Source organism: Dromiciops gliroides, chromosome 5 (genome assembly GCF_019393635.1).
Source record: "Dromiciops gliroides isolate mDroGli1 chromosome 5, mDroGli1.pri, whole genome shotgun sequence".
NCBI lineage: Eukaryota > Metazoa > Chordata > Mammalia > Microbiotheria > Microbiotheriidae > Dromiciops > Dromiciops gliroides.
The window spans coordinates 196,138,397-196,210,485 of NC_057865.1; the positions used below are offsets into that span (position 1 = coordinate 196,138,397).

The 72,089-nt window shown below is 39.4% G+C and overlaps 1 protein-coding gene across 1 annotated transcript; it reads left to right on the forward strand.

Moving 5' to 3' along the window:
- The first annotated feature begins 12,526 nt into the window (after nucleotides 1–12,526).
- Nucleotides 12,527–45,753, forward strand: YBX3 (Y-box binding protein 3). Its single transcript, XM_043968652.1, has 10 exons — nucleotides 12,527–12,979; nucleotides 16,858–16,921; nucleotides 17,924–17,957; nucleotides 23,220–23,309; nucleotides 26,525–26,647; nucleotides 30,868–31,059; nucleotides 38,490–38,587; nucleotides 40,835–41,006; nucleotides 44,390–44,484; nucleotides 45,225–45,753. Exons 1-9 carry the CDS (start codon nucleotides 12,757–12,759, stop codon nucleotides 44,447–44,449), a joined length of 1,056 nt encoding a protein of 351 aa, XP_043824587.1. The 5' UTR covers nucleotides 12,527–12,756; the 3' UTR covers nucleotides 44,450–44,484; nucleotides 45,225–45,753.
- Nucleotides 45,754–72,089: the final 26,336 nt, after the last annotated feature.

The window sequence follows — 72,089 nt, forward strand, 5'->3', positions numbered from 1 at the left end:
AGGTAAGGGCAGAAAGTAGACCCTAGGGTTATTTATCCCAGACCTGGAAGGTAGAGTCAAAGTCTAAGGGAGTTAGCAATTACATGGTAGTGGTACAATCCATTACTAATAGTGATCCTATAGACACATTCCAGGTGGCACTAGGTGGCATTCTAGGTGGATAGAGCCTTGGGGATGGAGTCAGGAAGACCTGAGTTCAAATCCAGCCTCAGACACTTACTAGCTTGTGACCTTGGGCAAGTCACTTAACCTTTGTTTGCCTCAGTTTCCTCAACTGTAAAATGAGGATATTAGCAGCACCTATCTCCCCAGGTTGCTATGAGGCTCAAAAGAAATACTTGGAAAAGTGCTTAGCACATTGTCTGACCCACAGTAGACTTTAATGTTAACTATTGTTATTACTTACTAATCAGTAGTAACTATTCTAAACCCGATTGGGTCTCATACTTGGCTGCCAGAGAATGGGGAAGAGAGAAGTTGGAAGACCAAAGGAACTTGTGTGCCTTCGTCTGACTTTCTCTGTCTCTGTTTCTCTCCCTCAGATCTCAGACTCCCACCTCCAGGATTTAAAGTGAAGAGCAAGAAATACTATCAGGGGGCAGCTAGATGGCGCAGTGGTTAAAGCACCAGCCCTGGATTCAGGAGTACCTGAGTTCAAATCTGGCCTCAGACACTTGACACTTACTAGCTGTGTGACCCTGGGCAAGTCACTTAACCCCCATTGCCTGCAAAAAAAAAATACTATCAAGGTGCCTCTCCCCCTTGTCACCACATGGTCTCAAATACATAGGTCTTTAGTTTCTTATTCTATCTCAATTATGTTTCTTCTTTCCTGAATGACCATCAGATTGGAAGCCTCACTAGGAATTTAGCTATGGGAGTCACCAGCAGAATTTGCCAGAACTATAACAGTGAACCTGGTGAGCCAGCTCAGCCCTGAGGAGTGATCACTTTGATTCAGCCCAATAGTGAATCTTCCTGGCTAAAAGGACACTGTGTTCCACAAGTGAGGGAGTGACTCTATTTGGAATGAAGGATAACCAGGAGGTTGGCTGGAGCTAGCTCACTCGTGAAAGCGGTTGTTAAATTTTCAGTGTGACCATTCACACCTCGGAAGCTATGTCAGGGCTTGACTTTATTATTTTTAAAATTGCCTTTTTGATCTATTGGTTGGGAAAATGGTAATAATTCACATTAAATTTTTGTGTGTGTTATATGTACATTGGGGTGGGGAGGAGTTAGTTGTTAAACATTTACTACACCCCAGGGTCTAACTAATATATGGCCACTATTCTTCATTGGTATCCAGTATTTGTCAGAAAAAAACTTGAGGAAGGCACTCAATAGGTTGGATCAACTAAGTCAAACTTATGAGAGGGTGTGGACAAGTGTTACAGAATGAACACACATTGGCTGTGATCTGTATCATTGGAAGTAATAGTAACATCAATGAAACCATGTATCCACTTCAACATTTGGGTATTGAGCATAGTAGCAAAAACAGATGAACAAAACCCTTCTGACAAGTAAGGTGTTACTTGTCCTAGACCAGCTGCCTTTGTTCTCTGGTCTTCACTGCCATGCCTATTTCCATGTACCTCTCCCATTCCCTTTTCAGCTCCACCCTTTTTTGTTAGAGACTCTATTTCTTTTTGCTTTTATTTGTATCCTCAGCACTTAGCACAATGCCTAACACATGGTAAGTGTTTAATAAACATTGTAAAAACAAAAATTTCTGAACGATTTAAAATCTTGAGTCAATATAATGAACCATCATGAATCCACAGGAGCAAAGGTGATAGACTATGCAGAATGACTCATTTTTAGACATGACCAATGTTGGAATTTATTCTGCTTGACATATATATATGAAGGGGTTTTTGTTTGTTTGTTTTGCTTTGTTTTTCCAGATTTGGGAAGGGAGGGTTGAGGGAGGATGAAGGTGAAAGGCAAAGAAAATAAATGTTTATTAACTGAAAAAAATTTAAAGACCCCCCCAAGCCCCCCAAACCTTGGTGATTGATATAGAGACAAAGATAATCATTTTTTCCCCATATAATTCAACAGTGATTCTTGGAGCTCAAATCCCTTGACAGACATTCTTACAATATATCTGAAATATTTCAAGAGGTGACTACTAATTTCCCCAGAGGAATAGTGGGGGAGGGAAACAGGCAAGTACCCTGGATATTAGCACACATAGAAAATGCTTTGGAAGTGTCTTGTGATTGATTGATAATGCTAGCAGCTAGGTGGCAATGTGGATAGCACCCTGGGGCTGAAGTCAGGAAAACTGATCTTCCTGAATTCAAATCTGCCCTCAGACACTTACTAGCTGTGTGACCCTAAGCAAGTCACTTAAACCTGTTTGCCTCAGTTTCCTCATCTGTAAAATGAGCTGGAGAAGGTAATGGTAAAGCACCCCAGTATCTCTGCCTAGAAACCTCTAAAAGGGATTGCCTTCCATTGCTGAAATTTTATACTTAGTTTAACATCTTGTCACAGGCCCCCTTTATGTTATTAAGTCCTGGGCTTTTAGAGCAGCTAGGTGGCTCCACATCTTTTAAACTTAGTTTTATAGTAACTTTCTTGATTCTGGTAATTGCCTTTCCCATTTGGAATATAAGACCCAGTGATAGAATAAACACAGTACTAGACTGGATTTCACTATCCAATATTTCTACTTTATGGCAATCCAAGTGAAAATATAGGTTGTAAAGGGATTGTATTTTCAACTTGACCCACTGGTAAGAAAACTGGTAAGAATTTGTGGGAAGAGGGAAGCCGATATCTCTTTTATATCTAACTCATCTTTGAGTTCTCTTCTTTCCAAGTTGAGTTTCTACTCCTATCATACAGACACACAGAGTCACACACACTGAGTCTCACACTCATACTTACCCACCCACCTACCCAGTCTTATACAGTCTGTCTGCATGTGTGCATGTGTGTGACTGAGTGATATGGTGAGACTTTTGCTTTAGGAACAAATATTTGACATTTTAATGGAGGATAGACTAGTGGGGGTGGGACTCAAGGCAGAAAGACCAAAAATCAGACTATTTCAATAATTCAAGTGGGATGATGAAGGCCTGCACTGGGATGGTGCCTGAAAAGAGAGAAGGGTGGTATATAGGAGAGATGATATGTTGCTGGAAGTGATGGACTTGTCAGCTAAATGGTTGTGGAGTGTGAAATTAAAGAGTCTAGACTGACACATTGGGAACCTCTGTAACTGGGAGGATGGTGATACCATTGACAGTTAAAGGATAGTTAAGAAGAGGAAGGAGTTTGAGGAAAAGATAATTAAATTATGGACATTTTGAGTTGGTTCCAGATGTGCAATAGGTAGTTGGAGATGTGAGGCTGGAGATCAGGAGAGAGGCTAGGGCAGAATTAATAGATCTGAGAATCATCTGCATAGGGATAATAATTAAAGCTATGGGAGCCAATGAGATCACCATGTGAAATAGTATGAATGTAAAAGTGAAGAGAGCCCAGGACAAGAGGGACACCTAGTAGTAGTTAGCATGACCTGAATGAAGATCCAGCAAAGGAGACTGAGAGGTAGACAGGCAGAAGTACCAGGAGGGATTAGTGTCATAAAAACCTAGAGAGTAGAGGGTGGTCTACAGTGTCACAGGCTGCAGAGAGGCTCAGAAGAATGAGGATTGAGAAATGTCCATTAGATTTGGCAACTGAGGGATCTTTAGTAACTTTGGAGAGAGCAGATTAAGTTGAATGATGAAGCCAAACTAGATTATACAGAATTAAGAAAAAAGTGAGAGGGAAGGAAGTGGCTTTCTCAAGAGGTTTAGCAATAAAAGAGAGGAGAGATATAGGATGATTGCTCAATAATAGATCTAGGTTCTGATTAATGCAAATAATGAAGTGCTCCCATGTATTCCAATTCTTCTTCATAGTATTCCAAGTTATTATGTAAAATATGTATTTTTAAAAGACAAAGTAGACATTTAAAGCAAAGAAAGGTAAACAAACTTTCTGGTGCCCAGAAGTAAAAGTCTTTAGGCTCCCAAGAGGAAATTCAAGGAGCAGAAGGGAATACAGAGCCTTGGGCTCTGTAGTCCAGGCAGTAGTTTTAGCAACAAAGCATCTGTCCCAACACTTCTCATGCCTAACTGGCCCATGTAGCACCCCATTCTCCTGCTTTTTGTGTCAGTTGACTCTGCCTGAACTTTGCCTCTATATTCTTCTTTCTTTCTTTCTTTAGTGAGGCAATTGGGGTTAAGTGACTTGCCCAGGGTCACACAGCTAGTAAGTGTTAAGTGTCTGAGGCCGGATTTGAACTCAGGTACTCCTGACTCCAGGGCCGGTGCTCTATCCACTGTGCCACCTAGCCGCCCCTTACCTTTATATTCTTCTAAAGGGGCTGGGTTCTTTGAGTCATACCTGGACTGACTTTTAATGCTTATTTTGTCAAAGTGGCCTTTCATTGTTCTTCCTATCATCTTGTTTTCTTTCTGATTAACTCAAGGAACCTCATACCTCATAAAGGGATTGCCTTCCATTGCTGAAATTTTATGCTTAGTTTAACATCTTGTCACAGGCCCCCTTTATGTTATTAAGTCCTGGGCTTTTAGAGCAGCTAGGTGGCTCAGTGGATAGAGTCCTGGGGCCTGGAGTCAGGAAGATACTAGTTTAAATATGGCCTCGGACACTTACTAGCTGTGTGATCCTGGGCATGGCACTTAACCCTGTTTGTCTCAGTTTCCTCAACTGTAAAATGGGGGAAATAAGAGCACCTACCTCACAGGGTCTTTGTGATTTTCAAATGAGATAATATTGAAAAAAGTCAGGGATTTTTCTGCAAGGTTCGAGGTAAGATTGTATGGTGTAATGGATAAAGAGCTGGCCTTAGAGTGTGGAAGATGTGAATTCAAGTCCCATCCTGACAGTAGAAGGTACCCTCATAGAAGGCTGGGGCTCTTTTCTCCTGAGCTTGGTACTATGTCTGACACACAGTAAGTGCTTAATAAATGCTTATTGACCCACTAACACACTGCATGTAGGTGACCCTGGGGAAGTTACTTAATTTCTTACCCCCTTGGGGACCTAAGACTATAAATAATAGACCACAAAGGAAGTTCCCTATACTGATATATTCACTGGTATAGACCAAAAGTGGGGAAAAAAAGATGTTTCTTTGTGTGGGGGTTGGTGGTGGTAGTGATGAAGGACACTAGTAGGGTGAGGAAATTATTGGGAAATGAATGTGGTGTAAAAATTAAAATGTATTCATCAAACATTAATAGTATTATTTTTCAATAATGTTAATTGCGCATCCTAGAAGAACTAGGGAACTAGTATGCTGAAAAGTATTGGGGGAATAGTGGAAAGAGGGCTACATTTAGAGTCAGAATACCTGTGTTTGAATTCTAGATCTTCTGCTTACTGAAATCTTGGGCAAGTCGCTTAACCTTTGTGTGACTCAGTTTCTTCAAATGTAAAATGAGGGAGCTGAAATAAAAAAAGACCTTTTAGGTTCCTTCTAGCTTCAAATCTCTGCACCCATGAGTAGATTAATATATACAGTAGATTCAAATAATTATTGGAACTACTTAAGATTTTCTAATAATGATACCTTATATTTAAAGTGATTACAAGGTAGTTTCACATGTGTTATTTTATTTGATGCTCATAACAATTCTATGAGGTAGGCAGAGAAAACATTTTCTCTAATTTACAGATGAAAAACTAAGTGACTAGAGTCACTTAGAAGTTAAGCGATGGTGATAGAAGTGGACATGTAGAATCTCAGAAATGCCAGGGTCTCTCAAGGTCATTTAGTACAATTTGAACCAGGGAGGGCAGGGGAGGTGGGAATCCTCCATAAGGAAATGGGCTTGGAGATCTTTTGGTGATAGTGAGCACTAGTTGGTGTGCTGAAGCCTGCTCCAATGGGCTAGCAACTGATTGTTCAATTTTCAGTGTGAGCATTTACACCTGGAAAATTGGCAAAACTACAAATCAGGATTTGGTTTTATTTATCAGTTGATTGTCTAGACTTAAGTGATGATGAAAATGTTAATAATGCAGATTAAATTTTAAAATGTGTCCTGTGTACGTCACTCCTCCCTCCCCCAGTCAGTTGTTAAACATTTACCAGGATATAAGTCTACTTCCCGAGGACCAACAATTTCACAGTTTTTCCTTGTATCAAGTTGAGATTTGTTTGTTTCTTTGCAACTTCTACCCATTGCAGCTAATTCTATCCTCTGGGATGGGCAAAACAAAAGATCTCCTTTTTGTAGGACAATCCTGAAATATTTGAAGAAAGAGATCAAAAGAACTCCAGTCCTTTCACTTTACAAATGGGGAACATCATATCTTCCCTTTAAGTCTTTTCTTTTCCTGACTAAAGAAAGATTCCCAGTTCCCTCAATTGATTCTGACCTGGCATAACCTCTAGGAACTTTTATCATCTGAGCCATCACCTTCTAGATGCTTTTAATCCTAAAATACAGCACCCATGACTGAATATATTAGCATTATAATAAAGCAAAGTATGGGGCAGCTAAGTGGTGCAGTAGATAAAGTGCTAGGCCTGGTGTCAGAAAGATTCAAATCTGGTCTCAGACACTTACTAGCTGTGTGACCCTGGGAAAGTCACTTAATCCTGTTTGCCTCAGTTTCCTCATCATAAAATGAGCTGGAGAAGGAAATGGTCAACCATTCTTGTCTTCTTTCCAAGAAAATCCTAAATGGATCTTGAGTGAGACAATACTGAAATGACTTAACAACAAAAAGCAAAGTATAACAAATATTTATAAAGTATTTGCCAGGTATAGTATTACCTAGTTCAAAAGAATAGACATTTATTATGTGCCTACTTTTGCCAGGCACTGTCCTAAGTGCTGGAGTGCCTTCCCATTGTTCAGGAACCTATGATCTTATGAATCTACTGCTTTGTAATTTTTCTCTGAAAACCCCTCAGAGGTCTCTTTCAGTCTGAAAAACACTGATGAAAAAGACTGGTGACATCCACCCTAATCTAGATTCTCATCACTTCTTTCTGGGATTATTGCAATAGTTTCCAAATTGATATTCCTAAGGCAGAGCACAGTTCTGATCATGTCTCTCTTCTGCTTAAAAAGTTGCAGTGGCAGGGCAGCTAGGTGGCGCAGTGGATAAAGCGCTGACCTTGAATTCAGGAGTACCTGAGTTCAAATCTGACCTCAGACATTTCACACTTACCAGCTGTGTGACCATAGACAAGTCACTTAATCCCCATTGCCCCTCAAAAAAAAAAAGTTGCAGTGGCTCCCTACTTTCATTAGGATCAAATACAAATTCCCTTTGGCCTTAAGACCTTTTAAAACATCTTACTTATCTGTGAATATGTTCTATCCCCCAGTCAAATGGAAGTTCTTGGATGGCAAAGACTATTTCAGCAAACACACTGCCTAGTACAATGTCTGACATATAGTAGGCACTTAAAAATGTTTGCTGATTGATCTTAAGGGAAAAAAACCCCTGATTTTGTGTCCAAGTTTTATTAAGGTTAGGGATAGGGGCCAGGATCTGTGATTTCAGTGGTCTAGAGTGTTTTTGTTCATTCTGTATAGTAGTTATTTAACACTACAGCATGTAGACCCAGCTGCTCAGTGCTTTTTTTGGATGAAGATGAGTCCTTATGGGAGCCCTTCCAGCACAAATTCTGGGAAATCCCAGGGTGAACTGGCTCCATAATTGTGTTAGAATCTCTCAGAGGGTGGGAACCTTACCTGTTTACTTCTGAAACACTTGCCCAACAGCCCTAACTTGAAATCCATTTGCCCCTTTACCTTCTCACTCAATCTAAGTCAGTACAGGTTTATGAACAGGATACTCTTTTTAAAGGAAAGGCTTTGGCTTGTAAGTGAATTTGGTTTTCCATAGCACCAGTCAAACACGTCTTATGTAGAATACATGCTTGTCAGTGGTAAATAACAATAATAACCTCTTTGGACCAGAAGGTCTGTGAATATTGGCCAGTCTCCTATAGCCTGACTAGTTAATCAAACTTACAATGAGAATAGTATTTATTAAATTCCTACAGGAAGATAATGTTATTGTAGTATTCATCTGCCTCCCATAGTTGTTATAAGGATCAAATGAGATAATATTTGAAAAGCTCTGTGAAAACCTTAAAGAACTACATAAATACTAACTGTTGTATTCTCTGTCGGTGTTGTTCAGTAATCTCAGCCATGTCCAACTCTTCATGGCCTCATTTGGGGTTTCTTGGCAAGGATGCTGGCATGGGTTGCCATTTCCTTCTCCAGCTCATTTTACAGATGAGGAAACAGAAGCAAACAGGGTTAAGTGACTTGTCCAGAGTCACACAGCTAGGAAGTGTCTGAGGCAGGATTTAAACTCAGGGAGATGAATCATCCTGATTCTAAGCCTAGTGCTCTATCTACTGTGCCATTGTATGCTCTAGACAGAAGCTAAGCAAAAAGAAGACTGCAGAGTTTATGATCTATTTTGATATCTATAATAAATGTGGATAGACAACATAGGCATGATCAAAAGTATTATATGTAGAGAGGTCATTTTACATTTTCGTGTGTTTCTGATTTGTTTCCTGTGAATTTCTTGTATTTTTGGTTATCTTAGAATAGATAGAAGTCAGGAAAGAGTAGGACAAAAGATAGGATAGTTCTAGTATATTCAAAATCAATGGACTCATGATGATGGCAAGATATTAGCATATCTGGTACCATTGCACTCACTCCCTAAACCACTTTCTATTCATTTTTTATGTATATGTATATACTTATATATCTACTTGATGTCCTTTCCTCCTCAATGTAAATTCCTAAAGGGTAGAGACTGTTTCAGTTCACTCACGTTTTTATCTCTAGAGTTTAGCTCATTGCCTGACTCATAGTAAGCCTTTAATAAAAGCCGGTTCATTGATTGGGGAAAATGTATCATTTCAAAGGACCCAAGTTCTTTAATCAGAATAGTTAACATTTTTTCCTGGTAAAGTGGAACAACACATTTGAAGATAAAGACTGATAGACCTTCTGTTCCTCTCCCTGTTCTTATCTTTTAGGGTTAGTAAATTCTGCTGTTTACTGTAAGCAGTTTCTTCTACCACCAAATAGTTTTGTCTCTAATGTCATTTTGGAAGGGAGATGTGAATTAGTTTTGTTCTGGGTAAATGAATCAAAGAAACTAGAGAAGGCATCAAAATTCCTAGTTAGTTCCCAAAATCAATTCCAGAAAGTAGATAGTTTCTTGAACCTGTATTTGCCTGGATTCACATGAGGGTTAGCTTAGAAAGTATCTTCATTCACCATTTCTAATGCATTTTGTTTTGTAACTCAACTACTATCATGTAATATGTATTATCACTATGTGGGTGCCTTAACCCCCTCCTAAACTATAATCTTTCTGAAGGCAGAGACTAGTTTTTGCCTGAACTTTATCTCTCCCAAGACAGTACAGTTGTTTTTACACTACAGGTTCTTAATAAGACTTTGTGGCATTGCATTCCATCAAGTATAAATTCTTTAGCCTTACTCTATCAATCCAACTTTATTTCTCAAGACTGTTCAGCATGTTTCTCTCTCCTTCCCCTCCCCCAGGCAAGTCTCTTCCCTGTCCCACAAACAAGTCATGCTCACTCCTCCCTCTGTGCCTTAGATCATGTTACATTCCCTCCCTCTTTTTCATACTACTCAACCTACAACTCACATTTATATAACACTTTAAAAAGCACTCTTCCCTATGAGTCGGCCACACAGGTAGTGTATTTATTTTCCCCATTTTACAGATAAGTAAACTGAGGTTCAGGAAGATAAAGTGATTTCCTCCTGGTTATATGTTTAATAGGTGCCAGAGGTGGGGATATTATCCAAATCTTCTGACTCAATACTTTCCTCTCACTCCTAAACAAATTTTACTCTTTCTTCAGGGCCTTTCCAAGTGTGGCCTCCTCTGACTTCAGGTCCTCACAGTTCTGTTTCTTTTCTGAATACTTGTAACACTTGTGTTGCAATTTACCATTTAATTATATACCATTAAGATAGGGATGATCCCATTGGAGCATGTGCTTTGGAAGGGAAGGCACAGGGGTGGCAATCCTTTGCTAATGGACCCCATAAAACCAAAACCAAAAGTTTCTGGTAACCCTTTCTAGAAAACAAAAACAAAAACAAAACAAAACAAAAAGCCCAGAACTGGGATAATAGGCCACATGCCCAGGAAAGGTAGCTCAGTATGTAGACTTCAAAAGGAAAAGTCTTTATGTCATCTGTCAACCCTGTGCAGCTCTCTCACACTTCCAGGAAAGGGGTGGGAAAAGAGGGAGGAGGATTGCACAGTGGTGGCTGCTCACACTCGGCAGTGAGAACATGTTTTCCCTAATAGATGAACTTGAGCCTAGACCTCCAGTACTTAGATGACCCTTCTCCTTTGTTTTCATTGCCCTGAGCACACGTGACTGAAAAGTGATTCAGACATAGGGTTTTTTCCCCCTTGGCAGCAACTTTCTGAGTTTAAGAAGGCAATAGGAGCTGGGGGCTGTTTGCCCCAGATGCTTTCTGCAGCTACTCCAATACTTCTTGGAGAAGATGATCACTACCAGGAAGGTAAGCCCAAGCCTTGCCGTAGCCCACCAGAAGCTATCAACCTAGAATGAGCTCTTCAGACAATGCAGATCCAAGGAGAAAGTGAAATGCCTGCTCAGCAGGCTAGAATACCAAGTGTTTCATGTTTCAGTGTTTTTAAGTATCATCCTGCCAGGATGGTGTAAAAGGAGTTATGAGTTATTGTTTCATGCTTTGTTAATGCACACTTTTGTATCTTCAGTGTGTTAAGCTATTTTTTTTGTGGAGGAAATAAATAGCTGTTTTATACCTGGTCTACTTTGTATCCTTATAGTCCATTTTGAGCAAACCATAGATAGGCATCAAGAATTTTAAGATTTCAGAGACTTTCCTGGGGGATCCAGAGTGAGAGTTGTAATGTTCTGGGTTTGGAGGAGAGCTTGTTTCACTGACCCAACTCTTTGTGAAGCCAGAGCCAGTGTTCCTGAGTGAGTCTTTCATACTCTCAGAAATATTGTTGCTCCATACACGACAATCTTGTAAGACCTAGTCCATTGGTTGTATTTTATGCCCACGACTTATCAAGTGCTTTGATAGATGAAGAGTAGAATCCGAGCATTTAAAACCAAACCCCAAGGAGTTAGATCTAGCAAAGAGAATACAGTGGTCTACTATACAGCAATGGTACCTGCCTGGTGTGTGTGTGTTGGGGGAGGGGGGAAAAGTGGGGTCTGATTGTATCCTGGTGGGTTTGAAATGTCTACTTATCCTTATGTCATGGGGGATATTGTATACACAGGTAACCCACTCATAGGGGGATAGTGAATATATAGGTAACCCATTTAGGATCAAGCTGAAAGGGACCTTAGAAGTCCTCTAGTCCAGGGTTTCTTAAACTTTTTCATTAGAGACCCCTTTTTGCCCTGAGAAATTTTTACCTGACCACGAGTATGTAGGTTTATATGCCCCGCGTTTATATAAAATAGGCATACATAACCGTTTACTGTTGCCAAATTTTTCACAACCCCTCACATTCAGTTACAAGACTCCATATGGAGTCAAAGACCCACAGTTAAAGAAGCTTTGCTCTAGTCTATTTTACGGATGAATTAAAGTGACTTGTCCAAGGCCACGAAGGTGGCATGTCAGAGGCAGGATCTGAAAAGAAATCCTTTCATTCCAGTCAGTGCTGTTTCCTTGAGAGTGACTGATGTCTAAATTTCTAATAAGAACCTATGAAACCGGATCGTTTGAGGATCTGTCAGAAAACACCTTAACCGAGTCGGTCCGTGTGGGCCAAGGGAGCTGGGGTCCTTAAGAAGGCCAGTCTTCTGCCTCCTCACTTCCAGTAATGGAGGAGTGGAGGACAAGAACACTGGCACTCAGTCATGAAGCAATCTTGGACAAATCCTCATCCTCTCTAGAACTCAAGGTTTTTCATCCTAAAATCTTGGGGTTTAGACTAGATGAGTTCTGAGGTCCCCCCTCCAACTCCTCCCTCCAGTTTTAGGGACTTCGGGTCCCTTCCTCCAGCTCTAGGGTCTTGGGGTTCCCCCTTCAGCTCTAGGATCTTGGAGTTCCCCCTACAACTCTAGATTTCAGGACCCCCCTCCAGCGCTTCGGACTTTCCATCACCCACTCCAGCTCTTCGAACTTCCCCGTCCCCGAGGGGAGGCCGCTCCAATAGAGAAGACGTGAAGTCCTCGGGGTTGGACCTTGACCAAGACAGAACTCCAAGCAGGAGTCCCATCCCGGAGGGAGGTGGTTCTTCCCAAAGGGCCCTCAGCGGCCCCTTTAAATGCTAATGAGGCCTCACCAGGACTGGCAGCTAAAGAGCCCGAGCTTCTCTTCCCTCCTCCCACCGCTGCCCCATCCCATCCCGCCCCGCCCGGTCCGGTCCGCCCCGCCTCTTCCCCCTCTTCCCCCCCCTTCCACCCCCTCCCGGGCACCTAGAAAAACTTGAGCGGGCCATTTTCCGGGCAGTAAGATCGAGTGCGCGCGCCGCCCCGACAGCTTGAGCCGCCGCTGGAAACATCCTCGCGTCCACCCCCGACGCGATCCCGGCCCCCTCCCCGAGCCCCGGGCCGCCTCCACCGGCGTCTCCAGCAGCAGCCGCGGCCGCGCCGGCCACACCACCACCACCACCAACCGCCGACCAACCGCCGCGGGTGGCCGAGGAAGAGCGACAGACAGCGGCATGAGCGAGGCGGGCGAGACCACCCCACAGCCCCAGGCGGCGGCGGCCCCGGCGTCCCCGGCGGCGGCCGCAGACCCCGTACCCAAGAGCCCAGCTAGCAGCGGCGCCCCTCCGGCTGCCGCCGTCCAGGGGAGCAATCCCAGCGGCGACGCGGTGGCCACCCCGGCCCCCGCCCCGGCCGCCGCCTCCGCAACCACCGAAGACCCGGAAAAGAAAGTTCTCGGTGAGCGCCTCTCCCCTCCCACTCCCGGGGCGCGCGGGGCGCTGGGGTCGTGGCTGCCCCCGGGAGAGCGCGGCTCCACGTGGGGGGTCCAGAGGAGTCCAGACCGGCGAGCACGTGCTGGCTAGCCGGGCTCTGCGCGTGTGAGTGTACGCACGTGTGAGTGTGCGCGAGTGAGTGTGTGCGTGGTTGACAAGCGGCCGCCCCCATCCCCTTGAAGCTGGAGATTTTCCCCCGCCCCCATCCCCCATTCCTCAGGTGAGCACTCTGGGCGCCGTCCACGTGCTCATCTTCTCTTTCTGCCCTCCCCCCCAAAGTTGAAGTTCTTTTGGAATCCCGTCCGGCCCCCCACCTCGGTGGAGAGGGAGGAGAGTCGGGGAAAGCCTCACTGGGGGCGGGGGGGGGGGCGCTTAAGGAAGGTAAAAAGACTGGGAAGGGAATTCAAGTTCACCTTCCCTTGGGAAGACGGAGCGTGTTAGCACGGTAGGAAACAGGAGGATTCTGTTAAAGGGGAGGCCGGGAAAGGGGGGCAGCTTTCCCTTGCAAGGTGCATGTGTCCAGTTGTGGATGCCCCTGTCCTCGCGGAATAGACGCCATTTCTTCCCGTCTGAGCCACGCATCTTAACGACAAAGGGGGTGTTGCTTTCCTCTTGGTGAATCCTTCCTAACTCGCTGACACAAGCCTTTCCCTCGCTGGTTCTTACTCCTCCTCCCCCCCCCCCCCATGAGAATCCTATACTCCTCATCCTGTTGGGTTGGGCTTTCTGTTCCCCTCCCCCCTTTGTGCCCCTCGACTGTGGGACCCGCATATGCTTACAACTGCTGTAACATAAAATCCTGTTAATGTGGATTGTAATCCGCTTTATCCTGGAAAGGTTGGCAGGAAAATGGGGGAAATCTGTCGGTTGGAGAGGGATAGAAACCCTTTAAAGGTTTGGCCACATGGTGCGTGCTACTCCCTCCCCCCTCCTGTTACACCCAGTTGACGGTGTTTAGGGAAGGCCAGAAGCAGGCTGTGATCAGGTGTGTGCTTGCGTGTGGGTGGTGAATATGACTAAAGGGTGTGTATGTGCTGTCATTCACTCTTTTAAACTCAAAAGTTAGTATGTGGGTGTCAGATGCCTATGCTGAGAAAAACATATGCCACTCCCCTGATAACTTACTTTTCTGATCTGGCTTCCAGAGCCTTTAACTCTAGGGGTGGGAGGGGGTGGTGGTGGTGAAAACTTTACTCAAGACTAATGAGACTTTCCGTACCGGGATCGGAGCATTCACTACGTCCAGTGAACATCCTTTGAGTTTAAGAAATAAACTTGATTTTTAAAAAAAGAAAGAAAGAAAGAAATGAGCTTGATTAAAAAGTTGTGTACATTCTTTTGCATATGCAAAAATAAATGCCTTGAATGTAATGAAAATGGATGGTATTTGATGTGCTTAAAATATGCCTCATTGAGAGATGACTGCAAGGAAGAAGTACCCCTGGACAGTAAGTCCTAGGAATTTCTACCTTATCCTCCATAAGCATCTTGTACTCTGCCTCTTAGCTTGGGTAAACAAAACGGGGGGTGGTGTGGCGGTGGGGGTGGTGTGAGTGAAATCATCAAGGTGGAAATCCTGCTCCCACCCACACACTTGGGGGTGGGAGCATGTGAAGATGATCATTCCCGAATGGTATGGGGAAGGTGTGTATGTGTATTGGGCTGGGAGAACCTATATAGGTTTAGGTTGGTGGGGGGGGGGGGAGTTAAACCTACAATTTTTTTCTGTTAAGGACCTTCCCTCCCCTATTCCCCCCCCCCCCAATCTATTGGTTGGATCTATTCTGCAGAACAGTATAGTGATAGGGCTAAGATGGATGTTACCTTAGTTCCATGCTGTTATACCTCTTCACTTAGTAGAGGGATAAAATAAACCCATAACTCCAAAACATAAATAAATGCATTTAAAAAGAGTGTTCATGGATTCTTTAGTTTCTAATCTTTCCTTAAGTAATCACCACCTTTGCAAAGGAGAAAGTGGTATATGAGACACTAGAGGAAGTATGTTCAATATTGTCATCTTAGTTGGTCCTCAGCCTTCATGTTGAAAATCCAAATGCTGAGATGATTGTAGGTTAAATTAAGGACTGATTCACTATATTTTGGTTTGAAAACAGTTTAGATGGATGAATTCAGACCAGTGGCATCTTTCCTTTATGTCTTCAAACTCACTTTTAACTCCTTTATAGACTGTTTATGCTTCCTTTCCCCCAGTCAGTGGGATTTCTATATAGTTTATGCATTTGTGTTCATCATGGAAAGATAACACAGGTCTTTGTCAGTTATATGCTGCACACCAAGACTGGTGTGCTTCTATCTTCTGATTCTTTTATTTGACACCTCACTTAAATGAAATTTCCAGAATCCTCAGTTGCTGAAATCACTTGCCTGGTACTTGTTTATATTGAGGACTATAGAATAAATTTGTCATGTATGAATTGGAACCTCTTTTGCCAGCAGAAAAACTGGAAAAATGAAATTCTTACCTGAACTATCTTTTAGTTTAGGTCAGAAGCATGAAGATGTCTGTCTGAGAATGGAGGCAAAATTATTCCTTTGGTCTTCATTTAAATCCTCCTCCATTCTGCGTTAATTGGAACAGGGGGCAAATTTAATGTCCCTCTGCATTTACTAGTGTTGCTGATTCTTCCTCAGACAACCAAGGATACAACTGTAAAAACACATCAACATGATTGTGTTACCCAGTTGAAGCTCAGAGTAAAATAACAACCTGATGCAAATTTTAAGAAAATTAGTGATTTAGTACTAGAGTCCTGAATTTACAAGCTAATACTTAGCAACTGTAAACTTTTCAGTGAGGAAGTATGTAGATTAGTTATCTACATGTCGACAATAAAGCTTTGCTCTGCTGTGATGCCCTCAAACATAATTCTCAGTGATTCAGATATTCCACAGACAGGTGGTAGTTTTACCTTATGTTGACACTGCTTGGGTAAACTTGTGTCTGTGCTTCTGAAAAATATTTCTTTCTGGTGCATCCTCTGAATTTTAGAAGTTTTATAAAAATATGAGTTTACCCGAGAGGCAGATTTTTGGTGGAATGCAGAGTTGGTTTTAAAAATCTTACAAAGGCCCTGTACCGAAGAGGAGTGAATAAATCAAAAGTGGAATAAAGTGACTGGAGGAGAGATTATTTTACTGTAGTAAGTAGCTACCTAAAGCTTGGTAAATAGTCCTGTAGCAGAGAAGTCAGGGTAGAGTAGGAGATAGGCAGCAAATTTGAAGGAGTTCAGGGCTACAGGAGGGAATATAAACTTAGTTCATTTAGAAAAAGCCTGTTCTATCATGTTTTGTGGTTTGAGGACCAGGATCTTGTTAGGGCAGCCTCGGTGTTCTGTTCTTTGCTCAGTGGCTCGTGTTTAGTCTCCTATTTGGACAGCCCCCTCTTTTGCTGTGCTTGGGTTCTGTCACGAAAATGGGTGTGCTATAAGGCATTAATTATATCTCAAAATGAGAAAAGGTAGATTTTGTTCATCTATGTCTTTTATCTGAGTGTATTCTTGTACTTTAAAATCTTCAGATGCTGAACATAATTAAAGAACACTGGTAATTTTTAGTCATTACAATAATCTAGAATATTCTAGTTAGTCTTGAAAAATTTAGAAATCTAATTCTGTTGAGTACTTCTATTTTGTATCAAGAGCAGGGCCTACCTGTTCTCATTCTCTTTGCTCATTTTCTTCTGTCTTTTGTATTTAAACTGGTAGTGTTTTGTCCTGTGGGTTTTTTGGGTTTTGAATAATGCTTAGACTTCCATTAATGGGAATCCTTATCTGTTTGTAGGCTATCAACTAACTTAATATCTCCTTAATCTTACTTTAGCCACCAAAGTCCTTGGCACTGTCAAATGGTTCAACGTCAGAAATGGATATGGTTTTATCAATCGGTATGTATTTTAATTTTACTGTGGCTTCTGTGGTGCTGCAAGTGGTTTTATCAGCAACTGACTCGTTAATTAGTGACTGTTAAGGTTTTTGAGTATGATAAAAAATGACTACTGGTCAGTAAGTGTTTTAAATTATTGTTTCCTAAAAGAATAAAGAAAAAATTTAATTCTTAAAGTAGTCTCTGTAAGGAAAACTGCTTTAAAAGATAAGGTGGGAGGAAATTTTGAGCTGGAAAGAAATATAGAGATTACCAAGTTCAACTCCCTCACTTTATATATGAGGAAATGGAGAGAGGCCCAGAGAACTTAAATGACTTAATATTGTAAAACTTGTAAAGGCAGAGTTAGAATTAAAACTCGGGTGGTAGATTCAGTATAATATTTTGCCAAACTAAGTTGTCTTTGGCCCTCATAGGAATGGAAGGGGATTTGGCGCTATTTGGAGTAGCACTGAGAATATAATATTATTTTTGACATTTTCCCTGTGGTTTCCCACCCCCCTTCTCATTTGGGGGGACTGTTTTGAATATCAGTGTAAGGAGAGCCTAGCTCACAGCTGTGCCCTGTCCTTTTGACAGTCTCTGCCTTTGCTGTGAGAACAAACTGGGGCTCTGGTTACATACCACGTGGGTAGAAAGTGAAGGGAGAAGAGGTGGTTGTGTGTGTTAAGTGTTTTAAAGTTGGATCTCCTTCCATTGATTGTGTGATGAAGCAAAAAAGGTGTCAGGATTGACATTTGGGGCAGTCTTGATATTAAAGAAATATTAGCATGAGGAATATTGAGTCTTTTGATTTGTAAGGGTAGAGTGATTCCTAGGGGGCTTAGAAAAGATCCTTGTATGTTCTTTTACTTTAGAAGCAGGTGCTGGGTTATTTTCTTAGTTATTCTCTGGGGAAGGATTCTTGTTCTTTATGAAGACGATCTTTAAAAAAAAAAAAGGACTCCATACTTAGTAGTTGCTTTTTAATTGTGAGATTCTTTTTTCTTTTTTCCCCCCACAGGAATGACACCAAAGAAGATGTATTTGTACATCAGGTAAGAGGGTTGGATGATAAACCTGTGTATTTCCTAACTCATAATATTATACAACTTTACAGCTAAATAATATAAATCTAAGAACTCATTAGGGTACTCAATATGAACAGATTTTATTATAAATTGTGGAGGAATGGATGAATAAATAAATGCCCCATTTTGCTTTTTAAAGTGCCTTATTCTCACCCATGTTTCTTAGACAGGCCTTTTGAAGTTTTTGTCATTGGTGTAATCATTTTTTATCTTTTGCCCCATGTTACTGTTAGCAAACATCCTACTTCAGTTCAGCAAACATTTAAGTGCCTTCCCTGTGCATATTAGGCACCCTCCTTGGCACTGGGGAATGTAAAGACAAAAATAGAAACAATCCCTGCCTCGAATGAAGGAGCCTTATAGTTTATGAAGGCACAGGTTTTTAACCTCTGGGACCATGGATAGATTTCAGGGGAATCCATAAATTTAGATGGGTAAACATTCATCTTTATTTACAAATGTTTAAAATTTAGCATTTCTTTCCATTATGAGCAAGCTACAAACCTGCTAAGATGTTCATAGGATAGGCTTTACCAGACTGCCAAAGTGGGGAGTCCACAAAAAGGTGAAGAACGCCCCTGTGCTGGGTGAACACCTGCACACAAATCCCTGCCATTAAGAAGCTTACAGTCTACTAGAAGGAATATACCCAGATACATAAAATATAGGCACAGTCGAGGGAGAGCACAAATAGTGGGATCCAGGAACTGAGGAGAGAATTGAATGATTCAGAGGATTCAGAGAGGCAGAGACTGAGAGTGGCTTGTGAAAATGGAGAGGGGTAGGAAGGAGATGAAGTGTGGGGTTTGGAGAATGGCTGGTAGTTTGGTTTGTCTAGAACACAGACGTGAAGTAAGACTGCAAAAGTAGGTGGGAGCCTACTTAGTCTGATAGGTCAGGCTTAGGATTTGTATCTTATCCTGTAAAGGCAGTGGTGGGGGGCAGGGGGAGTTAATGGAATCATTAACTACTTTGCTTCAGAATGCTAATGCTTCTCAGCCAGCTCTTCAAGTATGAAAATACCCTTCCTCATGGCCCATACCTTGTGTTTCCTCATATTCTCTTAGCCAGCTAATTGACTTTATCTATAGCAAGAGGTGAATATGGTGAAGGGACCTGTGGTTCACAGTGCACTGTTCAGCCCTGTGAAGAAAGCTAAGTAGGAGTAGTATGGTATTCTGGTAACACAATTCTAATAAGTTGTGTGACAGGAGCATATCCCACGAGCTGCATTTGAAAATAATTCTGAATCCTTTGGTGGCTAAGACTGGAGGAGTAGGAATGGGCACAAAACATGGCTGCCAGTGATTCCCATCTCATACATTATAAACCGTAGCACATTAGTTGGGTCTTCAGGGCTTGGCTGTATTCAGGATTGCAGAGAGAGGCTCATCTTTACTTATTAGATAGGGTTGTGTTTTTAAAAACATTATGCGAATTGATGTACGTCTGAAATGACTGTGTTCCACAGCCTTTTTTCTTAGTCTACGATAACTAGGAAGAGGTCTACATGACTTGTATGCTCCTCTGGAATCAGGACCCTGAGCAAGTCACTTGACCTCTCAATGCCTGAAGCAACTTTAGCAGGTCTGCTTTGGGTTTGGACAAAAAAATTGGGAAATCAAAGTAATTGATTCACTCTAGAATGTTAGCCCCTCATCACTGTTGAACTGGTAATCTTGGTGAAAAGGAACATCTGGTCTGCTCTACTTGGAACCTCCTATTACCTGCACTCGGGTTGCTCAGCAGAACAGTACAAAATCCTGTCTGTTTTTTGTTCCCTGAGTTTATGCTGCATAACCTGAGCTAGGCCTTTACTGTTGCTTGATAATTCAGGGCTGTAACAATCATGGAGCTAATGAGACACTTGCCGAGTTTAGCAAAGATCAGGGGTGTAGAAAAATCACAAAATATATCTATCTCAAGTATGTGCTTCCCCTGTTATGAAGGGGGGAGTTAATTTTCTATTCTTGCCTGAGGCACAAATTTAGCTAGTTGTGGTTCGTGAAGCAATCAGATGCTAGCTCCTTCAGTTCCACTGTAAATCTGTAATATAATCCTTTCAATTTTTTTCCCTCTTGTCTAGATAGGGCCACTAATCCATCTACCCACCTTGTCCTCTTTTGTCTTCAGTTCCTTTTTACTATCTCCTTCCCTTCTGTTTTTAAGTCCCATTCCCACCCTCCCACCCTCCTCTGCTACCTCATTTATTTACCATCTCATTTCTTCTCACCCATCATGGCCAAACTTTGGGTTAGGAAAAAGTAGTGTACATGTGATGTTCCTCATCATATCCCTGCAAATCTGGCTCCTTTACTCATCTATAACCTCTTTGACCTCTGTAGCAGTTGTCATTGCCTCTTCCCTCTTGAATATTTGGCTTTTTCTTGCGCTTTGAGGCATGCATGCATACACACACACACACACACACACACACACACACACACACACACACACACACACACACTCTTTCCTGGTTGTTTACTTCCTACCTCTTTAAAAAAAAAAAGCTCATTTTTGTCTGCTTGTCTTTCTCCCATCCCAGTAAGGTGGGTAGTCCTTAAGATTCTCATTTCTGTACCCTCTCCCTGAGCAAATCTCACTTACTCCCATGACTTCGTGTCCGAAATCTATATATAGCTCTGACCTCAACCAGACTTCATAGAATCATAGATCTAAGTTGGAGGGCTCTCTAGTCTACCTTTCTCCCATTTTACAAAGGAGCCTTCCTTCTATTACCTGTATACAAAACTGGCCATAGGACATTGTCACTGGAAAGTCCCACTTCAGGTTAAATGTGTCAAAATGAAGTGAATTTAACTTGTACCCCCAAATATGCTTTTCATTTTGATACAACTTTTTGTCTGGAGTATGACCCAAGACTCCTTTCTTGGTAACTTTGGTGGTATCTTGGACTTGACTGTATCTCTTTCCTCATGTAGCCAATCAGGTAATCCAGTATTATGGTCCCTACCTCTTCGGTTCATCCCCTTCTCCTTCTATTGCTATTACCCTAATAGAGCCCTTCATTGTCCCCTTTCTGTACTAATGTAGTAGCATTTGACCTTTATCTCCCAATACCAATTAATATAGCCATGCTTAAACACAAACTAGGTCATATCATTGGTACTCAAAACTTGAAAATAATTCCTTATTGAATAAGTAAAATTTAAATTTCTTAGAGTGCCTATCATACCCTGCCTTTACTTTCTAATCTTATCTTCCCTCTGCAGCCCAGCCAAATTGGGTTACTTGCCATTCCCTTTACATACTTTCCCTTCTCTTCCTTTTTTTGCTTCTTCCCATCCCTGTCATATCTTCTGTTTGTTGAAAACCCTTAAAGGCATTATGGTAGAGTGGAAAGAGTCTGGGGACCTGCTTTCAAAGCCTACATCTTACTTAGACTATCTGTGTGACCTTGGGGCAAATCAATCTAACTTCCCTAGAAGTCGGTTTCCTATTTAGAATTAAAATGAAGAAGCTGGCCAAATTGGCCTCTAAAGACCCTTCTAGTTCTAGGTCTCTGATCTGGCATTTATGGATCACTTGAAAGTGATCAAAGCACTTTACATACAGTATTTCATTGGTCTGGATGTAATGTTTCTTTTTGTAGCCATTTCCATTTTACCCAGAAACCTTTTATTGGATTGGTTTAGTGTGGCTTCCACCTACCCCCCAAGACCTACAGCCTGTAGGAGCTCAGTATCCTAAGTAAGTAAAACTCTCTCTGGAATGGCCTCTGCTTCAATAAGGAATTTCTAAGTTCTCTGCTTAGTGTCCAGTCTTGATTAGCCTATAAAAATGATCTGATTACAACCCCTCCAAGGTTGTGATTCATCCAGATGTGCTGAGGCCTGCCCAGTTTAACAGGAAAAAGGAACTAGGAGGCAGGGAGGGGTTGTTATTAGAATAGTAGCTGCATGTGTATAATCACACATCCTGTCTTTAACTGCTTTCTCCCCCCCCCCCCCAGTGGGTGGTGTCTCTGCTCTGTTGACTAACTCCCTCCTCTTCTCCCTCCTACTCACAGAATAGGGGAGGGTCTGGATTACACATACTTAATCGCTTTAAAATAAGATTGGCCTAGTTGTATAGAAACTGGGCCTCTGTTACCGTACAAGTTATACAGTAGCTCTTCAAGGGAGAGTTAGAACATTAAGGGAAATTGTTTTCCTTTTTCTCTTTTCCCTTGCCACCTTAAGGGTGGGAGGATGGGAAGGGAGTGAGAATTTGTATAAAAATAATATTGAGACATTTTGACTTGATATCACTTAAGAGAACATTTAGGAATGGCAAGCTATGTGTTATGATTGAAGTCAGGAGACAGGAAAATGAAGATATTAACAAAATGATAATTAAATCGTGTAGCATTTTTGTCTTCTCAGTTTCCCAATATAACTTCTAAATGAATCCAAAGAGGGGTTGGATTTTTCTAGTATTAAAATTTTGTCTCAAAGAAACTTTATCACCCTCTATATATTTAAAAATTCTTCTGATTTACACTTTACAACTAGTTTTGAGTTGTAAGCTTGCTTTACCTAACTGTAGATAGGAGGAAACTTACCATTTGAGATTGTAGTTGTCCTCCCTACACCCCCATTATTCACTTTGACAAAGCACTATTAAAGGAGCCTTCCTTCTAGCTGAAGAAATCATTGGGTACAACTTAAGAAGGTTAAATGTGCAGAATGAAATTGTTTTAAGAAGGAACTTGGGGGCGGCTAGGTGGCGCAGTGGATAGAGCACCGGCCCTGGAGTCAGGAGTACCTGAGTTCAAAGCCGGCCTCAGACACTTAACACTCACTAGCTGTGTGACCCTGGGCAAGTCACTTAACCCCAATTGCCTCACTAAAAAAAAAAAAAGAAGGAACTTGAGGAATTTAAGCATGTTTCTCTATCGTAGTATGGATTACATTTTATTTTTAAATAGGAAAAATAAATTTGTCAGTCCTAGTTAATATGCTTACCAAGTTGAATTTTGGGACTAAGAAATAATGTGGCATTCACTTTAAAAACTTATTAGTTATATGTTAATGCTTGAAGTAAAGCACTGATTAGTCATCCTGGTTAAGGAATAGAAACTTTTAAAATGTCAATAATGACTGATGTTCTTCTAAAAAATGTGCCTTCTCAGATAAATCAGTTTGGAATCATGGGAGCAAAAAAAAAGCGGGGGGGGGGGGGGAACACTAGGTTCTATTGATAAATTTTCTGTGCTTTTCTTTATAGACAGCCATCAAGAAAAATAATCCACGGAAATATCTGCGTAGTGTGGGCGATGGAGAAATTGTAGAATTTGATGTGGTTGAAGGAGAGAAGGTAAGAACAAATTTATCATTTAAGTTTTCACTATGTGATTCCATATGGCCTAATGCAGGTCTTCATGCTGTTTTCTTGTCCACTTTGCAATATCTTCTTGGTGGGAGCAGGATGATTTTAATTTATCTGATCTTCAGGATCTGGCTTTAGAGAAATTCTAGGTGGGATAATGTTATAATAAATTGTCCTCTTGTGGAATACTCTCCAAAGCTAAGGTGTCAGGCACAACAATGGAACCTGGACTGTGCCTTTAGCCCAGTCTGGGTCTTTTGTGGAGTACCACTGGCTCTATTTTTACCCTGGCTGATCAGAAGCTTTGGATTAAGCACATTTGAAGATAAAGCAGAAGATAGAACATGCATCCACATTGAAGAGGAATCTGTCTCTTTTAACTTCTACCCTTTGGCCAATAATTGAATTGTTTCTTCGCTGTCCTTCTTCCCAACCCCCAGTATCTTTCCCATGTGAATGTGGAAGTGGCTATGCTTTTCATTCCAAGCTAATGTAACTTGAGAGTTGACCTGAAAAAAAAAAAGCGATGCAAAGATGGAATAAAATGTTGTAAGTAATGAACCTGCTATTACCATTCAGGTTTTGATTGTGAAATCAGTTAGATACAAAGGAAACAGGAATCTTCATAGTAATGAAAGGCTGGCTAAAGATTCCAGAGAACTGCCAGACTTCATGTTTTGATTTCTGGAGAGTCTATAGCAGGGGTTCTTAATCTTTTTTCTGACTTCTTAGGCAGTTGCTTGAAGCCTACAAAACCCCCCTCTCAGAGCAAGGTTTTTAAATGCATAAAATACATAGGGTTATATAAAATATATAGTATCATATAAATCTATTTTTATTGAATTAAAGTTATCAAAATATTGTGGGGGGGAGGAGAGAAGAATTTTATGAACCCCTGGAGTCTTTGCAATAAAATACCACATTTTAACTAAACTGAGTTTTTGCTACAAGTATGTCTCTCTTGTTGTTGCATTTTTCAGTCATTTTGGTCTATGAGTTAAAGTGACATCCTAGATCTCCATCATACTTTATGGTATTATTATTTGGTAGTTTTGCCCACTGATGAATATTTATTTTAAAAAATAGCTTTAATCAAGAATAAATACTTTCAAAAACATGCTACAACTGAAACTGAGCTAAGTGAGAGCTAGTGTGGGTGTGGAATAAGCTAAGTGATAGTTTTGCTCTATGCTTTGCCTTAGACCACACCTGGAGTAACTAGGAGAAAAAAATGACTTTGGAGGAAGTTGTAGCTGTTTTCAGTTACTTGAAGGGCTCTGAGGTGGGGCAAAACTAGCATTACTGTGGATAGGAGGTAAAGAGAGGCAAATTTAGTCTCTGTAGATTGGTCAGCAAGCACTTATGAAGCCCTTTCATACTAGATGGGGGATACCAGGGCAAAAGAGTCACCCTCCCCAAGGTCTATGCATTCTTTTGGAGAGATGATACGTACATTTAAAAGCATATATAAAGTAATTTTATGTGGGGAAACATTAGATTGTTGTTCAGTCATATCTGACTCTTCATGACCCCATTTGGGGTTTTCTTGGCAAAGATACTGGAACAGTTTGTCATTTCCTTCTCCAGCTCATTTTGCAGCTGAGGAAACAGAGGCAAACAGGGTTAAATGACTTGCCCTGGGTCATACAGCTAGTATGTGTCTGAGACTGGATTTGAATTCAGAAAGATGAATCTTCCTGACTCTAGGGCAGTGCTCTATCTATTTCACCACCTAGCTGTCCTGAATTAGATTAGATAAAGCATTTTTGGGCTTTCTAAGGATTCAGTACTGTGTTAAGTGTTGGAGATCCAAATTATCACCCCACCTCCCACCAAAAAAAAAAACAAAAAACAGTTGCTGACCTCAGGAAAGTTACATTCTAATAGGGACTATAATACTTGACAGGAACTTGAAAGGGAGGTGGGGTGGAATGGAATGGATAGGAATAAGGTAGGAAGAGTAGCTGTGTTGGAGGTGAGCTTCATGAATTGGAAAAAGCCTGTGTGGTATGTGGCACCTGAACTGACTTTTTAAGGATGCTAGGGATTTTGAGAGGCAGAGACGAAGGTGGGGATTAATTATAGGCATGAAACACAGCCTGTGCAAAGGGACAGAAACAGGATAAACTGTCATGTGTGAACAGACAATTTGGCTGTCTATTACTGTATGTGAAGGGAATGATGTCTAATAGTCAGGCTGTGAAAGGACCACTGCTAAGCAGAGGAGTTTGTATTTGATCCTAGAGGTAATAGGGAGCCATTGCAGTTTACTGAGCAGGGCACTGAATTGCTTTTGGAATGCCATCCACTTATGTGGAGGTTGTTTGGAGAGAGGAGATGCTAATTAGTAGTCCAGGTGTGAGGGCTTGATGTTTTGAAAGAGAGATGGTGGCTTTATAGAGAGAAGGGTTGATACAATAGTAAGAAAGAAAACTAGAGTTATCCAAAAGTGGAATGGGTTGTTTTGGAAGGTGAAGGTAGTAGCCTTTTTTTCACTAAAAGCCAAAAAGGAAAGATGAGGTATCTACTTGTCAGGGATGTCAGGTAGTGGTTTATAGCTTTTTCAAGTATGTGAAAAATGTCAAATTTTGTGGATACCCAGTGATAATACTACATACTCAATTGATTGTGAAATTTAGACAATGACAAAGCTGGACTAAATTCAGGGGGGAAAAAAAAGAAAGAAAAGCAATGCATTATTCTATCTGTAGAAAGTATGTTAATTTGAGTCATTTCTTAAGTTCCACTCATTGCATATAACTGATCACCAGGGGTCTCTGGCCCATATTTTGGGAACCGCTGTTGGAGAAGTTATTGAATGAGATAACTTGAGGTCTGTTCTACTCCCGAGAGTCTGTTTTGTTTGGTTATATTTTGTAGAGCAGTTTATAGTCTGTGTGTCACTTCATGATAATGTGAAAGTTCCAGTTCTACTTCTAAGGCAGCTGAGGCTCAGAGGTCACTGAACCTATGGAGGGGCAAGAGGGTGAGATGAGAGTCTAGATCTCCACCGGCTCCTCTGCCAGGGTCCAGCAGGCACATTTTAAGCTGTAACTGTCCAAATTCAGGGAGCTCACATGTTTGAAAATGATTGTTCTTTCAGTTCATAAGTGGTTGGTCCATATTGTCCACTTATCCATATTATGCTCTTAATGCTGTTGTTGTTTTCTTGTGGTTTGTTAAAAGGAGAATTTTCTTTCCAGGGGGCAGAAGCAGCCAATGTAACTGGCCCAGATGGAGTTCCAGTGGAAGGTAGCCGCTATGCTGCCGATCGGCGCCGTTACCGACGTGGTTATTATGGCCGGCGTCGTGGGCCTCCTCGCAGTGTAAGTAGTCATGGAATTTCAACCCTGGAAGAGATCTGAGGCCAACTCAGATCTGAATAAAAATCCCTTCTCTAACATAGTCTGGCTGAAGGAAGACCAGGTGATAGAAAAGCTGCCATCTTCTGAGATGGTCATTATCTCTCCCTTAGTGTTTACTCCAGGCTACACATCCTTAGTTCCTTTGACCAGTGCTCATGGAATGAATGATCATGCCCTTCATCCTTTTATCAACCATCCTGGTTGCTCACCTGGATGTACTCCAGTTTATCGATGTCATTCTATAAATATAATACCCCAGAATGTAACATCATCAGATATGGTCTGAATAGGGCAGAGTTTAGTGGGACTGTTAGCATTAATTATTTTATTACATCCCAAGATTATGTTAATTTTTTGGCTACTATATTATATATTTGATTCAAGTTTGTACTTGCAATTTGCTGAAGCTCACTGAATCAATCCACTGAAGATCTTTTTCAGATAAACTTCTAACTAGTCATGCCTTTTTCTTCTTAGAGATAACTTTGCGCTTATCACCTTTACATTTTATTTAGCCTGCTGAGACCTTTTTGGATTCAGACTGTTAGCTTTATCTCCTAGCTTTGAATCATCTTCAAATTTTATAAATGTACCATTAGTGTCTTTAACAAAGTCGTTGAAGAATGAGATACGTCAAAAAAAGAAATGATGTTTGTAATAACTTGTTATATATGAAGCTGTTGTTGGCTTTCCTTTTCTGTTTATTCATTCCTTTTAGTTATTAATTCCAGAATTTAACTAGGAATTGAAGTGATCCTTACTGGACTGTGATTTGCAGATTCTATTTTATGAAATAAGGACAAAGTTTACCTTTTAAAGGCTTTTTTTTTTAAATTATCAATTGGTGAGTTTTCTCTATCCATATTGATCTCTTTTTGTAACCTCCTTTCAATCAAAATTATTTCTTTTTGTGTCTGCAGGATTTTACTCTTGAGTATGCATGGGATTTCATCTATCTAGCTTTGTGTGCGTGCACAATTTGTGATGCATCTTAGAGCATTCCCCACTTACCTCTCCACTAATCACTATTGTCAGACCCTAGATCATCTATGAATACTTGGAATAGGAGAGTATCAGATGACAATTCACTATTAAGACTGCCAAGTCCTGGAGTCAGGAGGACCTCAGTTCAAATACTGCCTCAAACACTTAACAGCTTTATGACCCTGGGCAAGTCACAATCCCGATTGCTTCCTCCTCCAACACCCAAAAAAGATTTGCCAAGTAAGCCTTTTTATTTTTGTGGAAATCAATTGCTATATACCATAATCGATTAAAATACAGATTTTTTTGGCTAATTTGAACTTTCAAATAGCCTCCCTTGATTAATCACTGATTTTATTGTGGAATCTATATGATGCACATTTAACTTATTTAATATCAATTAAGTAGTATAGTCCTGCCATTCTACTTGGTGTGTCTGCCCTGAAGTTAGCATGAGATGAAAGATGTGAATTTTCACCTAGTGTTCTTTTTAATGGCCCAATCTGACCTTAGAACCAATCTTTTTCCTGAAATTACACTTTAGGCTTGCTGACTATTATTAACATGCATTGCTCAAAGATGATGTGCTATTTGATATTTGATATGTGATATGCCTTGGAGACCTGCTGTATAGAGAGGACATTTTTAACTATAACTGATTTTTACTTTATGCAGTTTTTTAAAATAAAGAATCTAACTCCCACACATGATGAAACTATTTCAGTATCAGTTGTAAAAGTTATGAAATAAATGCAATTCCCAGTGGTTCTTCTTCATTAAGGTTCTATTCCTTTGGGATTTGACTGGAGGTCTTTTGGAAGATATGTCTTTTTTATTTCTCTGAAGGGATCAAAGGTGGTCCAGGTTCTTAATAATAGCTTAACACATCTGTCTGTTTATCTCTATCCCCTTCCTTCCCTCCCTCCCATTTTATCCTAGTAATAGCTGTTATGTTGTGCTATTATCCCCATTTCACAGATGAGGAAGGCTGAGGGGGAGAGGTTAAGTGGCTTTCCCAGAGTGATACAGCTAGTAGATGTCTGAAGCAGGATTCAGATGCAGATGTTCCTGATTCCCCAAGTCCATTCCTCTATGCAGCATACCAACAAATCACTCATGGTCCTGGTTTGGAGACATACGTAGAATTGTTTTATCTCCATAAAGTATCCAGAAAATATCTCAAAGAATTAAGTTATGGCAATTATTCCATCAAAAAAAGAAGAAAAAGAATTAGGCTATCAAAATTATTCCAGAGTTCTAGAAGTACCCTGTTAGAATATTTGCTAATTCTGGTAACTTTATTTTGTGATCCATCACTAATCCCATACCCTCATACCTATTCTCCCTTGTGTTATACTGTCTTCCCTCTTTTGCCTTTCTCTTTCCCCCTTCTACACTCTTTCTGCAATCTCAGATTTCTTAGGTGTTTCCTTTATTTTCTCCCTTCCCAATTCCTCCTTAAAAAAATAATCACTTATCTTTTGCCCAGGAAGATGTATTTTGTTTGTTTTTTGCAGGGCAATGAGGGTTAAATGACTTGGTCCAGGTCACACACAGCTAGTAAGTGTCAAGTGTCTGAGGCCACATTTGAACTCAGGTCATCCTGAATCCAGGGCTGGTGCTTTATCCACTGCGCCACCTAGCTGCCCTCATAAAATGTAGTTTTGGAGTGAGGAGGGATTTCGAATGAATTTCAGAAGTGTCAAACTGGAGCCCCTTCAGGCCTTCAAAGTGCTCCAGAGCTGCCCCAACCCGATTAAAATGTCATTGGGTGGGGGCAGCTAGGTGGCGCAGTGGATAAAGTACCAGCCCTGGATTCAGGAGGACTTGAGTTCAAATTTGGCCTCAGACACTTGACACTTACTAGCTGTGTGACCCTGGGCAAGTCACTTAACCCTCATTACCCTGCAAAAAAAAAAGTCAGTGGGAAATATTTAGCAAAATAAATTTTTAAAAATAAGTACTGTCTAACATAAATGATGCTAATCCTGGTTTTCTAAGTTAATATGCTGCCTGCAGGGATATTTCTTAAAGAGTTCTAGTTTGAGATTTATAGGCTTCCCTAGGTGGAAATGGCTCTTGAGGAATAAGCCTAATAATAACAAAAGAATCTTTAAACATGTTTAATTGTACTTTAAAATTTTAAAGCTATCTCAAGAAAGTTTGCTGAGAAGTAGGAATGAAACTGCTTTATTTCCCAGATCCAGACTAGTGATAACAGTCACTGTTACTTTAGAATGTTAAAAATCCTAGCCTTCTGGTGGCCAATTTTCTCTTTTATGGTTTTGAGCAGCTTTAAAGTGCAGATTTAATAGTTGGGTCTTTTTTCTTTTCTTTTTTTCTTTTAGCATCCTTTAGTAGAAGAAGCTTTCCTTACAGCATTTTCTTCCTGTTTTATAGTCACCTTGGTAGTCACCTGAGTATTTTTCACCTTTGGGGATTTTTGACATCTTGGATTGCATATATAGAAATATCAGGGCAGCTAGGTGGCACAGTGGATAGAGCACTGGCCCTGGAGTCAGGAGTACCTGAGTTCAAATCTGGCCTCAGACACTTAACACTTACTAGCTGTGTGACCCTGGGCAAGTCACTTAACCCCAATTGCCTCACTAAAAAAAAAAAGAAATATCTACTCAACTACTGTGAAGGATATGGACTGGGTTTTAAATAACTTTTTACTAATAATAGTATCTTTTCTGTATTGATATGTTGTGGAAATAAGTTAAATGTTTTTTGATGTTTATACTGGTTTACTTTTAGCACGTAACTTGCAAAATGAGGATTTGAGGTAACATCTTAAAATGTCAATCTGTGATTTTATGTATGTGCAAGTCAAATAACCGAATGCAACTTACAAAAAGTGAATTAAAACTTATTTGGCGTAGTGGTGGTATAGTAATTCAGGGTATTGGTGTAACTAATAATTTTGTTTTGCAAAATCAGGAGTACTTGGAATTGTGGATCAGCAAATATTTAACATTTACCCAGATAACCATCAAATCTACCATGAATTGCTTTCATACTACTTTGTGCCTACCACTTTGCTTGCTTTGATGCATAGGGTGACCTCTTCTGCATATATGAAACTTCTTTTTCTTGGGATTCACACTGAGCAGTATTTTGCTAGTCTTTGCTGCTTCCCTTGCCTAGCTTTCTTCCTTGCTATTCTGATTCTTTGCATTTCTTTGCTTCGCTAGTACCCTGGGGAGGAGGAGGAAGGGAGTGGCAGCAGTGAAGGATTCGATCCCCCTACCGCTGATGGGCAGTTCCCTGGGGCTCGGAGTCAGCTGCGCCGCCCACAGTACCGGCAGCGGCGGTTTCCGCCTTACCACGTGGGACAGACCTTTGACCGTCGATCACGGGTCTTTCCCCATGCCAACAGCATGCAGGTAAAATGGCACCCAAGTTCTCATTGCCCTGCGGCTGCTCTTACCCTTCGATCCTTCCTGTTTCACCATCCTTCTCCTACTGCTCTCCTCTTCCTCCTCTTCCAGCTGGGTGAGAGCAGAACCTTTTTTTTGCCCTTCTTTAAGTTACAAAGTAGCCCATAGTCCTATATACTTCTGCTTGGCCATCCTATCTAACAGCACTAGTGCTTTAAAAAACCACAACTGTGAGCCACTTTTGGACTTGCTGAGACTCCTTGGGAAGGAAAAAAAACACCAGAATAGGCTTGCAATTTGCAGTCTGCTTCTGCAAATTCTGATCTCTGATTCTCTAAGATCCTTTTGGATTTCATTGAAGCTATTTGGTTTCCCTTCTTTGGCTATATCATCACTATCAGTGTTTACTCTTTCTCAGTGCTGATGAAACTTCTTTCTTTCTTTTTCCTTTCCACCCTTCTGAAGGAAGGAAAAATAGAATGGCAGATAGAAGACCATTTCTAGGTCCGTAGAAAATGTTTACCTCTGATGTGTTCAGTTTTATTGATGGGATGGGAGAGAAGAGAAAGTACAAGCCCCTGGAGGAATTAACATAGCACTTGTATAGGGGGCAGTCCTTAAGGCAGATCTTATGGTTTCTAAGAGGTGGCGGGAGGTGAGGAAGACATGGAAAGACAACTAGATGGGAAGTGGAATGTTGAAGTGAGCAGGAGGTTACTATGTAATAAATAAAGTTGAAAAGCTAGGATGGAGCCAGAGTGTGAAGGACTTTAAATACTGAACAGAAGCTGTTTGACCCTGGAGGCAATATCAAGCCACTGGAGCTTTTTTTTTTTGGCCAGGCAATGAGGGTTAAGTGACTTGCTCAGTAAGTCACAGTAAGTTACGGTAAGTGTCAAGTATCTGAGGTCAGATTTGAACTCGGGTCCTCCTGAATCCAGGGCTGGTGCTTTATCTACTTTGTCACCTAGTTGCCCCCGACACTGGAGCTTTTTGAACAGGGAAGCATCAGTTTGGCGTCTCTGTGAAGGATGGATTGGAACAAGGGTGGATTAGACCAATAGGCAGGCTACTGGAATTTTGTAGATTATTAAATTCAGTTGTGTCTGACTCTTTGTAACCCCATTTGTGGTTTTCTTGGCAAAGATCCTAGAGTGATTTGCCATTTCCTTCTCCAGCTCACTTTACAGATGAGGAAACTGAGGCAAATAGGGTTAAATGACTTGCCCAGGGTCAAACAGCTAGTAAGTATCTGACTCCAAGTCGGGTATGTTATCTACTGTGCCACCTAGCCTCACAGGCTATTGGATTAAATTAGGCCTACTTTAGCCCAGGCCTGAAGTAGGATGGTAGCCATGTGAATGGAAATAATGTGGAAGAAATAAAATATGACACCTGGGAAATGGAAGGTTTGGATATGAGTCTAAAAGCTCATGAACCTGGGTGATGGAGGTACCCTCCAGAGAAAGAAGTGAGTTAGGGAGAAGGGAAGGCTTGAATGAAAAGATGACTTCTATATTAGACATGGTAACCTTCAAAATGTAGAGAGATCTACAAGGGGGAAAGTATGTTCTGGATCTGAATTTTCCACAGCTGAGAGAAAGTAGTCTCTAGGATGGAAATTATGGGAATCCTGGGGGGCAAGGGACCACTTTCTTCCTTTTCAAAGAAAAAGAGACGAAATCATGGCATAGTTTGCACTCTGTATTTAGGGGAAAGCACATTTCAAAGGGTTCAGAAGAAGGGTCTAGTGGGATGGAAATGCTGGAGAATGAAATGCTGAGAATACAAAGGGAAACATTTAGAATGCAGAAGAAAGATTAGCCTTGTACAAAGCACCTGCATGATCAGGGGCTTGTCAACCAACCCACAAAAGAAATGTATGGAGCACAGAAGCAAGGCCAGAGAAAGGAGACTTGTGACAAGTGTCAGGAGTGAGGAACCTCGAGAGGAGCTGAGGCTGGTGAGGAAAGCCGAGGAATGCTTATTTACAAAGCCATATTGTAAGAAAAGGAGACTCCAGAAGAGAAACCCTCTGCTTCGAGTGGGCAGGATGATCAGTGATAGCTGAAAAAGGAGCTGGTTGATGCAAATTTTGTTTTCTCTATCAAGGATAAAGATATATATTTTTTATTTTTTGGTGAGGCAAACTTGGAATGGCCAAACAAAAATGACCAGTCAGGAGATACTCTGCCCAGATGAAGTCTAACCTTGAGTACTGTCAGATAGGATTGCTGAGTACTGTTGGTGATCATTTGAAAGATCATTGAAAATAGGAGAGAGACTACAAAATTGAAAGACAAACATCCTGATTTTCAAAAAGAGAACAGGGATCTGGAAGTGATAGACTACTGAGTTTGACTTTGATCCCAGAGAAAATTTTAGAACAGATCATGAAGGAAATGTTTGGTGACATTTAAAAAGGGAGAACCATAACTCCATTGAGAACAGCTTGTGCCAGACTAACCTCAGTTCTTTTTGACAGGATTACTGAGACTGGTAGATGAGAAGAAAGTTATGGTAGGTAGTTTTATCTAGATTTTGGCAAAATTCTTGATAAAATAGCTCAGCTGGGAAGAAAAATTAAACAATACATTACACGGATTCAAAATTTGTTGAAGGGTCAGACTTAGTTAATGGTTTTATGTTGACATGATACATCTTTCAGTGCAGTGCTGTGGGAATCTGCTGGAACCTGTGATGATTAAATTTTTTTTTTCCCAATGAATTGGATAAAAGCATAGATGCTTGGGTGTGCTTATGACATAAATCTGGAAGGGATAACTAACATACTGGATGATAGCCAAGACCTAAAAAGTTCTTGACAGGCCATTGGCCTGACTAATGAATTCAACAGGAAGAAATATAAACTCTTGTGCTTGAGTCAATTCACAAATACAAGATGAGGGGAAGCATGATTAGATAGAAGTTCTGAACGAGATCTGGGTTCTTAGTAGACCACAAGTTCAAAAGTCAGCAGTACCGGGGCAGCTAGGTGGCGCAGTGGATAGAGCACTGGCCCTGGAGTCAGGAGGACCTGAGTTCAAATCCGACCTCAGACACTTAACACTTACTAGCTGTGTGACCCTGGGCAAATCACTTAACCCCGATTGCCTCACTAAAAAAAAAAAGTCAGCAGTATGATGTGGCAGCCAGACTCTAATGTAATCTTGTGTTGCACGAGGAGGGGCCCTGTCTTCCCGGAATAGGGCAATAGTGCTAATTCATTCTGTCCTCATCAGATTTCCCTTGGGGTACTGTCTTCAGTTTTGGGGGTCCTAGTTTAAAAAAAGCATTGATAAGCTGGAGGGCAAGTTAGATGAGAAGTTAGAAGCATTAATATACCTCTGCTTGGATAGATCAGTCTGTATTCTTTTTGTATAAAGGGTTGTACTAGTTGGCACTAGTTAGTTTCTTCAACTTTCAAATTCTGTGATTCTGGATGAAAGGATGTCAAATGAAAGTACTTTAAAAAAAATGGCATCTATGGATATTTGCAGTTGGGAGGGAAAGAGCCAATAAATGGAAAGAGCAAATTAGAACATAATTGTTTGATTGCAGAGGCAAGCTGCTGCAGAGGACAAGACCTTAGCACACAAGTAGAGAGTTTGGTCTTGGTGAGGATGATGAGAGAATCAGATATTTGAAAAAAAAGGGAAGAGCAATAGTAGTGTCAAGGGAGTTTGAGATCAAGAATATTATGGAAGAGAGAGCTTACTTCAAGTAGCTACTTTTCTCAGGTAAGAGGCAGAAGGGGAGTAGAGAGGTAGGGGAGAGGATGTAGGAGGCCTAAGGAGAAAGGGAAAGATTTGTTTATTCAGTAAGCATCTATTAAGTGCTTACTCTGTGCCACACTCTGTGTTGAACTATAAGTCCTTGCCCTCAAGGAGCTTACATTCAAATGGAGGAAGACAACACATACCAAGAAAGCTGAAAAAACAGGAGTGGGGTAGAGAAAAGGAGGTGTCCTTCAGGTGGAGCTTCATGGCATTGGGGCATGATGGCTGCCTCCAAGAGTAAGGAATGGCTGCTCAGGAGCCTTCTACAAAATCGATTCCATGAAGAACGCAATCAGAGAAGGAATTAAGAGGCATGGAGTATGGTCTGCTCTGAGTCCCTAGAGGGGAGTGATATAAAGTCTGTTAGGCGATTGTCTTGTTACAGTGAGGGCCCAATTGAATTAGATAACAGATTTTTGGTGGATCCAGTCAGCCCACAGTGGAGTGACTTCAAGTGCTATTCAGCAATTGCATGTGAATATGAGCAGGAAAATGGCAAGATGAGGGGGGTAACCACAATTGGAAGAGTGAATACAATACAGGAGTAAGGGATTTGGGCAGAGAGAACAACATGAGGTTGAACTGGTAAATTATAGGGTCAAAACTGAGAAGGAAGGAAAAGGAAGCCAGAGTTGGGATTATGGTTTAGGGAAATGAGCACCTTCTGATGGATTGAAGCTATAGGGAGACTGGAAAGTTAAGTGTAGGATGAGTAAGGCAGGCACAGGGAGAGATAGGAAAGGGGGTTAGGACCACCGACGTCCAATTATATAATTTGATTTGTTTTTTCTTCAGCTTCTTTTCGTCCAACATGTATGGTTGTGCTTTTTATGTCTTGGTTTTCTTCCTCCCCTTCTTTAGCAGCTGCCCCTGACAAGAATGCTAAAAATAACTGGCAGACGACATATATGGGAGGACTTAGTGCATGACACAGTAAATTTCTCTAGGGCACCACTCTGGGCTTCTAGGAAATGGAGATGGGGAGGAGTCAGTGGGATTTGTGTGGCCTTTTATTTTTAGTGAGTTAGTACTGCATACTTGAAGTCATCTACTTAGTATTTAGCATTTGCATAACACTTGTGTTTGCTCAGAGTATTTTTAGTTATTCCTTGCCAGACCTTTGAGGATGTTAGGTTTTATAGATAGGCACTTGAACCAGGGCTTCCCTTTCCTCTAATGGAAAGAGCTTTGGACTTGGGGGAGACATAGGTCCACACTTCACTTCTGACACTGAATAAACAATATTTCTTGTGGACAAGTTCACTTAACTGCAGAGCCTCAGTTTGTTTTACTGTCTTGTAAAATGGGACTACTAGTACCATGAGGAGCTTCTCTTCCTCAGAGGGTTGTTGTGGAGAGTCATTGAGTTCATGTAAAGCAGCTCTGTGTAGCTTGTCTTTATAATTGCCTGTCTTATTATTGCTTGTGGTCATGCAGGACATTAGTTGAACCTGTTCTATAATATGTGGCCACATTCTGAACTTGCTGTCTTTATCTGCTGTAGTCATTCTAGCTTTTGTAATGTGTCTGAAGGGAAAAACAAATTGGCTCAAGAGTATTAAAAATGAGAAGATGTATCTTACAAGCTGCCTGTAAACTTACTCTGCAGCACCAAGAATTGATAACTCGCATTTATCTCTGTCCTTCCACATTCTTGGCACTGATACTATGGTATCACTAATAGCCTTGAAGTATGCATCAGGTATGTTGTAGATGATGTTCAGAAAAAACGAAGGTTGTTGGTTCTCTATTTCATATCTGTTGTATTCCCAACTAGATGAAGGACACCTAGGTGGCAAAGCTGATCGAGTGCCAGGCCTAGAGTCAGGAAAACTCATCTGCCTCAGTTCAAATCTGGCTTCAGACACTTAGAAGCTGTGTGACCCTGGGCAAGTCACTTAACCCCTTTGGCTTCAGTTTCTTCACCTGTAAAATGAGCTGGAGAAAGAAACGGCAAACTACTGCAGTATCTTTGCCAAGAAAACTCAAAACGGGGTCATGGAGAGTCGGATATGACTCAAAGATGACTGAACAGCAACAAGTATACACAGACACCAGAGAGAGGGGGAAGCCAGGAGTTGTGTGCTTTGTCCCAAATTTCAGATGTGGAAGCGATGTCTGAAGTAACTTGGTTCAGACTGTCCCCGAATACAAAAAAGAAAGTAATGGTTGAAACTGAGCCTTAAAAGATGCTAGTGATTCTAAGAGGCAGAGGTCATGAGGCATTTTAAGCAAGCTTATGTATATAAAGGCACAGAGATGGGAGCTACAAAGAGTGTGTGAGTGCATGGGTAGGTGTGTGCGTGTGCGTGCGCGCCCATATGGACACAACCTCTTAGTAAGAGAAGGTGACAGAGCAATAGCAAAAAGGCCATAGTGAAAAGACCACATGTGAAAGAGAGTGATGTCTATTAGGGCTGGAAAAAAGTAGGTTGGAGCTGGTTTGTGAAAAGTTGAAATGCCAAACAGAGAAGTTTGTATTTGATCCTTGAAGTAATTGGAAGTCCACAAGAATTTTACCAAGAGTGGAGTGACCTGAAAAGATGAGAGGGGTTTAGGGCTACTCTCCTTAAGAAGGAATAGCCTACTTAGATCATTGATATTTATTTGGAATCATACAAGACAGGGAAGCCAATTTAATCACTGTTTTGGTCTTGAATCGGGGGTTACAATTTCCCCAAATCTGGCTTATGTAAAATTTTGAATGTGAGTAATTTCAGTGTAATATATATGAATCTTTTTTTCCCTTTCAAGGAAGTTGTAGTTAGCTTTATACAGTAGAAAGAGCACTGCTCTGAGGTTGGACTACCTGGATTCAAATTCTACGTCTGATCTTTGATTTGGGGGCAGCCGTTCCATCTTCTTGCACTTCTCTGTACTCACTTATCTATAAAATGAGGGATGGAGTAGGTGGTCTGAGGTTCCTTCCTGCCCAGCACTATCAGCCTGCTTACCTCAATACAAATGATTGTAGGAACATATTAATAGGAGTTGGGAAAAAGAAGACTTGTATTTAAGACTTGCCTGGTGGTACTGTCTTCATTCTGTAGGGAAGTCCCAATGTCAGTGTATACTGCCATCCCTTTCTCTTGAGTATCAGGTCATATTTTATAAGGTAGAGGATATAGTCCATAATCTGCTTTCTTAAAATATGAGGGTTTTTTTATAATCACAACACTTTACAAATCTTGTTTGATGCTTTGGGATAAAGGAGTAGATACTTTTAGTGTAATTGGATAGTTGGGTGATATTTTTTCTTGGCATATAATTTTAGAAATATTCTCCATCTCCTTTTCTCTGCCTACCCAGTAGTTTTGCTGTTTTATCAATAGCAGTGACTTTACAAGTTGGTCATTGCCCTTGAGATAGTTTGTGTCCTTTTGGATTGTGACTATAACTTTGACTTCTGTATTCTAGGGAAGGCACTGACTATCTCTGCTAGTCTGGGGGGGAGCAGGGGAGGGAGGGGGGCTGGGCAATGAGGGTTAAGTGACTTGCCCAGGGTCACACAGCTAGTACGTGTCAGATGTCTGAAGCTGGATTTGAACTCAGGTCCTCTTGAATCCAGAACCAGTGCTTCATCCACTGAGCCACCTAGCTGCCGCGTCTGCTAGTCTTTTGTTGTTTGTCATGACTCTCCTACTTGTGTCCCTTTAGGGTGGTGAAATGGGGGAGATGAAGGATGGAGTTTCAGAAGGAGCACAACTTCAGTCACCAGCACACCGGAACCCCAACTATCGTCCACGATATCGAAGGTAGCAATGATTGATCATCCACTTGGCTTTAGAATGCAGGGGCAAGAAGGCAGTGTGGGATTATTTTGTGTGACTTAATTACATGATTAGAGGGCAAAAGAAAAGGACGGGCATGTGAAAGTACCTGGGGTTCCCGATATCTCATTTTCTCTTTCTCTTTGATGTCCATTTGTATACTGTGGGAAAGCAGATGGTGTCAGAGTACCTAGGTTGCTGAATTTTCTAGTGACTTCTCCTTGGAACACTGGAAAAAAGTGTAGTATGTCACTCTCTACCATTTCCAAAATAATAAATAAAAGATTACATTTGTTTTCCTCCACAGCTGATGATTAAAACCCATGCATACCTACATAGCTTTTGTTTCTGTTGTCTGTAGCTCTTTTTGGTGGATCTTCTTCTCTATTTTGTGCTGAAGGCCTTCTTTAGAAATACTTGTTTTGTGGATATCACTGAAGAACCAGGGTCTTCCTGCTGTCTGAGCAGCCCACTCCCTCTTCGGGGCACTCATATACTGGATAATGTGTAGTAATTGTGGTGCTTGATATTTCCATAGAACTTTCATGTTTGCAAAGCGGTTTGTGCACATGATTTTCATTTGTGTCTCACAACAGTCAGGTTGAAATAAAGCACTAATAGGTCCTATTATTTACCTTCATTTTATAAACAAGGAAACTTTGGGCTTAGAGAGGTCAAACCCAGCTATTTCTGACTACAAATCCAGCACTTGACAATTAAACCAGGCTGCCAAGTCCTTTGTCCTAATGTAGTCTGCAGCCACGTATTTTATTAGATTCACTTTTTATTGATATCTTTGGCTTTTACTGTCACCAATATTTCCCTGTCTTCCTTCTCCCCTCCCAAAAAGCTATCCCTTATAACAAATAAGAAAAAAGAGGAAGAGAAATTTTTTTATTACCTTTTTGGTCACCTGCAATTTTGGTTCCTCTAAGATCATGGTGTTTCATCATCAAGAGAATATTGGTATTGGAAAGATGAACCTTCTTGTCCAGATTATGCTATGAAATTATATAGGCATCTTGTTGAGTTAGTATAACTTTTATTTGGAGGTTTCAGTCTACTTTATACACAGTGTCTCGGGCATGCAGTAAGCAGAGAAGTTCTGTAGAAAGTGGTGGGGGTGGAGATGGGGGCCTGGTTCCTACAGACTCCTGGAGCCTAATTCTCCCCCCCCCCATTTATTTAGAATTTAATTTTTTTCCCAAATTACATGTAAAAACAAATTTATGTCAATTTAAAAAAAATTGTGTTCCAAATTCTCTTCTTCCCCCCACCCCCCCAAGAACTCAAGCAATTCAATATAAGTTTAAACATGTGTAGTCATGCAAAACATTTCCACATTAGTCAGGTTGTGAAAGAAAACAGACAAAAAATCCTTTAGGAAAAGGAACTAAAAAAAATTATGCTTCAATCTGTATTCAGATACCATCAGTTCTTTCTCTGGACGTGGATTGAATTTTTCATAAGTCCTTAAGAGTTGTCTTGGATCATTGTATTGCTGAAAATAACTAAATCATTCACAGCTGATCATCTTACAGTATTGCTGTTACTTTGTATACAGTGCACTTTGCATCAGCTCATGTAAGTCTTTCCAGATTTTTCTGAGAGCATCCTGCTCATCATTTCTTATAGCACAATAGTGTTCCATCATAATCTCATCCCATAATTTATTCAGCCATTCTCCAATTGATGGGCATCTCCCCTATTTCAAATTCAACTTTTTGTTTTTTTTTTTTTAAATCTCTTTTGGGATACCACCCTAGTAGTGGTATTACTAGGTCAAAGGGTATGCATGGTTTTATTGCCCTTTGGCCATAGTTCCAAATTTCTCTACAGAATGCTTGAATCAGTTTACAACTTTACCAAGAATGTATTAATGTCTCATTTTCCCCATATCCCCAACAACATTGTCATTTTTCTCTGCTGTCCTATTATCAAGTCCAGTAGGTATGAGGTAGTGCCCCTTCCTGTAGCCTAATTTTACAACTCTCCAAGATAGAGCTATGAGTGGCTAATGTTGGTCATTTGATTGTCTCAGTCGAATCATAACTGTTCCAGCAAGTAAAAAAAAACAAAAACCCAAACCCCCACAAAACTAAAGCTTTTTTTTTTTGCCATATTTTAAACTTTTTGACATTAAAAAAAAAATGTTCAGATTTTTAACCCCCACTCCATTCTGCAACCCCATTTAGCCCATTGCTCTTATTTTTCTTTTGCCATCCTATGTAGGGGCCCTTCTCGACCACGCCCTGTCCCAGCTATCGGAGAGGCAGAAGACAAGGAGAACCAGCATGGGGCCAATGGCCCACAACAGCCATCAGCTCGTCGTGGATACCGGCGCCCATACAACTATCGCCGCCGACCTCGTCCTCCAAATGCCTCTTCACAAGAGAGCAAAGAGGTAATGTAGACTTTGGAGAAGTCAAAGAGATGGTTTTTAGTTCAGTTCAACCTGGATAATGGAGATATAGACGCCTGGTTCTAAGTCTGGGGTAGAGTAGAAAAAAGCAGCCTTCTGCATTAGAATCCTGCCTCTGCTTACTGCCTACAAAGGAATGGTGAATTCTCTAACCATGGGCAGATCATTTTGGTCTCTGCATCTCTATTCCTTTTGTAAAATGAGTGAGTTGGAGACTCTTGGTGTCAAATAACTATCCTGTGAGACTACTTTACATATTCAAATGATAAATTAGTTAGTGCTCTTTTCATAAGATGTTAATATGTTAAACGGGAAACTTAAAGAGGGTACCTCAGCAACCTAAGGAAAATGTCCATGGTATCTAAACACAGACACCATAGATACCTTTTCCCGCTGAAGGGCAGAAACATGGTTTGTGTTACACGGGCAGAAAGACTGATTCAGCTGAAGTGTGTTCCCGCTGTGATGAAGATTGCAAAGGGGGCTATCCTGCTCTCTTGTTCTCCTTTGAAATTTATGACTTTCAGTACCTTGCACATGGTAACTAACAAATTCAATGGGATCAAAAGATGGAAAGGAACATGAGGTTATGTAATCCAGTGCCTTCCCTGAGAAAATGGGTATCTTGGGTTTTTTTTTTTTTAATCATGACTGCTTCCGAAAAGCTAAAAATAAGCATCACCAAGTTGCATGGGTAGGATGGGGATGTAAGCATCTTCTAGCATATAACCAACTGAGAACTCTTAGGAACAGGAGTAAAGGATGTGGTGGGTGAGGAAAGGAGAGGCAGACAGCTAGAGGTCTCCACTGGTGTACTTGAGATGTCAGAAGAAAGGGAAGAACATCTCTGGCACACTGGGTGGAGTCCCTATGGCAAACTTACAGGAAAGTATGGATGAAAATTGCTCAGGGAAGGCAGGCATAGATGGGTAGCAATCTGCAGCATTGAACTCCTGAGTCAGTGAGATCCCAGATCTATTTTAGTATTTGAGTGATAGAGTAAAAAAAAGTCTGGGAATTTTGATATGTGAATTTTAATTCCAGCTTGCTCATAATTTGCCCAAGTTGTTGGGCCCTTCAGGAACTGGTCGCTCAGCTGTAAAACTGAAGTGTTGCAGAAAATAGTAGCTAGCATTTTATATGATACTTTAAAGGCTGAGAAACACTGTCTAGTTGTCTACTCTTGTGATTTTCTCAGCACCTCCATGAAGCAAATGTTCTTAGCCTCATTTTATAGATGAGAGGACACTGAGGCTGAGAGGGCTTTAGGTGATTTGCCTAGGGTCACACAGTTTGTAAGTGTCTTAGGGCAGGATTCAAACTTGAGTTTTCTTATGTCAAAAGTCCAACACTCTAATTTTGCCTTTTTCTCCCTCTTAATTTTTCATTCTTATAATTCTTATAGTGATATATTTGACTGTTTCAGCAATATTTTCCTTCTTTGATCATTGAGGAGGATCTCACATTTCAACATAGCAACAAACCAGTTTGTTGATGGTCCAAAATCCTATGACAGCCTCTTAATCTATAAAAGAATGGGTAGACTTCTCTTTTAGAACTAGAGATGAATTTTTGTACCCTAAACTACACTGGGATCAAGCATAAGAAAGGCACCCACATTTGAGGTAGGGGAACCATCCTAAAGAAAGGGTATAGAGACAGACCCAGGTACTGCTGATCTTGAGGTAGCCCTAACATCACTCCCAAGCAAATCAGGCCCCTTTTTAGCTTCTTGATAACTAGGTGTTAAGGTCAGTTCATGTTTGGCATCCAAGAAGTCTCAGTATTTGGGAGGGTGACATGGCCTGATGTGGTATGTGTTAACTCTTATACCAAACATTTTTTTTGATGGGGGATGTGTGGGGGGTGGAAAATGCAGGTGGTTGAAAGAAGTTTTGAAACCACTCAAAAAATAATCAGACCCACAAAAAAATTAAATAATCATAGGTACCACCTCACACCTATCAGAGTGGCAAATATAACAAAAAAGGAAAATGTTGGTTGTTGGAGGAGATGTGGGAAAACTGGGACACTCATCCACTGTTAGTGGAGTTGCAAAAAGAGCCAACCATTCTGGAGAGCAATTTGGAACTATGCCCAAAGGGCTATCAAACTGTGCATACCCTTTGATCCAGCAATACCACTGCTAGGTTTATATCTCAAAGACAACCCCCCAAAAAACCAGAAAAAGACCTATTTGCACAAAAATATTTATAGCACCTTTTTTCGTGGTGGCAAAGAATCAGAAATCAAAGGAATGTCTATCAATTGGAAAGGCTAAATAAGCTTTGGCATATGATTGTGATGGAATATTACTGTGCTATAAGAAATGACAAACAGGATGATTTCAGAAAGGCCTGGAAAGACTTGTAAGAACTGATGTATAGTGAAGTGAGCAGAACCAGGAGAATGTTGTACACAGTGACAGCAATATGGTTTGATGAATAACTGTCAATGGCAGTTATTGTGAGCAAGGCAATCCCAAAGGACTAATGATAAGGCATACTATCCACCTCCAAAGAAAGAACTGATATTGATCGACATTTGTTTTTTGTTGTTGTTGTTGTTGTTTTTTTGGTGAGGCAATTGGGGTTGCCCAGGGTCACACAGCTAATAAGTGTCAAGTGTCTAAGGCCAGATTTGAACTCAGGTCCTCCTGACTCCAGGGCCAGTGCTCTGTCTACTGTGCCACCTAGCCACCCCTTTTTCTTTTCTTTTTTAATATTTTTTTTTATATTGATTGAATAGAGACTGAAGCATACTATTTTCACTTTCATTTTTTCCCCTTTTATTCAAATTTCTTATACAAAATGACGAATGTGGTAATGTTTTACATAATTGCACATGTATAACCTATATCTGATTGCCACCTCAGCGATGGGGAAGAAGAGGAAGGGAAGAAGGGATGAGATTTGGAACTCAAAACTTTTAAGTGTTTTTTTTTTTTTTTTAAAGAAAGGCATGGGGAGATATATTCATTATAATAATAATTGGATTTATATTGTGTTTTAAAACCTTAAAAAACCCACCACATTCATAATGTCATGTTCAGGTATCATCTAGTCCAACAAAGTGTGCTGGAATTAAAGTAAGGGCCTGGGTTTTAATTTTCTCTTGCTACCCTGCTGACCATAGACAAACTCTCCTCTTTTTCTTTGGAGGAATACATTTTCCACTGTGGTGCAAATTTCTTGGCCCATGCATGGGTAATTACTAAAGGCTGATATTGCCCTTTGTAGTTGACAAATCTATTTAGAGTACATTTGCTTTTCAGATGTTTCGCTTTTTAAAAAGCTATTTCTTTTATTAACTTTATTTAACTTTATTAACAGTCTGACCTGATTGCTCCCATCTTTTCTCCCAAGGTGGCTGAAGCACCAACTGAAAACCCTGCTCCAACCACTCAGCCAAGCACTGCTGAGTGAGGTCTGGCTCTTTATAGGCACCTTTACCATTACAGGTAAAAAATAAAATCAGGAAATGCCCTGACTTCTCAAGGTTGTAATCCTTCTCTTAAAAATTGAATCTACTTGGCGTTCGTAGCCTGAAGACTCTTGCTCTAAGCTAAATTTGCCCATTCTCAGAATAATACCATTTATTACAGCTGATGTTTTTCTTTATTCTTCTGACCCCTAGTGGCCAATTATATGACTTGGTGACTCTAATCCATAAGTAGGAGGAGAAATTCTATGATTTAAAAAAAAAATATTCCCCAGTGTAGCCAATTAAGTAGCATTTAATAAGTGCTTTTCTGTACCTGGCCCTGCAGAACAATGGCTCAGCCCTGCCCAGTTTGGACACAGCCTACTGTTTGCCTTAAGCTGTGCAGGGTTCCTTTTGTAGGTGATAAAACTGCCCTTTTGGTGGGGAGGAAGAAGAGGCATTTGTTTATTGTATTTCTGCCTCTACTACAGCTTTCACCATAAAGTGGGGAGCTATAGTGAAACTCAAGTCACTTGAATTTTTACCTTTTTAATTGATATAAATTTGTTTTGAAAGTGATGTCATATGCTTTGGATTATACAATAGACTTTTCCACCTGTGTTTTCAAAGTTATATTATAAACTGCCTTTCTTTCTAGCTGAAAATTTTTAAAGTTGCCACTTTTAGGCTTCAAGTTATGTGTGCATTTTATGTTTTCAGAGAACTTGACTTGCGCTTTTGAGTTCAACTATTTGAAGTGTGACTCTTATTTTACAGGTGTACTAAAACCAAAAAGAAACTTTCAATGCTTTACCAACACCAAAGATACATCCAAGCAATAAAATGCAAAAATAAACTAACCAAGATTTTTGAGATAAAAACTTTTTTATTCTTAAATTAAAAACATGGAAAACAACACCCTTACCAGCAAGCTGAGATCCCTGGAACGTCTGCACAAAAGATAATAGAAAGAAAAGAAACAGCCTCCTCAATTTCAGCAGCAACTGTGGTTTTTTTCTGGCTTTACCATTTTGCTATTATGAATTGAAAGAGAAAATTTTGGCACCAACTCTAAAGGGAAGGACCCCAACCAAAGAAATTATAGTAAATGCTTTGTTTTTATTTTTATGCTGGTGCTAAACCTTTACAGGTGTGGTTTAATTTTTTTCTTTTGCCAGTCCTGTATTCTCAGGATGTGGGGAGGAGAAATTTCCTGCTTTATATGTACTATGTGACAACTATTGGAAAATGTGCAGCATGATTGAACTTTCTCAGAAATAAAATGATTTCACCTTCTGAGGGAAAAGGAGCTTCAGTGTAGTTCTTTTGTGTTTGATCTCTCTTCTCTTCCTGAAATCTGGATACTTTTGAGGCGCAGCATCATACCTGTGTTAATCATCTGGGTTATAAAGAGACTAATAAAGAAAAACTAGTGAGGTGCCCTAGGAAAAGACTGAGGGAGCAATGTTATTCAATCTCCATTTAACGAATTTGGAATCCTCTTACTTTGATCATGGTCTGTAAATCCTGGTTGATGAATCCTAACCAAATCAGTGAGAGGACATGAGTAATTCTAATTTTCAGAGAATATCAGATCATCCAAGATTCATTAATTCAGTAGCAGAAAAATTCTTGTAAAGAGCTGGTTTTCTGTGGTGTGCTTCTAGTTCAGGGTTCTGAGCTAGAGGTTAAGGGGAAAGAATAGCTTTACTGCACTTCAGTATTTTGGGAAAATCTAAGACATTTTTGTGAATTGCCATGACGATCTTGGGCAAGTCGCAAATTCTTTGGGTCTGTTTCTTTAGTAAAATGAGACAACTCTCGGTTCTCAGGTCTAAAATCTCTATGAAAAGGGAAACAAAATTAAGCCTTCCTGAAAGCTGGAAGTATCTGGATGATCTCCCCTTGTCCTCATTTCTTTCCCCATTCCCCTCCTTAGCTAAAATTTGATGAAGGTGAGGCAGCAGAAGTATATTAGTTAAATGCATACTGTATGTGAGTGCTTCTGAAAACTTCAGAATTTATATCGGCAAAAGATAATTGTATCAGATTTATCTGTGGTGCTTTCAGCCTTTGCTTCAGTGTCTAACAGGACTTTTTGTGCCCTTATCTATTCCTGTATCCCAGTTACTGGTTATGGAAATCACCTCTAACCTACACAGGGATCACAGACCTACTAAGGCTTTGAAATTTTACCTGTGGTGGGCATCAGAATTTAGTCAATATACAATATCTTGTGTCCTTTCTGTGTATATACTTCTTAATTTAAGATCTTGATGTTTCCTTGATAATTCAAATTCAGATGTTAAAAGTTTATAGGATCAGTGGGTATTTTGTATTTAATGATTTAAGTAAAAAATTTGAATTCATGTTTCCATATTTCCAGTTATAAGGATTGCCCACAGCTGATTAGACTGATTAGAATGAACTTATACCTGTCTTAATACTGATACCCTTTACAGTAGATCTAGGCCAAGTTCTAATTTTTTTTTTCTCCCATTAAGTGGTACTCTAGTTCATATGTGAACTACAGCCTCTGATCATCTCTGTTCTTGGCTTTATTTGCCAAGAGTATAGTTAAAATAAGCTTTGTACACATCTGTCCTAAACTTGGGTACAGTGGACCTAATGTTAAAAGATGCTAGCACGGAAATTATTTGTGATAGCTTAGAGGGGGATGGAATTTGGGGTACCTTTGTCCTGTAGGGTAGTAGAATGTGTGGTGTGAGAGGATATCAGCAAAATAGGCAGCTTCAACTCAGAATAAGATGTGAAAAATAGGTAGTCACGTTATTGCACATTAAACTGCTGCAAGAAAAGAGAAAACTGCTTTGGGCAAGGAAGAACTTTCTGAAATACCATGAGGCTTAAATGACAGATTCACTTCTCTAACTTCATCTGCTGTGAATCACTAATAACCACCCTGACAAATGCCATTTAGTGCCTTGGTGGTGTTTGGTTCATGGCAATGACTCAGTATGACCCTTCCCTAAATCTCAGTGGAGAGGATGAGCTTTGAATTCATTCATCCACCAATGCAAAAGTTGCTTAGTATAAGGGACTGGGAACAAAGGCATGATGTTATAAACATAACTGCTGTTAACTCCCTTGTCCCCACCCCTCAGTTCCTTCCCAGGCTATCAACCCCTCACACTGTCCAACACTTTCCTTTCCCTATCAACCTCTGAGTGAACCAGTAAAACTTCATACTGTCCTCTTGAGTCCCCTTGCTGACTTAGTTGGCCATTGTGCTCTGCCAAGCCTCAGTCTTCTCTGCTTGTCTGTGTGTTGTGGACTGAGACTGCCTTTTGGGAAAGGTGAAATGGAGTAGATTGGTGGCATTCTGAGTGAGGTATTACTGGAAATGCAGCTAGGGTAGAAAGTGCAATGTGCGCACCATGAAAAGGAGCCATGACTACTTTACCTGCCCCATAGACCTAGCTCAACTGAACTGTGCAAGAAGACGTAGGTTTAAGATGATGTGCCCTTTACCATTAGGTTCACTTCCCTCCCTTGTAGACACAGTTTTACATTTATTCCTAATCAGTTTTATCTTTTTAAAGGGTTGGCCAATTTTTTTTTTTTTGGTGGGGCAATGGGGGTTAAGTGACTTGCCCAGGGTCACACAGCCAGTAAGTGTCAAGTGTCTGAGGCCGGATTTGAACTCGGGAACTCCTGAATCCAGGGTCGGTGCTTTATTACTTTGCTATTTAGCAGCAATAATGAGGCAGAGCTACTGTGTTCCTTGGAATGAGGCCTGGACTGCAGGGCGCCCCCCCCCCAAAAAAAAAAGACTTGCCTGAGTTTTCTTTTTGTGTCCCATGACAGATGATGGAGAAATGAGGTCTTTGTTATGCTCACAAACACCCCCTATGTTATGAAGGGCTTCCAGTTTAATTGTAGAATTTGTCAAGCTTTGTGGTGATAGCTTAATCATAATGAACTCATGGTTAATTGCACCTCAAGGTTAAGAAAATGAAGGAGATAAGGAAACATTTCCCAAATTTCATAGATCCTATTAAAGAAAAAGAGTGTGAAGGAAGTTAAAGTAGACACTGAGTCCAATCCCTTCGTTTTATAGAGAATTGAAGTGACTTGGACAATGATACAGTGAGAGAGAGGGGCAAGGCTTGAACTCTCCTTCACTGACTCCAAATCCAGGCTGTTTTCCATACTACTTCTATGTATCACACACATCGTGCTTCATATAACCATCAGTGGGTGAAATGTTCCTTGGTCTTTGAGCTTTTTGTAGTAGATGACTTTTGTCTTAGATTTTCCTGATACAATGGCAAGTCTGTTTTTTAAAAGACTGTTTAAAAGTCTGTCCACCCCCCCCACACACACAAACTACATGTAAAAACCATTTTTAACATTCATTTTTGAAAGTTTTGAGTTCCAAATTATCTTTCTCCTCTCCCCTCCTCCCTTCCTGAGATGGTAAGCAATTTGGTAAAGGTTATACATGTGCAATCATGCAAAACATTTCCATATTAGTCATGTTACGAAAGAAGACACAGACCCAAAACAAAACAAAAACCCATGAAAAAAATAAATTGAAAAACGGTGCTTCAATCTGCATTCAGACTCCCATCAGTTCTTTCTCTGGAGATACATAGCATTTTTCATCATGCGCTCCTTTGGAATCATCTTGGATCATTGTATTGCTGAGAATAGCTAAGTCATTCATGGTTAATGATTGTACAATGTTGCTGTTAGTTACTGTGTGCAATGTTCTGATTCTGCTCACTTCACTTTGCATCAATTCATGTAAGTCTTTCCAGGCAAGTCTGCATGTATTTGGGTGAAGGTAGTTTTCTTTGGCATGTGGCATATTTCATGTGAATCTGATATTCCAAAAAGCAAAATGTTACATTTATATTACTAACAAACCAACAAATAACATTGCAAAAAATTGGAGCGGACTGACTTTACACTCAACATGGATCAAATGTTTCATCTGCTTGGTGTCTGATGGAAAACAAGATTATTAAAATAGGCTATAGAAATTAAACCAACTTTCATCTGGCACTTAATGGGGTCACTGGGACTATGGAAATGACATAAAATCGGATGAGTTAGGAGAGGTCTTACAGAACATCTAATTCAAACCCCATTTTACAAATGGAGAAACTGAAATTTAATTTTTTTAGTTGTTTCAATTGTGTCCGACTCTTCATGATGATCCCAATTGTGGTGGGGTTTTTTTGGGGGGGGAGAAGGGTAATGAGGGTTGTGACTTGCCCAGGGTCACACAGGTAGTTAGTGTCAAGTATCTGAGGCTGGATTGGAACTCAGGTCCTCCTGAATCTAGGACTGGTGCTTTATCTACTGCACCACCTAGCTGCCCCCTTAATTGTGGTTTTCTTGGCAAAGATACTAGAGTGGTTTGCCATTTCCTTCTCCAGCTCATTTTACAGATGAGGGAACTGAGGCAAACAGGATTAAGTAACTTGCCTAGGGTCACACAACTAGTAAGTGTCTGAGGCTACATTTAAATTCAGGAAGATGAGTCTGACTTCAGGCCCAGCATTCTATCCATTGAACCACCTAGCTACCTCTGTATAATATACCCCAAGTCACATAGGTGGTGGCAAGTGGTAGAAGTAATATTTGAACCCAGGTCTTCTGACAAGTTGGACCACTTCCTGATAGGAACCTAGCTTTATTGGGACTTTTTACTTCATAGTTCTTTTATTTTGAGGGGAAAAATTATGGTTGGTTTCTTGGATGTGGCTACGTATTATTTTTCTTAATCATCATCCCTAGAAAGACAATTGTTATGGTGATTGAGGGATGGCCAGTTCCCTCCATTCTTTCCTAAGAATGTTGGCTGGCAGCACTAACTGGCCATCAGGGGGAGGCACTGCATTGTAGTACATCTACCTTCCAACCAAACATTCTGGCTATGAAACTGTCAAAGGCTAGGTGGTGTTTGCTCTCTCTAGCCCATGGGAGGTTAATGAATCAACAACATTGTATTATTAGAGAACCAGGGAAAATTCATAGATTCTAAGATGGAATGCAATTACCCAGAGACTAAATGCTTCCTTTCCTTTAACCTTCACAGGTACTCCCCATCTCAAATTCTTGATTATGCCTCTTTCTACAACCACTGCTATAACCTTAGTTCCATTTTTGCTGCCATCATCCTACTTCAGGTCCACAATGATGCTTTGAGGTTTTTCCAGTGCCTTCTTGTTCTTCTTGTTCATCTTGTTCTTGTCCTTGTCCTTGTCCTTGTCCTTGTCCTTTCTCCCTGCTCCTTTCTCCCTTCTCCTTCCTTCTTCTTCAACACCACAGTCGCTTGTCAATATGCCTCCTCCCAACTGACCCATGGAACCTTTCCTTGGAATCACAAAAGTCAGTTTAGCAAAATCAACTGACAAGGGACCTTGTCTGATACTAAATGCAACATTTACCACTCATGATCCTTCATTACTCATTACTCTACTTAAAGGAGGGAACCATGATTGGTAATTGCACTTTGATCTGAGTTTTTTAGTATTGTTTTCCTTTTTGTTGCATTACAATAAAAAAAAAAACCCTATTCCCCAATTGATGATACTTACTTTAGTTCCTGTTCTTTGCTGCTACAACAAAGGGTTACTATGATTATTTTGGTATATATTGGGCCTTTTTCAGCCTTTGATTTCCTTGGGATATGCTATTTGTCTAGCCATGCAATCACAGGGTAAAATGATATGGGTATTGTGATTGCTTTCCAGAATGGGTACCTAAAACTATAGTTACCTAACAATATGTTACATGCATACACGAGTATGTTAGTGTGTTTGTTATCCTACAGCCCTTGGAATGTTGACTGTTTCTGTCTTATATCATATTTGATAATTGGATGGGTATAAGGTGAAACCCAAATATTTTAATTTTCATTTATTGGTCATTTGAAATTTTTTTTGGTATAACTATTGTTCACATTTCTCCTTGTGAAAATTTTATTCATATCCTTTGATGATTGGTGGGAAGATAGTTTTATATATTTGTGTCAATTCCATATATATTATGTATAAAAGCTTTTTTTAAAAAAATCAGAGTTTTTTTTTACAAATGTTCCCTCTTTAACAACTTTTGTTTTTATACTAACTGATGTGATTTTATTTGTGTAGAAACTTAAGCATTTTATATAACAAATCATTCATTTCAGCTTTTGTGATATTCTCTATTCCTTAAATATTCTCCCTCAGCTGTAATTGTAAAAGCTACTTTCTTATGCTCACCTCTAATTCTTTTTATTTTTTTTAGATAATGAGATATTTTTACCTTAATTAAGTCACTTAACCTCCCTGGGCCTCATTTCCCTTTTTGTAAAATGAAAGATCAAACTAAATGGCCTCTGGAGTCCCTTCTAGCACTAGATCTATGATCTTTTTGCATATAGGTCAGTCAATCAATTAAGAATTTTGAGCTGATACAGTGAAAAGCAAAACCCAAAAGAGAGAGTTTTATTACCTTATTTCCTATTCTGATTCCTTCCATTTCTTTTTCGTTTATTGCTTTTTTTAGAATTACCAATACAATATTGAATAATATTGGTGATAGAGGGCATCCTTGTTTCACACCTGATCTTACTGGAAAGGTTTCTTGTTATCCCCATTACAAATAATGCTTGTTGATGGGCCTAGATAAATGCTTAAAAAAAAATCAATTAAAGGAAAATCCATTTGTATCAATATTTTCAAGTGTTTTTTTAACAGTAATGAGTGTTGTACTTTATTATAAACTTCTTCTGCATCTATTGATATAATCATATGATTTTTAAATACTTTTATTATTGATACAATTAATTATGTTAATAGTTTTCCTTATCTTGAGCCATCCTTGCATTCCTTGGTCCTAAAATATGGTATAATCTTTATAATATAATGATGATATACTTGGAAAATCCCAAAGACTAAACTAAAAAGTTAGTTGAAAAAAATAATTTTTAGCAAAGTAGCAGTATATAAAGTAAATCTACACAAATCATCAGCATTCCTATATATCACAAACAAAACACTGCAAGGAGAGATAGTAAGAGACCCTCCACTTAAAATAACTTTAGACGATATAAAATATGTGGTAGTACACCTGCTAAAACAATCCCAGGAACTATATAAACAAAATTACAAAAAAAACTTTAGGGGGTAGCTAGGTGGTGCAGTGGATAAAGCACTGGCCCTGGATTCAGGAGGACCTGAATTCAAATTTGACCTCAGACACTTGACACTTACTAGCTGTGTGACCTTGGGAAAGTCACTTAACCCCCATTACCCCGCAAAAAGAAAAACAAAAACAAATTTTATACAAACAAAACCAGATTTAAATAATTGGAGAAAGATGAATTGTTCATGGGTAGGTAGGGCCAACATAATAAAAATGGCATTTTTACCTAACTTAATTTATACATTCAATTAAATTACCAAGAATTATTTTACTGAAATAGAAAAAATAATAACAAAATTCATTTGGAAGAACAAAAAGTCAAGAATATCAAAGGAATTAATGAAAAATGTAAAGGAAGGATGTTTAGAAGCATGAGATCTTGAACTATATTATAAGACAGTAATTATCAAAACTATCATACTGGCTAAGAAATTGAAAGGTAGATCAATGGAACAGAGTAGACATACAGTTTGCAGTAGCAAATAAATATAATAATATAATTTGACAAGTTAACAACTTAAGATTTTCAGATAAGAATTCATTATTTGGTAAAAAAAATTGTTGGAAAAACTGGAAAGCAGTATGGCAGGAACTGGGCATAGACTAATATCTTACACTGCTTGTCAAGATAAAGTGAAAATGGATACATGATGTAGATATAAAGAGAGATATTACAAGAAAATTAGGAGAAAATGGAATGTATTAATTAATAGACATGGATGGGTGAACAATTTATGAATTAACAAGGTAGAAAACAAAGTTTTGTAAACTTTTGATTACATTAAATTATAAAGTTTTTGTGCAAACAAAACAAAGGTAACCTAAATCAAAAGGAAAGCAGAAAATTGGGGGGGGGATTTATAGACAGTTTCTCAGATGAAGGTCTCATATCTCAAATATATAAAGAACTTTGTCAAATCATTAAGAATACAATGTTTTTTTTTAACCAAATAAAATGTTTTTTCTCAATTAATAAACAATAAACACACTAGGATCTTATATTCTCTACATCTTTCAGTCAATTGTGAGATAATAAAAATATGGTTCATTCTTTGATACTGATACCCTCAAACAGGGATGACCTTAATTCATGAATAGATACATTTGATAAAGATTTTTTTGTAGCTGGGAGAATAGATGTAGGTCAGTAGTTAAGGTTTTCTCAGTCACATTGACAAGATTTTTTGTTGTTGTTGTTTTTAATTATTTTCTCTTTCCTTCAGATACCTTGTATTTTATCACCTCAAGTATGACTCTCTTGATAAACACATTAACACATAATACATACATACACACATATATATATGTGTATAGACAGATATAGATATACACTTAGTCCAATCCAGCTATTTTTTATCTCTTTATTTACTTTTGTGCATTTTCTCCTTCCTCTGTGAGTACCTCAGGAATTGTGATGTTAAGATCCAAGTCTGGTTGATTCCACTATCCTTGATGAAAAAAACAGTTTATTGTAATACTTTTTGAAAATCTTTTGCATTTCTCTTCTGTTTGTAGTCTTCTCTCTATTTTTATTCTTTTTCCATATAAATATTTTATTATTTTCCAGTTACATTTAGAGATAATTTTCAACATTCGTTTTTATGAGATTTCTAGTTTCAAAATTTTCTCCATCCCTCCCCTCCCCCCTCCCCAAGACAGCAAGTAATCTGATATAGGTTATTCTCTGTTTTTATTCTTGAAGGCTTTTAGGATAATTTTGCCTAATTGTAGGTCCTCTCAAGCTCTCTTTAGACTGGTTTAGCCCTCCAGTGCTCCTCTCCACTTGATGAGATGATTCTGCTCACAATCATCCATCTTCCTTCTTTATAAGCTTTTACAGATGAATTTACATTTTATCCCTGAGTTGCCTTTAGTAGCCATCTCCCTTCTTTTGACAAGTAAATCAAATGTTTATCAACTAAGGTGCTTTCTGAGCTCTTTTGGTATCTTTGTTTTGTCATTTAATTTGCAATTGTTTGATTTTCTGGAAGAAATTATTGTCAGTGCTGATGCTGTTTCTTGCCCATTTCCCCTTTTTATTGTTTAAAAAATTAAACATTAGATCCTTTTAGTTGTTTACCATATCTTTTTTAAACTTTTTTTCTTCTTATTTATTACAAATTCTCATCTTGTCTTTGACAAATGGGTGGTCTGGCTGTGTACCAATAACTAACTCAAGAGATATCTACAATAAACCTTTTCCTATCTGTTGCAGTGTAGTCAATTTCATTCTCTATAATGTTATTTAGTACTAGCCATTTTTTTTCAGCATATATAGTTGCAAGAATTCTATGTAATTTACACAGAATTTGGTTCCTCTTTTCTTTCTCTTGAACTATATTTTACTATATATTTCTTCCTATCCTCCCTTGCCAGAGTTTAAGTTGATTTGATTTGGAATGTCTCATCAAGTTCTTCATAGAATTTCTTTACCCCTTCATCCTCAGTATCTGATGTTAATGTGTGAGATGCATTTTTTTGTGTGTGTGGGGCAATGAGGGTTAAGTGACTTTCCAGGGTCACACAGCTAGTAAGTGTCAAGTGTCTGAGGTCAGATTTGAACTCAGGTCCTCCTGAATCCAGGCCTGGTGTTTTATCCATAGATGCAATTATTTTCTTAGCAATCTTTCTGCAAATACTTATTGTTAGAACTTCAGTATTTGATGACCCATGTCATGTCCCATGAATTAAAATTTCTTGTCGTTTTTGGTTGAACAATAAAATACACTCTGCCAATTCCTTTGCCTTTTTTAGGAGTATCTGTCAGCCATTCTTCAATTTGCTGAAATGTCCTTCTTTCTTCCCCTGTCCTCTATAGAAAGGCTTCTTAACCTGGGGTTCATAAACTTTTAAAAATACTTTGATAAATATTTAAATGTTTTTTATTTCTTTGGCAATCTTGTGTATTTTATTTTGTACATTTAAAATTATTATTCTTATCATTAGCCTACAGCCTTCACTAGAAAGACAAAGGGTTCCATGGCACCAAAAAGGTTAGGAATCTCTACTTTATAACATGGACGTTAAGATGATTAAACTTCGTTAGCATTATATCTAGTAGTTGGTAATTGGAGAAGGACTTCACATTTAGATAATTAAAAAGTCAAATTCAAGTTTGTTGAGGATTCAAATTCTCTGCTGTTTTCCCCAGCACTCTGACATGATCATTGGAGAACTGGAATGGGGCTACATAGAACTGAAGGCCATTTAAATTTTTGTCATGGGTTGCCATGGTAAAAAACAAACAAATAACCATCGCCAGGTCGCCAGCTGTCAGCCTACTGATGAGTGACTCTGTGAATGACCAGGTTAGTCCTTGGAAAACAGCCTCATTCCATTACTGGGACCACCCAAAGCCCTTCTAGTGTGGTAGAACCTGCCAGAGCTTGTACTTTCTTGGTCATCTCCACACCATGATGACATATCAAAGTAGGACTTTGTGGAGTTTAGAGTCAATTATGCTACATTAATTTTACTCATTGTTTTCCTATACAGAACAATCTTGCATCCCTAGTATAAATCCAATTTGTTAATAGTGAATGATTTTTTGACATACTTTTAATTTGTTTGATAATATTTTATTTAAGATTTTTGTATTGGTATTCATCGGTAAAATTGACCTCTTTCCTTGCTTTGCTTTCCACATTACTTCCTATCTAGGCAATTGAAGTAACCTAATTGGTCTCTCTACTTCCTGGCTCTCTCTTCTGCCTGCCATTGCCAAAGTAAAGTTATTAAAGTACTTCTCTGGATGATATGTCACTCAAAACAAAACAAACCAAACAGGGATCTTAATGGGAAGTAAAAGGATCTGAAGAGAAGAGACCTATGTCACAAAGTCAGAATGGAAGAACATCAGGGGAAGAAGAAAGGGAAGAAGGGCCCTTAATTACCGGGCACCTGGAAACAAGTTTCTATTAGCATAATCGGAGCCATACGTATGCTCTTCTTGGCTGCAGAGAGCAGAATGAAGAGCAAGGTGTGGTACTTTTGACTTGAACTTTTCAAGGGCAGCTAATAAAGGTATCAACTTTTATTCTCATATCACCTCCTTATGAGTCCCTTTTCCCCTGTCCTTTAAAAGGCAACAGTGATTTTCCCTGGCAGCGAAAATAGGAGTAAAACAAAGACTTAAACATCTGTGCTCTGTTCAATACTGTCACCCATACACTGTAAGCAAGGGTGGTCTCATCCCCTCATCCCTTCTTTGTTCCAAATTCCCCCCCAGTATAGCTAAAAGCTCTTTTTGTTGCCCAAGCTGTTTTCACCAGCCTCAGCTCACTCTGGACTAAAATGGGGCAAAATTTGTTACAGGACAACATGACTCTTTTGAAAAAAATTAAAATTTTTTTTTCAATGAATTACAATTTTTTTTTTCCTTCCTTCCCTCTCCTCCCCCAGGAAAAAACAGCAAAACCTTTCTAACAAAATGCAAAGCCAAGCAAAACAAAGACCACATCTATCTATAGATCTATATGTCCATGTCTATGTCTCTAACATCAACATCTTTGGGGGGGGTCAATTGGGGTTAAGTGATTTGCCCAGGGTTACACAGCTCATAAATGTCAAGTGTCTGAGGTCAGGTTTGAACTCAAGTCCTCCAGAATCCAGGGCTGGTGCTTTATCCACTGCGCCACCTAGCTGCCCCCTACATCAACATGTTTTGAAATAGAGATATGTCTGTCTGTCTGTCTCTCTCCCTATTTACCTATCTACCTGTCTATCTAATCCAAAGGGAGAGATGATTCCATCATCTCAGGAGGTGGGTAGCATGCTTCATCAGTTCTCTGGAATTGTGGTTGGCTCTTGATTAATGTTGGCCTTAAGTCTTTTCAAAGTTGTCTTTAAAATGTTGTTGAGGGGCAGCTAGATGGCACAGTGGATAAAGCACCGGCCCTGGATTCAGGAGCACCTGAGTTCAAATCCGGCCTCAGACACTTAACAGTTACTAGCTGTGTGACCCTGGGCAAGTCACTTAACCCCAATTGCCTCACAAAAAAAAATGTTGAAATTGTTCTCCGGTTCTTCTCACTTCATTCTGCATAAGTTCATACAAGTTTTCCTAGCTTTCTCTGTGACCATCCTCCAAGTCTGCTTTTACTGACACCCCCCAATAGTATTTTATTTTTTCCAATTACATGTAAAGACAATTTTAATGTTCTTTTTAAAATAAAATTTTGAGTTCCAAATTGTCTCTCCCCTTCCTTCCTCCTTCCCTAAGAGGATAAACAATTTGATACAGATTATATATGTGCAATCATGTAAAACATTTTCATATTTGTCATGTTGTGAAAGAAGAAATGGAACAAAAGAAAAGTGCTACAGAAAAATTTAAAAAGTGAAAATATTATGCTTCAATCTGCATTCAGACTCCATCAGTTCATTCTCTGGATGTGGATAGAATTTTCTATCATGAGTCTTTTAGGAATTGTTTTGGATCATTGTTTTGTTGAGAAGAGTTAAGTCAGTCATAGTTGATCATCACACAGTGTTACTGTTACTGTGTACAATATTCTCCTGGTTCTGCTCACTTTACTTTGGATCAATTCATGTAAGTCTTTCCAGACTGATTACACAGTCTGTTTGTCATTTCTTATGGCAAAATAGTATCTCATTACAATCATATGCAACAATTTGTTCAGCCATTCCCAATTGATAGACATCCCTTCAGTTTCCAATTTTTAAATTTTTTTTTTTTTTTTTAGTGAGGCAATTGGGGTTAAGCGACTTGCCCAGGGTCACACAGCTAGTAAGTGTTAAGTGTCTGAGGCCGGATTTGAACTCAGGTACTCCTGACTCCAGGGCTGGTGCTCTATTCACTGCGTCACCTAGCTGCCCCTCAATTTCCAATTTTTTGTCACCACTTAAAGAGTTGCTATAAATATCTTTGTACATATAGGTCCTGTTCCTTTTTGTTTTTTATCTCTTTGGGATACAGACCTAGTAGTGGTATTAGACTCTTAAATAATGCCCCTTTTCTTCCTTTCTCCCCTTTTCCCTTCCTTTATCTGTCTTCTGAATTCCAATGCTTTATCACCAACTGCCTACTAAACATTGCCAGTGGATGAACCTCAAACTCGGAGTATCCGAAACTGAATTTGTTATCTTCCCCCATAAACCTGCTCTTTTGCCAGATTCTCTTACTCTTCACTTCTGTCTTCCTCACCCTGGTCTTGTACTCATCGTCCTCTCTTCGACCCACATGGCCTTTATTCTAGTTTAGGCCTTTTTTACCTCTCACCTAGCTATTGAAATAGTCTCCTAATTGGTCTCCAGAAGGAATTATTATTATTATTATATTATCTGGCACTTCTATAAGGTATTATGGTTTGTGAAGTGTTTTATTAATCATCTTCTTTGATTCTCATAGCCCTATGACATGCTTCCCTGTGAGGAAAGTGAGCCTTGGAGAGGTTAAGTGATTTACTCATGATTATACAACTAGTAAGTGTTGGAGGTAGGATTTGAACCCAGATCTGATTCTCAAGTATAACACCCTTTCTACTAAATCAAAGTGAACAGTATTAAAATGATTAGATCTCCAAAGAGAAACTAGTATAACTGTTATTGTTGAGTCATTTCAGATTTATCCAACTCTTTGTGACCCTATTGGTGTTTTCTTGGCAAAGATATTACAGTGATTTGCCATTTCCTTCTCCATCTCATTTTATAGATGAGAAACTGAGGAAACAGGGTGGAATAACTTGCCCAGGGTCACACAGCTAGTAAATGTCTGAGGCCAGATCTGAACTCAGGAAGATAACTCTTCCACCCAGCTGAGTTTAGAACTCCTCAGTTTCTAAATCGCAATGGAGGTTCTTACAGTTGTTTTATTGGGCAGCTAGGTGGAACAGTGGATAGAGCACTGGGCCTAGAGTTAGGAAGACTCATCTTCCTGAGTTCAAATCTTGCCTCAGACATTTACTGGCTATGTGACCCTGGGCAAGTCACTTCACCCTGTTTGTCTCAGTTTCCTCATCTGTTAAATGAGCTGGAGAAGGAAATGGCAAACCACTCCAGTATCTTTGTCAAGAAAACTCCAAATGGGGGGACAGCTACATGCCATAGTAGATAGAGCACCAGCCCTGGAGTCAGGAGGACCTGAGTTCAAATCTCATCTCAGACACACTAGCTGTGTGACCCTAGGCAAGTCACCTAACCTTGATTACCTCATTCCTCCCCCCCCCACCTCCCAAGAGAAAAAAAGAAAGGAAAAACCTTAAATGGGATTATGAAGAGATGGACATAACTGAAATGACTGAACAACAAGCAGAATTAAAGGACAATATTAACATCTAAAGATAAAGTTGGGATCTCTTTAGAAACAAAACAAGTATGAAAATCAGTAGTTCAGAATAGATAGTGAAAATTCAAAATAGTGTGTATCTTTGGAGCATTTGGTTCTCCTCCCCTCCATTCAGTTGATTTAATCCCACTTCATAAAGGGGTTAACTGTGTTTACATATCTTTCTGCTTTGTTAACAAAGGAATACCTCTGAGTTAATAAACTCTGTTATCTTTCACTTTCTTTCTGTGATTCAGGTCCTAGGCTTCCCCAAACCAACTCTCTTCCACTCTCTCCCCAATTAAACATTTCCTCTCCCCACAACAAAGCACTCTAATAAAGGGGTCTTAGGTGGAAAAGTCCCAGTGAAATGGTGCTGCCTGCCAGAGCTGACTAATAGGGTACCTTGAGGGGAGTCATGGGACCTGAGAGAGCTATGGGGACTACTCCCAGGAAGGACAGAGGTATGCCTCTGTGGATGGGGTAGCAGGGCAAAACCCTACTTTTCCTGTGCTCGTAATGGCTTTATTTAGGAAGTCCTAAAGAAGAAACATAACAGAAAATCTTCATGGAGACATTAAATAACTTCAGCAAGTGGCTGGACACAAAATAAATGCACAAAATAGCACCAGTTTTTGTGTATATTGCTAAAAATAAAACCCAGACAAACCAGGAAAAAGGACTGGAAAGAGAATTCCATTTAAGATAACAAAATACATTAAATATCTGAGAGTTAACCTGCCTTGAAATGCACACAGGACTTGTATTCATGTTATTCCAACATAGTTTAGCAGTAATAAAAGATCTTGATAATTGGAGATTTGATGTTTGTGGCTGCGCCATGTCAAAAGCATCAAAATGATGCTATTACCTAGTTTAAAGCAACACTAAGCAGATTATCAAGGGACTACATTTTAGACATAGGCAAAATAATGAACTTCATTTGGGGACAAGACTTTGCCAAAGAGTTTATCTTTTTTTTGTGGAACTTCATATATTATTCAGAAGATATGAAGGGAGAGGAACTTAGTCAGTTCTTTGAATCTTCTTCTGCATGCTTGTCTAGACATTCCCTTTTAAAAAATAGATTTTTTTTTGTATCTTCATTTTCATATAATCTTCATTCCCCAATAACTCCCTTCCTTTCTCCTACCCAATGAGTTGTCCTTTATAACAAAGAGTATTTTAAAAAGGGAAGGGAAAGCATTTCAACAAAACTAACCAATACACTAATCAATTTGTATACTATATGTAGTATTCTATATGCATTACTCCCCACCTCCCCTATAAACCTGTGCAAAGAAGGAGGAGGTTCATTTTCTTCTCTCTTCTTCAGAGTTAATACTCAGTGATTGTAATTGCAATGTTTTTCTTTTCTTGTCTTTTTGAGGCAATTGGGGTTAAGTGACTTGCTTAGGGACACACAGCTAGTAAGTATCTGAGAATGTATTTGAACTCAGGTCCTCCTGACTCCAGGGCTGGTGCTCTATCTGCCCTGCCATCTGCAGCTCCACAATCATTTGTGCTTTTTTGTTGTTTCAATTTCCATTGTCGTTGGATACATTGTTTCCCCTATGTCTGCTTAGTTCAATTTGTATCAGTTCATCTAAATCTAACTTCTCATGCTTCTGAGTATTCAGTCAGTCAGTCAAAAAGCATTTATCAAGTGCTTACAATGTGCCAGGCTCTGTGCTGTGGATAGACAAAAACACCTCGCTGTCTTCAAGGAAACCACATTTTAATGAGGAGACAACATGCAAGCAACTATGTATGTAGAAGATATAATACAGTATAAATGGGAAGTAATCTTAGAGGCAAGATACTGTCAGTGGAAGGAGAAGATGAAGAGGGCCAAAACTGTCCTCTTGCAGAAGGTAAAATTTGAACAGAGGCCAAGTGAGCCAGGAGGTAGAGGTATGAAGCAATAGCATTTCAGGCATGGAGGATAGAAGTGAAAAAGCATTTTGTCCAGAGATGGTGTATCATGTATCAGGAACATGCATACAGTGGAACTGGATTGCAGAGTACAGGGAAGGGAGCAATTTGTTTAGCTTTTCCCAAAGGATGGGGCTTCTTTGTTTCCAGTTTTCTTGCTACTACAAAAAGTACCACTATAAATATTTTGGCAAATGTGGAAGCTTCTTTTCTATCTTTGACCACCTCGGGGTATATATCTAGTGGTGGGAACTCAGTGTCAAAGGATATGAACATTTTGTCACTTTTTTAAAAAGCATAATTCCAAATTGCTTTCCAGAATGGTTGGACCAAATCACAGTTCCACCAGCAATGCATTAATGTAACCAGCATTCCACAACCCCTTAAACACTGATTATTTTTTATCCTTTTCTTATCTTGGCCAATTTATTGTAGGGGCATCTAGGTGGCACAATGAATAAATCACTGAGCCTAGAGTAAGGAAGATTTGAGTTCAAATCTAGTCTCAGACACTTACTAGCTGTGTGACCCTGGGCAAGTCATTTAACATCTCTTTTTGCCTGTTTCCTCAACTGTATGATAGAAGTAACAACAGTACCTACCTTGTAGTGTTGTGAGGATCTAATGAGTACTTTACACGCATGTTAATATGTAAAGTGCATAGTACAGTGCCTGGCACACATAGTAGGTGTTATATAAATGGCTATTCCCACACGCTGATGGGTATAATATTAGACCTCAAAGTGGATTTGATTTTCTTTTTTTTCTTTTTCTTTCTTTCTTTTTTTTTTTTTTTTTTACCACTAATGATTTGGAATATATGCTTTCCCTTTTATAGTCCTGGACTTAGAATTTCAGACTGAAAGGGAACATGGTGTCATTGAGTCTCTTCCCATACCTGAATGAGAATCACTATGACCACATTCCTGACATTGAACCTTTCTCAGCTAGTTAAACCAGTTCAGAATCTGTATAATTGTTTTTACCAGTTAAACCACATTTTTCCTTATTTTCCATAAGAATAGCAGGATGCACTTTGTTCAATGTTTTGTTAAAATTCTGATAAACTATTTAAAGCATTTCCCTGATCTACCAGTTTAGCAACTCTGTCAAAAAGGGAAATGGTTAGTCTGGCAAGACCTGTTTTTGATAAAGCCATCACTTCCTTTTCAGATTGTTTGCTAACCATACCATTAATAACATGTGTTAATAACATTTGCTAAGATACCATTAATAAGACAATAATAGGACATTTTGTCAGGAATCCCTCCCAAAGACAGCAAGCAATCTTATATACATTATATATGTACACTCAGGTTAAACATATTTCCATATTGATCATGTTGTAAAAGAAAAATCAGAACCAAAGGGAAAAACCACAAGAAAGAAAAAACAACAACAACAAAAGTGAAAATAGTATGCTTCAATCTGCATTCATACTCTGTAGTTCTTTTTCTGGATGCAGAGAGCATTTTCTATCATAAATCTTTTGGAATTGCCTTGGATCATTGTATTGCTGAGAAGAGCTAAGTCTATCACAATTGATCATCACACAATGTTGCTGTTACTGTGTACAATGTTCTACTGGTTCTGGTCACACATCATTGGTTCATATAAGTGTTTCCGGGTTTTTCGGAAATCTGCCTGCTCATCATTTCTTTCTTTTTTTTTTTTTTGCGGGGCAATGGGGGTTAAGTGACTTGCCCAGGGTCACACAGCTAGTAAGTGTTAAGTGTCTGAGGCCAGATTTGAACTCAGGTACTCCTGAATCCAGGGCCGGTGCTTTAACCACTGCGCCATCTAGCTGCCCCTCATCATTTCTTAAAGCACAATAATATTACATTACATTCATATGCCATAACTTGTTCAGCCATTCTCCAGTTTATGGGCATCCCCTCAATTTCCAATTCTTTGCCATCACAAAAAGGATTTCTATAAATATTTTTGCGTGTGTGGCTCTACCTATCTTGACAGTGCATTGGTAACCTAAGAGAGACCAGTTTCAGTATAGAAACTTTAGGGGGCTGAAAAATAAATAATAGATGATAAAATGAGGACATAAATAAATGTGGATAACTTTTATCATTTTTCAAGAATTTAGCTGGGTTTGAATCCCAGTTCTCTCTTTTCCTATGGTGGGTTCATGGCCACATTATTTCACTTGTCTTGGCTTCAGTTTCCTCATTTGGAAAATGCAAAGTTTAGGATACACAATATCTAGGGTCTCTTCTACTTCTAATATTTATAGACTAGATGATATCTAAGGTGCTTTCCAACTCTAAATACTATTATTTTCATTGAACTCTCATGGCCTTAGTATGGGTCTCATCTTTCCCTTACATTCTTTAGCCTTTATTATCTCTGGGTGATTATTCCTTTTGCTGCCCTTCTTTTTCTCTTTGTTGGCACTCCAGCCCATCCCATCCATCCAGTCATATTTTCTATTTGGGAGGGAAAGAAATTTTTTCTGGTAAGGAATTGTTGTTGTTCATTTGTTACAATTGTGTCTGACTCTTTATAACCCCATTTGGGGTTTTCTTGGCAAAGATCCTGGAGTGGTTTGACATTTCCTTTGCAAGCTCATTTTATAGATGAAGAAATTGAGATAAATAGGGTAAAGTGACAGCTAGTTCATGTCTGAGGCGAGATTTGAACTCGGGAAGATGGGTCTCCTTGACTTTAGCACCAGCACTCCATACACTGCAGGGCCATCTTACTGCAACATTTTGGGCAGCTATTGTTTTGATTGGTTATTTAAAGATAGCATGAGGGCAGCTAGGTAGCACAGTGGATAAAGCATCAGCTCTGGATTCAGGAGGACCTGAATTCAAATCTGGCCTCAGACACTTGACACTTACTAGTTGTGTGACCCTGAGCAAGTCACTTAATCCTAATTGCCCTGCCAAAATAAATAAATAAATAGATAGATGAATGAATGAATGGATGGATGGATGGATGGATGACCAAATAAATCAATAACTAAATAGATGAATAAATGGATAGATGGATGGATAAAGAAATGAATAAAGAAATGGATAAATAAATAAATGAATAAATGAATGAATAAATGAATGAATGAATAAACAAATAAGTGAATGGATGGAAGAATGAATGAATGAATGAAACAAAGAAATAAATGAATAAACAAATAAATGAATGAATGAATGTATAAAAATAAAGATAGCATGGCCAGAAGAGCAAAGCTGCAGATTAGAGTTACTCCATTCCTAAAAAAGAAAGAAAGAAAGTATATCATATTACAAAATCTAATTTAAAAGTTAGAGGAAGCAACAGCTGGAAATACTTTTAAAAGGTCCTAGATTGCCCTATTTACTTTCTTCTTGACCATGTGCTTGTACCCTTTTTCCTTTCTTGCCTATATTTCAGTTTCCCTGATATTAGAACAGGTAGAAATAGTAGCTTCTCTGTCCTAAAAGAAGTGAAGAACTTAATTTTTCCTGAGTTAGAAGGTACCTGAGTAAACACCAAGATCAGGGCACTGAAGATGCTGATAATTTATGTGGCGAGGTAAAAATTAATGGGAAGGGCCCAGAGGAGGGAGCCAAGAGCTAAGGAAATCTAGGAAGAAGAAATGGAGGGACCAACAGGACACTGGGTGGAAAACAAGCAAGGTTAGGTTGTGGGAAAAGAAAAAGCAGAAACTACAGGATGTACTTCTGTGCATCTTGATATTTTGAGATCACCATATGAGCTCTTGGGAGCCAAGAAATACAAGGCATTCTCCTAAAATACACATTAGCTGCCATTCATTTAGCTGAGAGTTGAGGTATCTTGGGTGAGGTATGACAACCACATTGGACACACCTTCTCATTGGCAGACACTTCACCATCCTGTGAGCAGATATTTCTTTGTTCTTGTGTTCAACAAAGCTCACCCAGTTTCACTTTTTCTGGTTGGATGGTTTCTGTTGAAGGCCCCAAGGCAAGGGGGTGCTGTTCATGCTTCCTCCTGGCCCAGTGTCAGGTTTTTGCAGACTTAATTATTGTTTAAACTCATTAGCAATTGTATCTCCCAACTTTGTCATCTCCCACTGTTCTTCTGACACTGAAAGAGTTGAATTGACTTTTTGGGAACATAAGCTGATACTTGAGCTGCTGTTTACATGCATCTTTTTTTATTAATCATTAATTTTCAAAGTACATAATTGATTACAGAATCTCAGAATTAAAAGAAGCCATCTAATCTAACATGTACTTGTCTAGGAATCCCCAACAAATGACCATTCGGCATTTTCTTGAAGAACTCTAATGAGAAATTTTGGAAGCTTTTTTTTTTCTTTACATAGCTATTAAATAGACAGAGCTACATGGTAGAGTGGAGATAGCACTGAGACTGGAGTCAGGAAGACGTGGGTTCAAGTTCAGTCTCAGGTATTTACTAGCTTTGTGACTCTGGGCAAGTCATTTAAGCTCTGTCTGCCTCAGTTTCCTCAATGGTAAAATGTGGATAGAACACTGAGCCTGGAGTTAGGAAGACCTGAGTTCAAATTTAGTCTCAGATAGTTACTAGCTATGTGAGTCTGAGCAAGTCATATACATTCTGTCTGCCTCAGTTGCAGTTCACCTAATTTTATTCTCTGTATTTCTCCAAGTCCACAAACATAGCAAGAGAGGCTTTGTAAGAACCTTTGCTGAAATCCAAGTACCCTATATCTTTGCCATTCTCTAGTTCTACCAGCCTTGAAATGCTGTTCCAAAAAACAAACAAAAACAACACATGAGGTTAATCTGCTCTTGATGGGCTAGACTGTTAGAGATTACTGCTACTATTACTAGAAGGCATCACAAACCCTCTGCATAATAGTGCAGTGTAGACATTGATTAGAAATAGGTCAGGCTCATTGGCTTGTGGTTTTCAGACTAGATGCTTAAAAAAAGAAAATTGGGGCAGCTAGGTGGTGCAGTGGGTAAAGCACCGGCCCTAGATTCAGGAGTACCTGAGTTCAAATCCGGCCTCAGACACTTGACACTTACTAGCTGTGTGACCCTGGGCAAGTCACTTGACCCCCATTGCCCCGCCAAAAAAAAAAATTGGGACAATATTTGCTCTTTTCCCATCCTGTTGAACTTCTCCTGCTCACTGACAGCAGCCTAGCAACCTTACCTGTCATGTCTTTAAAATTTAAAAAATATATATTTTATTTTATTAAATATTTCCCAATTACACTTAAAATTTTAAAAATCAAATTAACCAGTGTTTTACCTATTTTTATTGGTTTTAACAAAATAAAACCCGCTTCTAGTTTTGTTTATTGGTTCAATTTTTTTTTACATTCAATTTATTAATCTCTCCTTTAATTTTCAGGATTTCCATTTTGGTATTTAATTGGAGATTAAATTATTTTTTCTGTTTTTTTTTTAGTTGTGTGATAAATTCATTGATCTACTATTTCTCTCATTTATTGATGTACATGTTTAGAGATACAAATTCTCCCCTATGTACTGCTTTGGCTGCATCCCACAAATTTTGGTTCATTGTCTCATTTTTGTCATTCTCTCTCTCTCTCTCTCTCTCTCTCTCTCTCTCTCTCTCTCTCTCTCTCCTTTTGGTGAGGCAATTGGGGTTAAGTGACTTGCCCAGGGTCACACAGCTAGAAAGTGTCAAGTGTCTGAGGCCAGATTTGAGCTCAAGTCCTCCTGAATCCAGGGCTGGTGCTTTATCCACTGTACCACCTAGCTGCCCCTTGTCATTCTCTTTTATGAAATTATTGATTGTTTCTATCATTTGTTCTTTGACCCACTCATTCTTTAGGATTACATTGTTTAGTTTCCAGTTAATTTTAAATCTATGCTCCCATAAGCCTTTATTGAATATATATATATATACACACACATACATACATACACATATTTTGTGGGGCAATGAGGATTAAGTGACTTGCCCAGGGTCACACAGCTAGTAAGTGTCGAGTGTCTGAGGCCACATTTGAACTCAGGTCCTCCTGAATCCAGAGCTAGTACTCTATCCACTGCATCACCTAGCTGCCCCTATCGAATATATTTTTCTTGCATTATGGTCTAGAAAGGGGGCATTTAATATTTCTGCTTTTCTGCATTTGATTGTAAGGCTTTTATGCCCTAATACATGGTGAATTTTTGTGAAGGTGCTGTGTACAGATGAAAAAAAGGTATACTCCTTTCTTTTTCCATTCAATTTTCTCCAGAGGCCAATCGTATCCAAATTTTCTAAAATTCTATTCATTTCCTTAACTTCTTTTTTTGTTTAATTTTTTAAAAATTTATGGAATCAAAATGAGTATTTCCAACACATAATATTATAAAAAAGATGATTGCACATGAAACTGCAGATCTATTATGTACAACTTGTTATTCCTTTTAAATATGTAATAAAGTAATGATATACATTTTTTTTCTTTCCTCCCACCCCAGAGATAACTACTGTGTAAAATAATTCTATACATACTTCTATTGATCAGTTCTTTCACTGTATATTTATTTATGGTTAGATTGACCTAATTCTGACTGGGGAAAGTTGATATTCCCCACTAGTATATTTTTATGATCTATCCATTTTCTCCTATAATTCATTTAACTTTTCCTTTAATAATTTGGATGTATATATGTTTAGTATTGATATTACTTCCTTATCTATGGTGAGCTGTCATTTCTTTTAGAACTCTGAGATATAGTTCATCTGGGCCAGATGACTCAATACTTTTACAATATCAATTTCTTGGTAATTATTTTTCTTCTATTTCTTGGAGTCTGAAGTCCTTTGCATAGAAGCCAGAAGCCAGATATGATTTAAGTTATTCTGTTTCCTGTTTGACATTTAAATTTTTCACTCACCCTGAGTAATAGTTCTATGTTTTCTTGACCCTCCTCTTTCCCCCATATATAGTAGGCAAAAAAATTCCCCTTTTGTTTTCTTTAACATTACTAGACTCATATTTCTCCGTTTCAAATTCTAAGGTATAGTCACTCCCCTCATCCTATGCCATGTTCTTGTTATTTGTACTTCAGCAATCATTCTTTTTTTGTTGTTGATATTAAGAGACACAATAAGTTCTTTTGTTGGTTCTTCCTTCTGTTAAAGAATTAAATTATGTTTAAGACAAATCAAGAATTATGAGCTGCTTTTGAACATGTTTATTGATTTATTTAGAATTTTACTTTCCCAAAATACATGTAAAAATAAATTTTAGGGACAGCTAGATGGTGCAGTAGATAGAGCACCAGTCCTGGAGTCAGGAGTACCTGAGTTCAAATCTGGCCTCAGACACTTAACACTTACTAGCTGTATGACCGTGGGCAAGTCACTTAACCCCAATTGCCTCACTAAAAAGCAAAAACAAAAACAAACAAAAAAACTCAATTTTAACATCAATTTTTAAAACTTTGTGTTCCAAATTCTCTTCCTCCCTCCTTCCCCACCCCTCATAAGAACTCAAGCAATTCGATATAAGTTATATATGTGTAGTCATGCAAAACATTTCCATGTTAGTCTGGTTATGAAAGAAAACAGACAAAAAAAAACTTTAGAAAAAAGGAACTAACAAAAAAATTATGCTTCAATCTGTATTCAGATACCATTAGTTCTTTCTCCATATATGGACTGCATTTTTCATAGGTCCTTCAGAGTTGTCTTGGATCATTGCATTGCTGAAAATAGCTGTCATTCACAGCTGATCATCTTACAATATTGCTATTATTTTGCATACAGTACATTTCACTTTGCATCAGCTCATGTAAGTCTTTCCAGGTTTTTCTGGATCTATCTGCTTTTGACAGAGAGTTCTAATATGTGTCTAGATAATTGGAGTTTCCTGTGAGTGCTTTATTATGGCTTCAAGTCAGGCTTATGATCTGCCTTGGAAAGTCTTCTTTCTGTCTAGTTATCTGTACCATACTCCTTTTTTACCTTTGATCTTCACCATTTTTAAAATAGTGGTGTCAAACTCAAATAGAAATAGGGTCCCTTATTTATACATAGGGATTCCTGTAGGCTTAGTTTTAAAATGTGATGTTATCTACATTTTTTTGTATTTTAATTTCTTTTTTCAATATTTCCCAGTAATCAAACCTCTAAAAATTTAGGGTTCAGCCCATTCAGTCAAGTTTTTGGCAATATAGTAGATGGAAAAAACCCAGGTAATTTTAGACATACTCTAGAATAAATCAATTCCCCACTATATTTAAAATAAAAAAAAAGAAAAAGATTCCCAAAGGGCTATGGAACTCTAGGTTTTAAAGTACAAATATGCCTCAGCTGGGTATCCTGATGACCCCCATTTACTGGGTCGACTAAAAGTCTATCTCTTTCAAGTTGGGCCAAGACAAGATGAGTGGGCTGTCCAACAGTCTCTATCTCTGGGCCTTATGAAACCTGTATTTTTTGAAGTCTTTGCACAAAGAGACCAAGTTGAGTGGAGTCTTTGGCAGATATCTAAAAGTGACCAGACCAAATCTGGAGCTGCAAGCTCTCCAAAGTGTTCATTTGTAATATCATTTTAAAAAGAAGTAGCTTGGTTGTTCCTGGGCCCCAGTTGCTATTGAAAAGGTGACACAGTGATATTTAATCACCCTTTGTCCAGAGTTGTCTATTATGAGTTAGGTGATACAAGATGGCCTCTCTTAAAAGATGGGATCTTTGGGGCAGCTAGGTGGCGCAATGGATAGAGCACTGGCCCTGGAGTCAGGAGTGCCTGAGTTCAGGTCCGGCCTCAGACACTTAACACTTACTGGCTGTGTGACCCTGGGCAAGTCACTTAACCCAATTGCCTCACTTTAAAAAAAAAAAAAAAGATGGGATCTTCAAATGGGAATGTACTATTCAAAAGCATGATGACCTGGATCCCTCAGGTTTTTGTTCTCTTCACTAAAGAGATGAAACTCTGGTAGTCAATGAGGCCTATACTAGCTCAATGGATCTCACTTACAAAAGTCTGGATTCTAAGGAGCATTGTTTTGTCTGGTTTACCAGTGATTCTACCCCTCATAAGAGATATATGCAACTGGACTTCATTAGCCATTAAAAAACAGTAAAAGAGGATGTCCCTGGGGGCAACTTGGTGGCACAGTGGATAAATCACCGGCCCTGGATTCAGGAGTTCCTGAGTTCAAATCTGGCCTCAGACACTTGATACTTACTAGCTGTGTGACCCTGGGCAAGTCACTTAATCCTCATTGCCCCACAAAAAGTAAAATAAAAGAGGATGTCCCAGTGAATGGAAGTCCTGGCAATCTTCACAGTGGGTTGTACTGTTGTGGGCCTCATGGCTGGCATGTGAGGGAGCCTCAAAAGATGTTTCATCTATATTAATTTCTTGGCAGTGGCCATGGATCTGGCCAAGTGGTCTGGGGCCTTGAGGGAATAGAAATAGGAAGATTTTCCATGTGGTGTCCAAATTAATGGAAGAGTTTTGTAGATACTTTCCACCTTATGTAGTTGTTGTTGGGTTAAGTCAGAACCCATGAGAAATAGCATATCTCATACTAAGCAATCAGGCTGCAGCTGTCATAAGCATAGCAGACATTGGGGAATTGATCCATTGCCAATTTGGACATGGGACACATGAAAACAATGTTGAAATGGGCATCAGACATGTGATCTTCCAACTAGGGGCAAGATAGCTAGCTACTCCTGCCCAAGTGGGGTTTTTATGCCATTTGCTTTGTCCTTGACCTATGTTACCCTCAACCTCTCCACAAATGGAAAATTGGCCCTTCAGCTTAGGGTAAGAGTTTTGACCCTGCTAATCACCAGCTTCATTATCAATCAGTATTTGTGTGTGTGTGTGTGTGTGTGTGTGTGTGTGTAGCAATGAGGGTTAAATGACTTGCTCAGGGTCACACAGCTAGTAAGTGTCAAGTGTCTGAGACCGGATTTGAACTCAGGTCCTCCTGAATCCAAGGCTGGTGCTTTATCCACTGCACCACCTAGCTGCCCCAACAGCTTCATTATTATACCTCTGATTTACATGTTTGTGTGTCCCACCTCCCACAAGCCATATCCATGATAAACTAACACCACCTTAGGAAGGGCAAAGGATTTCTGCTCCAGGAGTTTCTCAGATCCAACCTTCAAGAATCCTTTCATCATAATAATGGCTAAGGGCATGACAATAGGAGCTATGGCTTGAATTCTTGTTTCAACCTTTGACTTGTTACACTGCCTAGATAGCCTTGGCATCATATAAGAAAAATGGCAGTGATGATAAATCATGGGGAGACATTGATTTTTCATATCAGACATGAGATCTCCTTGCCGTAGGGAA

Excerpts from the sequence above, each read along its gene's own strand:
- YBX3 (XM_043968652.1), top strand. The coding sequence starts at position 12,757 with ATGAGCGAGGCGGGCGAGACCACCCCACAGCCCCAGGCGGCGGCGGCC. Across the intron at positions 38,588-40,834 it reads TATCGTCCACGATATCGAAG|GGGCCCTTCTCGACCACGCC; the intron begins GTAGCAATGATT and ends CATCCTATGTAG. Across the intron at positions 41,007-44,389 it reads CTTCACAAGAGAGCAAAGAG|GTGGCTGAAGCACCAACTGA; the intron begins GTAATGTAGACT and ends TTTTCTCCCAAG.